This window comes from Zea mays, chromosome 6, assembly GCF_902167145.1.
Source record: "Zea mays cultivar B73 chromosome 6, Zm-B73-REFERENCE-NAM-5.0, whole genome shotgun sequence".
Classification (NCBI taxonomy): Eukaryota; Viridiplantae; Streptophyta; class Magnoliopsida; order Poales; family Poaceae; genus Zea; species Zea mays.
The window spans coordinates 148,500,699-148,572,365 of record NC_050101.1 but is presented as its reverse complement, the minus strand read 5'-3'; the positions used below and the strand labels follow the sequence as shown (position 1 = coordinate 148,572,365).

The 71,667-nt window shown below is 50.5% G+C and overlaps 2 protein-coding genes across 2 annotated transcripts; both read left to right on the top strand.

Annotated features, from left to right (window-relative positions):
- Nucleotides 1-19,720: 19,720 nt before the first annotated feature.
- On the top strand, nt 19,721-20,510 carry LOC100277324 (NRR repressor homolog 1). The gene has a single exon (XM_020540232.3). It carries the CDS (start codon nt 19,916-19,918, stop codon nt 20,399-20,401), a length of 486 nt encoding a protein of 161 aa, XP_020395821.1. The 5' UTR covers nt 19,721-19,915; the 3' UTR covers nt 20,402-20,510.
- On the top strand, nt 19,854-22,006 carry LOC103630211 (uncharacterized). The gene is made up of 2 exons (XM_008651288.4): nt 19,854-21,531; nt 21,641-22,006. The coding sequence occupies exons 1-2, from the start codon at nt 20,527-20,529 to the stop codon at nt 21,758-21,760; spliced, it is 1,125 nt and encodes a 374-aa protein (XP_008649510.1). The 5' UTR covers nt 19,854-20,526; the 3' UTR covers nt 21,761-22,006.
- Nucleotides 22,007-71,667: the final 49,661 nt, after the last annotated feature.

The window sequence follows — 71,667 nt, the reverse complement described above, 5'->3', positions numbered from 1 at the left end:
GGTACCTAAGTCCCAAGCCTAAATTTGCCTTGCAGGTTTATGCATCCGGGGGTTCAAGCTGGATTATCGACAGCGGATGCACAAACCATATGACGGGGGAGAAGAAGATGTTCACCTCCTACGTCAAGAATAAAGATTCCCAAGATTCAATTGTATTCGGTGATGGGAATCAAGGCAAGGTAAAAGGTTTAGGTAAAATTGCAATTTCTAATGAGCACTCCATATCTAATGTATTTTTAGTAGAGAGTCTTGGATATAATTTGCTATCTGTTAGTCAGTTATGTCATATGGGGTATAACTGTCTATTTACAAATGTAGATGTGTCTGTCTTTAGAAGAAGTAATGGTTCACTAGCTTTTAAGGGTGTACTAGACGGCAAACTTTATTTAGTTGATTTTGCAAAAGAAGAGGCCGGTCTAGATGCATGCTTAATAGCTAAGACTAGCATGGGCTGGCTGTGGCATCGCCGCTTAGCACATGTGGGGATGAAGAACCTTCACAAGCTTCTAAAGGGAGAACACGTGATAGGGTTGACTAACGTGCATTTCGAAAAAGATAGACCTTGTGCAGCTTGTCAAGCAGGTAAACAAGTGGGAGGAGCACATCACAGCAAGAACGTGATGACCACTTCAAGACCCCTGGAGCTGCTGCATATGGACCTCTTCGGACCTGTCGCCTATCTGAGCATAGGAGGAAGTAAGTATGGTTTAGTTATTGTTGATGACTTTTCCCGCTTCACTTGGGTGTTCTTTTTGCAGGATAAGTCTGAAACCCAAGGGACCCTCAAACGCTTCCTCAGGAGAGCTCAAAATGAGTTTGAGCTCAAAGTGAAAAAGATAAGGAGCGACAACGGGTCCGAGTTCAAGAACCTTCAAGTGGAGGAGTTCCTTGAAGAGGAAGGGATCAAGCACGAGTTCTCTGCTCCCTACACACCACAGCAAAACGGTGTGGTAGAGAGAAAGAACAGGACGCTCATCGACATGGCGAGGACGATGCTAGGAGAGTTCAAGACCCCCGAGTGCTTTTGGACGGAAGCCGTTAACACTGCTTGCCACGCCATCAACAGGGTCTACCTTCATCGCCTCCTCAAGAAGACGTCGTATGAGCTACTAACCGCCGCTATACGGACCATGGCGATTGGAGAAGTACGGCCACAGGAACAAGATGAACGAGATCAACCTTCTTCCTCAACTATGGTGCATCCTACAACCGAAGATGACGAACAGGTACCTCAAGTGGAGGCGCTTGATCAAGGGGGAGCACAAGGTGATCAAATGATGGAGGAAGAAGCGCAACCAGCACCTCCAACCCAAGTTCGAGCGATGATTCAAAGGGATCATCCCGTCGACCAAATTCTGGGTGACATTAGCAAGGGAGTAACTACTCGATCTCGATTAGTTAATTTTTGTGAGCATTACTCCTTTGTCTCTTCTATTGAGCCTTTCAGGGTAGAAGAGGCCTTGCTAGATCCGGACTGGGTGTTGGCCATGCAAGAGGAGTTAAACAACTTCAAGCGCAATGAAGTTTGGACACCGGTGCCTCGTCCGAAGCAAAATGTTGTGGGAACCAAGTGGGTGTTCCGCAACAAACAGGACGAGCACGGGGTGGTGACGAGGAACAAGGCTCGACTTGTGGCAAAAGGTTATGCCCAAGTCGCAGGTTTGGACTTTGAGGAGACTTTCGCTCCTGTGGCTAGGCTAGAGTCCATTCGTATCTTGCTAGCATATGCCGCTCACCATTCTTTCAGGTTGTACCAAATGGATGTGAAGAGCGCTTTCCTCAACGGGCCAATCAAGGAGGAGGTGTACGTGGAGCAACCCCCTGGCTTCGAGGATGAACGGTATCCCGACCATGTGTGTAAGCTCTCTAAGGCGCTCTATGGACTTAAGCAAGCCCCAAGAGCATGGTATGAATGCCTTAGAGACTTTTTACTTGCTAATGCTTTCAAGGTTGGGAAGGCCGATCCAACTCTTTTTACAAAGACATGTGATGGTGATTTGTTTGTGTGCCAAATTTATGTCGATGACATAATATTTGGTTCTACTAACCAAAAGTCTTGTGAAGAGTTTAGCAGGGTAATGACGCAGAAATTCGAGATGTCGATGATGGGCGAGTTGAACTACTTCCTTGGGTTCCAAGTGAAGCAACTCAAGGACGGCACCTTCATCTCCCAAACGAAGTACACGCAAGATCTGCTAAAGAGGTTCGGGATGAAGGATGCCAAGCCCGCAAAGACGCCGATGGGAACCGACGGACACACCGACCTCAACAAAGGAGGTAAGTCCGTTGATCAAAAAGCATACCGGTCAATGATAGGTTCTTTGCTTTACTTATGTGCTAGTAGACCGGATATTATGCTTAGTGTATGCATGTGTGCTAGATTTCAATCCGATCCTAAGGAATGTCACTTAGTGGCGGTGAAGCGAATTCTTAGATATTTGGTTGCTACGCCTTGCTTCGGGCTCTGGTATCCAAAGGGGTCTACCTTTGACTTAGTTGGATACTCAGACTCCGACTATGCTGGATGTAAGGTCGATAGGAAGAGTACATCGGGGACGTGCCAATTCTTAGGAAGGTCCCTGGTGTCATGGAACTCTAAGAAACAAACATCCGTTGCCCTATCCACCGCTGAGGCCGAGTACGTTGCCGCAGGTCAGTGTTGCGCGCAACTACTTTGGATGAGGCAAACCCTCCGGGACTTTGGCTACAATCTGAGCAAAGTCCCACTCCTATGTGATAATGAGAGTGCTATCCGCATGGCGGAGAATCCTGTTGAGCACAGCCGCACAAAGCACATAGACATCCGGCATCACTTTTTGAGAGACCACCAGCAAAAGGGAGATATCGAAGTGTTTCATGTTAGCACCGAGAACCAGCTAGCCGATATCTTTACCAAGCCTCTAGATGAGAAGACCTTTTGCAGGCTGCGTAGTGAGCTAAATGTCTTAGATTCGCGGAACTTGGATTGAATTGTAGCATACATGTGTTTATGCATTTGATCAGGTTCATTCTGCATTTTGTTGCTTATTATGGTGCTCAAGTTGTACCAACACTCCCTGGACCTCACAAGTCCGTTGCAAAGTGATGCACATGTTTAGGGGGAGATGTGTTACAACTTGACCCTTTGAGACTAACCATGTGCTTGAGTTTGATAATTTAGTCTCGAAGGAGGATTGAAAGGGAAAAGGTGGACTTGGACCATGAAAGACTTCCACTGCACTCCGATGAGAGGGTAACTAAATTCCAAGTTCATCTCATGCAATCTTATTGCCTTTGTATTCTTATTGAAGATCTTGGTGAGGCAATGGGGTTAGAAGGCCAAGATTAATCCCGTTTTGGTGCTTGATGCCAAAGGGGGAGAAAATAAAGGCCAAAGTGATAAATGGATCAGCTACCACTTGAGAGATTTTGAAAATAGTAGAATAGAGTTTTTGTTTTGTCAAAAGCTTTTATTGTCTCTTATTGTCTCTATTGTCAAAAGTTGGCTTCTTGTGGGGAGAAGTGTTGATTATGGGAAATAGGGGGAGTTTTTGAAATCTTTGATCAATCTCTTTTGGAATGACTCTCGTTATGCTTCAACATGTGTGTTTGACTTAGAGATAGAGATTTGAGTTTGATTTGCAAAAACAAACCAAGTGGTGGCAAAGGATGATCCATATATGCCAAAATTGAATCAAAACCAATTTGAGTTTTTATTTGAAATAGTTTTGCACTTGTTCCACTTGCTTTATGTTGTGTTGGCATAAATCACCAAAAAGGGGGAGATTGAAAGGGAAATGTGCCCTTGGGCCATTTCTAAGTATTTTGGTGATTGAGTGCAAACACAAGGGCTTAAATGTGAAAATATGCTCATGGATGAACAAAGTGCAAATCACAAGTAAAGGTATGTTTCTAAGTCTTAGTACATTGGTTTTGTGTACTAATATATTTGTCTAAGTGTTAGAAACAGAAAGAAGAAGAGAAGAGAAGACTTGGCTGTGTGCAGCCAAGGGGCTGTTTCGGTCTGGGGCACCGGACTGTCCGGTGGTGCACCGGACAGTGTCCGGTGGTGCACCGGACAGTGTCCGGTGTGCCAGGCTGCTCCAGCCGAAGAGGCCGCTCTCGGGTTTTGCTCCGGCGACTTCGGCTAAAATTCACCGGACTGTCCGGTGTGCACCGGACTGTCCGGTGAGCCAACGGTCGGCCGGGCCAACGGTCGGCCGCGCGATCGGCGCGCGACACGTGGCCGAGCCAACGGTCGGAAGGAAGCACCGGACTGTCCGGTGTGCACCGGACTGTCCGGTGCGCCAGATCTGCAACGGTCGGCAACGGTCGGCTTCGCCATTTAAGGAAACAAATCGGGCACCGGACAGTGTCCGGTGTGCACCGGACTGTCCGGTGTGCACCGGACTGTCCGGTGCGCCACGAGACAGAAGGCAAAGATGGCCTTCCAGATTTGTTCCCAACGGCTCTTAGCTGCCTTGGGGCTATAAAAGGGACCCCTAGGCGCATGGAGGAGAACACCAAGCATTCCAACAACCTTTCTAAGCACCAAGACATTGATCTAGCGCATTCGATTCATTGTGATAGCATATAGAGCTCTTGTGGAGTTGTGTACTCTTTGAGTTGTGTTGCGAGCTCTTATTGCTGCTTGTGTGCGTGTTGCTGTGATCTTTTGAAGTCTTGTGTGCGTTGCTCATTCCCTCCCTTGCTCCGTGATTCTCTGTGAACATCTTTTGTAAGGGCGAGAGGCTCCAAGTTGTGGAGATTCCTCGCAAACGGGATTGAGAAAAGAAAAGCAAGAACACCGTGGTATTCAAGTTGATCATTGGATCACTTGAGAGGAGTTGAGTGCAACTCTCGTCCGTTGGGACGTCACAACGTGGAGTAGGCAAGTTTTGTACTTGGCCGAACCACGGGATAACCACCGTGTCATCTCTGTGATTGTTTTCTTGTGGTTATTGCGTTTTGACTCCTCTCTAGCCACTTGGCCATAATTGTGCTAACACTTCACAAGTTTTTGTGGCTTAAGTTTTGAAGTTTTACAGGATCAGCTATTCACCCCCCCCCCTCTAGGTGCTCTCAATCACCTATTCACCCCCCCCCTCTAGGTGCTCTCAATTGGTATCAGAGCCGTTCTCTTCAAGAAAGGGACTAACCGCCCGAAGAGATGGATCCTAAGGGGAAGGGAATCGTGATCAACGACAAGGAAAAGGAGTCCTTCGTCAACGAGCCAAAAGATGACAAATCCAACGACTCTGGCTCGGGCCACAGACGTAAAGATGGGAAGAAGAAGAAGACAAGACGTATCAAGGAGATCGTCTACTACGACAGCGACGAGTCTACTTCTTCCCACAAGGACGACGACTATGACAAACAAAAGACGGTTAACTCAAACTTTTCTTTTGATTATTCGCGCATTCCGCACAGCTCAAATGCTCATTTGCTCCCCATTCCACTTGGCAAGCCTCCTCACTTTGATGGAGAGGACTACGGATTTTGGAGTCACAAAATGCGTACACACCTATTTTCTCTCCATCCAAGCATTTGGGAGACTGTGGAAAGTGGAATGAAATTTGATAGCTCGGATAGTCCTTCGTTTATTAATGAACAGATCCATAAAAATGCACAAGCTACTACTGTGTTGCTAGCCTCTTTGTGCAGGGACGAGTATCACAAGGTGAGCGGCTTGGACAATGCCAAGCAGATTTGGGACACCCTCAAGATCTCTCATGAGGGGAATGATGTCACCTTACTCACCAAGATGGAGTTGGTGGAGGGCGAGCTCGGACGATTCGCGATGATAAGGGGCGAGGAGCCGACGCAAACATACAACCGGCTCAAGATCCTTATCAACAAAATAAGGAGCTACGGAAGCACGCGATGGACGGATCACGACGTCGTCCGCCTAATGCTAAGGTCATTTACCGTTCTTGATCCTCATCTCGTGAACAATATTCGTGAGAATCCCAGGTACACGAAGATGACGCCCGAGGAGGTACTCGGAAAATTCGTAAGCGGGAGGATGATGATCAAGGAGGCAAGATACGTGGACGACGCCTTGAATGGACCGATCAACGAGCCTCAACCCCTTGCTCTCAAGGCAACAAGAAGCAAGGAGGCGCTACCTAGCAGGGTGGCACAAATTGAGGCGGCTGGACTTAATGATGAAGAGATGGCCCTCATCATCAAAAGATTCAAGACGGCGCTTAAAGGTCGCAAGGGACAGCCAAGCAAGACCAAAGCCAAGGGGAAGCGTTCGTGCTTCAAATTCGGTAAGCTTGGTCATTTTATTGCTAACTGTCCCGACAATGATAGTGATCAGGACCAAGGGAACAAGAGGGAGAAGAAGAAGAATTATAAGAAGGCAAAGGGCGAGGCTCATCTTGGCAAGGAGTGGGATTCGGACTGCTCCTCGTCTGACTCCGACAATGAGGGACTCGCCGCCACTGCATTCAACAAGTCATCCCTCTTCCCCCAACGAGCGTCACACTTGCCTCATGGCAAGAGAGAAGAAGGTAATCACTCGTAATGATGCCACTTATGATTCTTCTAGTGACGATGAGTCTAGTGATGATGAAATAGATTACTCTAGTTTGTTCAAGGGATTGGATAGAAATAAAATTGATAAAATCAATGAATTGATTGATGCCTTGAATGAAAAGGATAGGCTTTTAGAAAAGCAAGAGGATTTGTTGTATGATGAACATGATAAGTTTGTAGAGGCACAAAAATCCTATGCTTTAGAAGTTAAAAGAAATGAAGTGCTTTCTAGTGAATTATCTTCTTGTCATGAAAACATTGCTACTTTAAAGAGTGTTAATGATGACTTAAATGCTAAACTAGAAGTAGCTAGTAAATCAACATCTTGTGTAGAAATTATTGAAACGTGCACTAGGTGTAAAGATCTTAATGTTGATGCTTGTAGTAAACATCTAGTTTCAATTTCTAAATTGAATGATGAAGTGGCTAGTCTTAATGCTCAACTTAAGGCTAGCAAAAGCGAATTTGACAAGCTAAAATTTGCAAGGGATGCCTACACGATTGGTAGACACCCCTCAATTAAGGATGGACTTGGCTTCAAAAGGGAAGCCAAGAACTTAACAAGCCATAAGGCTCCCATTCCCGCTAAGGAGAAAGGGAAGGCCCCTATGGCTACTAGTGCTAAAAAGAACCATGCCTTTTTGTATCATGATAGGAAAAATTCTAGAAATGCTTTTAGAAGTTATGATGCTTTTGATTCACATGCTTATGATTCTTGTGCTATGACTGCTTCTAGTTCTCATGTTATGCATGATAGAAAGGTTGGTAGGAGAAATGTTGTTAATGCTCATAGGAAAGTTCACGGACCTTCTACAATTTATCATGCCCTAAATGCTTCCTTTGCTATTTGTAGAAAGGATAGGAAGATAGTTGCTAGGAAGTTAGGGGCAAAATGCAAGGGAGACAAAACTTGCATTTGGGTCCCTAAGGATATTTGCACTAACCTTGTAGGACCCAACAAGAGTTGGGTACCTAAGTCCCAAGCCTAAATTTACCTTGCAGGTTTATGCATCCGGGGGTTCAAGCTGGATTATTGACAGCGGATGCACAAACCATATGACGGGGGAGAAGAAGATGTTCACCTCCTACGTCAAGAATAAGGATTCCCAAGATTCAATTATATTCGGTGATGGGAATCAAGGCAAGGTAAAAGGGTTAGGTAAAATTGCAATTTCTAATGAGCACTCCATATCTAATGTGTTTTTAGTAGAGTCTCTTGGATATAATTTGCTATCTGTTAGTCAACTATGCAACATGGGGTATAACTGTCTATTTACAAATGTAGATGTGTCTGTCTTTAGAAGAAGTGATGGTTCACTAGCTTTTAAGGGTGTATTAGACGACAAACTTTATTTAGTTGATTTTGCAAAAGAAGAGGCCGGTCTAGATGCATGCCTAATGGCTAAGACTTGCATGGGCTGGCTGTGGCATCGCCGCTTAGCACATGTGGGGATGAAGAACCTCCACAAGCTTCTAAAGGGAGAACACGTGATAGGTCTAACCAATGTTCATTTCGAAAAAGATAGACCTTGTGCAGCTTGTCAAGCAGGGAAACAGGTGGGAGGCTCTCATCACACCAAAAATGTGATGACAACATCAAGACCCCTGGAGCTGCTACATATGGACCTCTTCGGACCCGTCGCCTATCTGAGCATAGGAGGAAGTAAGTATGGTTTAGTTATTGTTGATGATTTTTCCCGCTTCACTTGGGTATTCTTTTTGCAGGATAAGTCTGAAACCCAAGGGACCCTCAAGCGCTTCCTCAGGAGAGCTCAAAATGAGTTTGAGCTCAAGGTGAAGAAGATAAGGAGTGACAACGGGTCGGAGTTCAAGAACTTTCAAGTGGAGGAGTTCCTTGAGGAGGAAGGGATCAAGCACGAGTTCTCCGCTCCCTACACACCACAGCAAAATGGTGTGGTAGAGAGGAAGAACAGGACGCTAATCGATATGGCGAGGACTATGCTTGGAGAGTTCAAGACCCCCGAGCGATTTTGGTCGGAAGCCGTGAACACGGCTTGCCACGCCATCAACAGGGTCTACCTTCACCGCCTCCTCAAGAAGACGTCATATGAGCTACTAACCGGTAACAAACCCAATGTATCATACTTTCGTGTTTTTGGGAGTAAATGCTACATCTTAGTGAAGAAGGGTAGAAACTCTAAATTTGCTCCCAAAGCTGTAGAAGGGTTTTTGTTAGGTTATGACTCAAATACAAAGGCGTATAGAGTCTTCAACAAATCATCGGGTTTGGTTGAAGTCTCTAGCGCCGTTGTATTTGATGAGACTAATGGCTCTCCAAGAGAGCAAATTGTTGATTGTGATGATGTAGATGAAGAAGATGTTCCGACGACCGCTATACGAACCATGGCGATTGGTGAAGTGCGACCACAGGAACAATTGGAGCAAGATCAACCTTCTTCCTCAACAACGGTGCATCCCCCAACTCAAGACGATGAACAGGTTCATCAACAAGAGGCGTGTGATCAAGGGGGAGCACAAGATGTTCATGCGATGGAGGAAGAAACGCAACCGGCACCTCCAACCCAAGTTCGAGCGATGATTCAAAGGGATCATCCCATCGACCAAATTCTGGGTGACATTAGCAAGGGAGTAACTACTCGATCTCGATTAGTTAATTTTTGTGAGCATTACTCTTTTGTCTCTTCTATTGAGCCTTTCAGGGTAGAGGAGGCCTTGCTAGATCCGGACTGGGTGTTGGCCATGCAGGAGGAGCTCAACAACTTCAAGCGCAATGAAGTTTGGACACTGGTGCCTCGTCCAAAGCAAAATGTTGTGGGAACCAAGTGGGTGTTCCGCAACAAACAGGACGAGCACGGGGTGGTGACGAGGAACAAGGCTCGACTTGTGGCAAAAGGTTATGCCCAAGTCGCAGGTTTGGACTTTGAGGAGACTTTTGCTCCTGTGGCTAGGCTAGAATCAATTCGTATCTTGCTAGCATATGCCGCTCACCATTCTTTCAGGTTGTTCCAAATGGATGTGAAGAGCGCCTTCCTCAACGGGCCAATCAAGGAGGAGGTGTACGTGGAGCAACCCCCTGGCTTCGAGGATGAACGGTATCCCGACCATGTGTGTAAGCTCTCTAAGGCGCTCTATGGACTTAAGCAAGCCCCAAGAGCATGGTATGAATGCCTTAGAGACTTTTTACTTGCTAATGCTTTCAAGGTTGGGAAAGCCGATCCAACTCTGTTCACTAAGACATGTGATGGTGATTTGTTTGTGTGCCAAATTTACGTCGATGACATAATATTTGGTTCGACTAACCAAAAGTCTTGTGAAGAGTTTAGCAGGGTGATGACGCAGAAATTCGAAATGTCGATGATGGGCGAGTTGAACTATTTCCTTGGGTTCCAAGTGAAGCAACTCAAGGACGGCACCTTCATCTCCCAAACGAAGTACACGCAAGACTTGCTGAAGCGGTTTGGGATGAAGGACGCCAAGCCCGCAAAGACTCCAATGGGGACCGACGGACACACCGACCTCAACAAAGGAGGTAAGTCCGTTGATCAAAAAGCATACCGGTCCATGATAGGTTCTTTGCTTTACTTATGTGCTAGTAGACCAGATATTATGCTTAGTGTATGCATGTGTGCTAGATTTCAATCCGATCCGAAGGAGTGTCACTTAGTGGCGGTGAAGCGAATTCTGAGATATTTAGTTGCTACGCCTTGCTTCGGGCTCTGGTATCCAAAAGGGTCTACCTTTGACCTGGTTGGATACTCAGACTCCGACTATGCTGGATGTAAGGTCGATAGGAAGAGTACATCAGGGACGTGCCAATTCTTAGGAAGGTCCCTGGTGTCGTGGAACTCTAAGAAACAAACCTCCGTTGCCCTATCCACCGCTGAGGCCGAGTACGTTGCCGCAGGACAGTGTTGCGCGCAACTGCTTTGGATGAGGCAAACCCTCCGGGACTTTGGCTACAATCTGAGTAAAGTCCCACTCCTATGTGATAATGAGAGTGCTATCCGCATGGCGGAAAATCCTGTTGAGCACAGCCGCACAAAGCACATAGACATCCGGCATCACTTTTTGAGAGACCACCAGCAAAAGGGAGATATCGAAGTGTTTCATGTTAGCACCGAGAACCAGCTAGCCGATATCTTTACCAAGCCTCTAGATGAGAAGACCTTTTGCAGGCTGCGTAGTGAGCTAAATGTCTTAGATTCGCGGAACTTGGATTGAATTGTAGCATACATGTGTTTATGCCTTTGATCATGTTCACTCTGCATTTAGTTGCTAATTGTGGTGCTCAAGTTGTACAAACACTCCCTGGATCTCATAAGTCCTTTTTGCAAGTGATGCACACATTTAGGGGGAGATGTGCTACAACTTGACCCTTTTGAGACTAACCATTTGCTTGAGTTTGCGTGATTTAGTCTCGAAGGTGGATTGAAAGAGAAAGGTGAACTTGGACCATGCAAGACTTCCACTGCACTCCGATGAGAGGGTAACTTATTCCAAGTTCATCTCTATGATCTTATTGCCTTTGTACTCTTAATTGAAGATTTTGGTGAGGCAATGGGGGTTAAAGGGCCAAGATTGTTCTCGTTTTGGTGTTTGATGCCAAAGGGGGAGAAAATAAAGGCCAAAGCGATAAATGGATCAGCTGCCACTTGAGAGATTTTGAAAATAGTAGAATAGAGCTTTTTGTTTTGACAAAACTCTTTTATTGTCTCTCTTGTCAAAAGTTGGCTTTTTGTGGGGAGAAGTGTTGATTATGGGAAAAAGGGGGAGTTTTTGGATTCTTGAATCAAATTTCTTTGGAAAACCTCTCTTTATATCTCTACAAGTGGATTTGACTTAGAGATAGTATTTTGAGTTTGATTTGCAAAAACAAACCAAGTGGTGGCAAAGGATGATCCATATATGCCAAATTGAATCAAAATAAATTTGAGTTTTTATTTGAAGTGATATTGCACTTGTTCTAGTTCCTTTATGTTGTGTTGGCATAAATCACCAAAAAGGGGGAGATTGAAAGGGAAATGTGCCCTTGGGCCATTTCTAAGTATTTTGGTGATTGAGTGCCAACTCAAGTGCTTAAATGTGAATCAATGCCCATGGATGAACAAAGTGCAAATCTAGAGCAAAGGTATGTTTCTAAGTCTTAGTACATTGGTTTTGTGTACTAATATACTTGTCTAAGTATTGGAAACACGACGAAAAGAAAAGAAAAAGTTGGCTGTGTACAGCCAGAAGGCTGCTTCGGTCTGGAGCACCGGACAGTGTCCGGTGGTGCACCGGACAGTGTCCGGTGCGCCAGGCTGCCTCGGGCGAACTGGCCGCTCTCGGGAGTTGACTGGCGACGTACGGCTAAAATTCACCGGACTGTCCGGTGTGCACCGGACTGTCCGGTGAGCCAACGGTCGGCCGGGCCAACGGTCGGCCACGCGATCTGCGCGGGACACGTGGCCGAGCCAACGGTCGGAAGGGGGCACCGGACTGTCCGGTGTGCACCGGACATGTCCGGTGCGCCAACGGCTCCCGCATCTGCAACGGTCGACTGCGCTGTTTAAGGAAGGAAATCGGGCACCGGACAGTGTCCGGTGTGCACCGGACTGTCCGGTGCGCCCGACGACAGAAGGCAAGGATGGCCTTCTGGATTTGTTCTCAACGGCTCCTAGCTGCCTTGGGGCTATAAAAGGGACCCCTAGGCGCATGGAGGAGAACACCAAGCATTCCTACAACATTCCTAAGCACCAAGACATCGATCTCACGCATTCGTTTCATTGTGATAGCATCTAGAGCTCTTGTTGAGTTGCGAACTCTTTGAGTTGTGTTGCGAGCTCTTGTTGCAACTTGTGTGCGTGTTGTTGCTCTGATCTTTTGAAGTCTTGTGTGCGTTGCTCATTCCCCCTTTGCTCTGTGTTCTTTGTGAACTTCAATTGTAAGGGCGAGAGGCTCCAAATTGTGGAGATTCCTCGCAAACGAGATTGAGAAAAAGCAAGCAAAACACCGTGGTATTCAAGTGGGTCTTTGGACCGCTTGAGAGGGGTTGATTGCAACCCTCGTCCGTTGGGACGCCACAACGTGGAGTAGGCAAGCGTTGGTCTTGGCCGAACCACGGGATAAACCACTGTGTCATCTCTGTGATTGATCTCTTGTGGTATTGTGTTTTGTTGAGACTCCTTTCTAGCCACTTGGCAATCATTGTGCTAACACTTAACAAGTTTTTGTGGCTATAAGTTTAAGTTTTCACAGGATCACCTATTCACCCCCCTCTAGGTGCTCTCAGTTTGTAGATAATTTTGATTTCGGATAAAGCTAGAAGGCAAGATTGGGTGCAGCATATGAAAAGTGAAATCGAGCATCTTGGAACACGAGCTCTGGAGCAAATTTTTGCCAAACTATATGCAATTCGAAACGGTAGGATTGCTGGCAATTAATGTACCCTGTGGTGTGGACAGGTTAGCTGCCCTTTCCTTTTGAAGGAAGAAGAGGGCAATTATACTGCGACGCCGAGACGACCATGCGCGTTCTGGAGGAGGCAATGTACGATGAAACTCATACTTTTAATTTGTAGTATAGTATAAAAATTGTAAGTCGTCTTATATTTATCTTGATTATCTCGAATCACACTTGTGTTGTTCTGAACACATTTGATTATAGAATAATAGAAAAAAAAATATATAAATGTCTACCATACATAAAATATGTTTGAATAGCATAGTTATCTATTACTATAGATGTGGATATATGTTTGTAGATAAGTTTGATTTCAGATAAAGCTAGAAGGCAAGATTCGGTGCAGCATATGAAAAGTGAAATCGAGCATCTTGGAACACGAGCTCTGGAGCAAACTTTTTCCAAACTACATGCAATTCAAAATGGTGGGAGTGCTGGCAATTAATGTACCCTTTGGTGTGGCCAGGTTAGCTGCCCTTTCCTTTTTGAAGGAAGAAGAGGACAATTGTGCTGCGACGCCGAGACGACCACGCGTGTTCTGGAGGAGGCGATGTACGATGAAACTCATACTTTAAATTTGTAATATAGTATAAAAAATGTAAGTCGTCTTATATTTATCTTGATTATCTCGAATCACATTTGTGTTGTTCTGAACACATTTGATTATAGAATAATAGAAAAAATATATATAAGTGCCTACTATACATAAAATATGTTTGAACATCATAGTTATCTATTACTATAGATGTGGATATATGTTTGTAGATAAGTTTGATTTCGGATAAAGCTAGAAGGCAAGATTCGGTGCAGCATATAAAAAGTGAAATCGAGCATCCTGGAACACGAGCTCTGGTGTAATTTTTTGCCAAACTACATGCGATTCGAAACGGTAGAAGTGGTGGCAATTAATATACCCCGTGGTGTAGCCAGTTTAGGTGCTCTTTCGTCTTGAAGGAAGAAAAGGGCAATTATACTCCGACCGCGAACGACCACGTGCGTTCTGGCCGGCTTGTTGTGAGGGAGCGTGACACAACCCCCGCTGGCGTCACCGCGGCGACGTCACCGCCGCAACCACTGGGGACGTTGGGGAATGGTATTGGACTGGTCTGCGGTGCCAGCGTACGTACTTTTCCTTCTCTGCCCCCCTGGTGCCACTAGCCAGGCTGTGGATCAGGGGTAGTTCCGTCAGATCCGGGTAAGAGAAAAGCGTGAAGCGACCTGTCAGCAGTGAAAGACCTCGGGTCTTGGTAATTGGTTACAAAAAAGGCGACCTAGCCCACCGTCAGTCCAACTGCCAGCCTTGGTTCAAGGTATAATTTCTGGTACCTAGCATTACATTGATCGTTCTTCTCTTGCTTGTATATTTCTTGACTAATAAGGCCATGTCAACTTATAGAAGCTAAAAAAATATGTACATGAGTAGAGTAATTACATTTTTTCTTGACTAGCTTGTCATGGGCCTCAACTTCCTCTGTAAAAAAAATGGCCACGCTACCGAAGAACGAGGCTTCCGTCCATCAATATCTGTTTCGGTTGTTTTAGAAATACAAGTATCAATACCAGTTTTAAATGTGTAGCCCGTGCAGAGAACATTATTATCAGTTGGTGTCCTGAATCTGTACTAATATTAAGTCTTTAGAATCGGTTGGAGGCACCAATCGATATTAATGTGCACAAATATCTTTAGTACCGGTTCAATCAAGAAAACGGCACTAAAATGTTACCTTTTTAGTACAGGTACTTAAGATCCTCGATCTGACAAAAAAACAGAGATCCCTTTAATACCGGTTCTAGCAAAGGACTGATACTAAAGACTATTTCCCACCCCGTTGAAGTTTTGGGTTCCCGTATAAATTGTTTTATTATCGGTTTTAAAAAGAACCGTTACTCAAAGTGAAGGGTTTAATATCGATCCTTTGTAGAACCGGTAATAAAGATATTTCGGTTCCCACCTAGAACTTTCACTTTCCCGTCCAAATATCTTTAGTACCGATTTTTAGTTAGAACTAATACTAAAGTTTTTCCTATAAATATGGCATTTCCCAAGCCTTTCTCATTCGTGATCACCACAACTAAGTTAGACATAGCCTGCAAAAGTGATGCACTGTCCCCCGGTGAACACATCACAAACTCTTATACATTATTCTTATGTTTCTTCGCTATAGAGTTTTATTTTTACACACTCGCAAAATGATGTTTGTTCAAGCTTTTTATTTTTGTTTGTTCTCCATGATGTTTACATGGTTTATTTTTAAAGTTCTTTTTTCCGTTTTATATATTATTTATAGGAATCTTGCTAACATGGATCTCGATAAAACGGAGAAGAACTAGGGTCCTACATAGGAATCTATTTTTTTCTTAAAAAGAAAGTAGGACCGAAGAAGGACATATATGAAAGAAGGAACTGAGATGATAAAAATAGGGTCGAAGAAGGAGCTAAGATGAAAAAAAATCTTCTTGCCCATCTGTATTAGAAATATGTAATACCATCTTTGAATTTAATAAAGTGTTTAAACTTTTTAAGAAGCAAAAATTACTACCTATACATTTGGATATATGTCACATTGGAAAGAACTTCTAATACATTTGTACAAGCACATATTTTTTAATTTACTATCCATTAATATCCATTTGTTTGAGGGAATATGAAAATCCACTTTAGTATTGGTTCTTCGCTAGAACTAGTACTAAATGCCACTTTTAATACGAGGCCATGCAAATGGGATTAAAGATTGACGTCCAATCTGCTTACCTATTCACATTGGATTGCAGTTAGCTTAACAAATGCAAAAAAGGATCAATTTCCATCACCTTGGAGCATCTTCAAGAGTTTCCAAAACACACTCTCAATCTTGTTTTTTAGCAAGGTTGAAAAATATGCTCTCCAACAACTTCATATGTCAACTCTTAATCTCTTTGTACTTGATAAAATCGATTCAATCATATAGAAATACACACACATGTATCTGCCCATCAACCTGGCAGTGGTAGAAGGACATGGGGACGAATAAAGGAGAAAACATGTTACTAGTGCAAATATACAAGACAAAAGGGAAGTATAACAATGGTTGGTGTGCTTTATAAATATCTCAGAATTCTTCATGCAAAATTGACTTCTATATTTTACAAGTGAGATTTTTGGGGATTGTTGAAGGAACCAAACAAATATGCTTTCTACATTTTTAGCCACATGGAAAACTCATTTGTTTTAGCAACTCGCTTTTACCAACATGGAAAACCTAGGGCCCCGAGATAGTATGGAGGATGCTCAGTGCAGGATCGACCCTCAAACATATGCTAATTAAGCATGGCTGCTTAGGGCCCAGTAGTTCCCAACTCGTACTCTGGCAATCGAGAGTTGTTCTCTTTGGGGTTTAGGGATCCCTAGAAGAGTCAAGGACTCAGATTGGCTAAGCATGATATTGTCTCAGAGCAGAAGAAATGTGGTGGGTGAAAGGGAAATAGGGTCAAACCTTTTCCTAAATGATTTTGGTGGTTGAAATATCCAACACAAACAATTGTGAAAGTTGCCTAGAGGGGGGTGAATAGGGCGAATCTGAAATTTATGAACTTAAGCACAACTACAAGCCGGGTTAGTGTTAGAAATATAAACGAATCCGAGAGAGAGGGCAAAAAAACAAATCGTGAGCGAATAAAGAGTGAGATACGATGATTTGTTTTACCGAGGTTCAGTTCTTGCAAACCTACTCCCCGTTGAGGTGGTCACAAAGACCGAGTCTCTTTCAACCCTTTCCCTCTCTCAAACGGTCACTTAGACCGAGTGAGCTTCTCTTCTCAATCAAACGGAACACAAAGTTCCCGCAAGGACCACCACACAATTGGTGTCTCTTGCCTCGGTTGCAATTGAGTTTGATCACAAAAAGAATGAGAAAGAAAAGAAGCAATCCAAGCGCAAGAGCTCAAATGAACACAAATGTCGCTCTCTCTAGTCACTATTTGATTTGAAGTGATTCCGGACTTGGGAGAGGATTTGATCTCTTTGGTTGTGTCTAGAATTGAATGTTATAGCTCTTGTAATGTGTTGAAGGTGGAAAACTTGGATGCCATTGAATGTGGGGTGGTTGGGGTATTTATAGCCCCAACCACCAAAAGTGGCCATTGGAAGGCTGCTGTCGCATGGCGCACCGGACAGTCCGGTGCGCCACCGGACACTGTCCGGTGCGCCAGCCACGTCAGCCGGCCGTTGGATTCTGACCGTTGGAGCTCTGACTTGTGGGGCCTCTGGGCTGTCCGGTGGTGCACCGGACAAGTCCTGTAGACTGTCCGGTGCGCCAACTGCGCGTGCTCTGACTCTGGTGCGCACTGTAGAGCATTGAATGCGGTTGCAGTCGACCGTTGGCGCGAAGTAGCCGTTGCTCCGCTAGCACACCGGACAGTCCGATGTGATACCGGACACTGTCTGGTGCTTCACCGGACAGTCTAGTGAATTATAGCGGAGCTGCCTCCCATTTTCCCGAAGGTGGCAAGTTCAGCGTCGGGTGCCCTGGTGCACCGGACACTGTCCGGTGGTGCACTGGACAGTCCGGTGCGCCAGACCAGGGTGCCTTTTGGGATGTCTTTAGCTCTCTTTATTTGAACCCACCTTTTGTCTTTTTATTGGCTTGTTGTGAACCTTTGGCACCTGTAAAACTTATAGACTAAAGCAAACTAGTTAGTCCAATTATTTGTGTTGGACAATTCAACCACCAAAATCAATTTAGGAAAAGGTGTAAGCCTGTTTCCCTTTCAAATTGGACTAACTAGTTTGCTCTAGATTATATATTCTACAGGTGCTAAAGGTTCAACACAAACCAATAAAAAGACTAAAGTTAGGGTTCAAAAGAAAGGAGCAAAGAAACCGAAGAGAACCCTGGTCTGGTGCACCGGACTGTCCGGTGCACCACCGGACAGTGTCCGGTGCCCCAGGGACCGTACATGCTGAACTCTTCACCTTCGGGTTTCTGGAGAGCCGCTCCGCTATAATTCATCGGATTGTCCGGTGGGTCACTGGACTGTCCGGTGTGCCAGCGGAGCAACGGCTCGGAAGCGCAACAGTCGACTCCAACGGTCGCCTGCAGCGTGAACAGTGCGCGGACAGTTCGCGCAGAGTCAGAGCAGCGCCAAAAGGCGCACCGGACAGTGAACAGTGCCTGTCCGGTGCGGCACCGGACTGTCCGATGCGGCACCGGACTGTCCGGTGCCCCAAGTTGTCAGAGCTCCAACGGTCGAAACCGTCAGAACTCTAACGGTTGGGTGACGTGGCTGGCGCACCGGACTGTCCGGTGCGCTCATCGACAGACAGCCTCCCCAACGGTTGTTTTGGTGGTTGGGGCTATAAATAACCCCCAACCACCACCACTTCAAGTATCCAAGTTTTTCAGACATCCCATTCAAAGAGCTAGTGCAATCAATACAAGACACAATTCAATAGAATCAAAGCCTCTCCAAGTCCCCAAAACCACTCCAAACAAATAGTGACTAGAGAGAGTTTTGCTCGTGTTCTTTGAGCTCTTGTTATTGGATCGCTTTCTTCTTCCCCATTCTTGTTCTTCAAAGCACTTGTAATCAAAGCAAGAGACACCAAGTTGTGGTGGTCCTCGTGAGGGGTCTAAGTGACCCGTTTGATTAAGGAGAAAGCTCACTCGGTCTAGGTGACCGTTTGAGAGAGGGAAAGGGTTGAAATAGACCCGATCTTTGTGACCACCTCAAAGGGGACTAGGTTTGCAAGAACCGAACCTCGGTAAAACAAATCACCGTGTCACTCGCTTTATTTCTTGGTTGATTTGTTTTCGCCCTGTCTTTCGGACTTTGATTTTATTCTAACGCTAACCCCGGCTTATAGTTGTGCTTAAAGTTTGTAAATTTCAGTTTCCGCCTATTCACCCCCTTCTAGACGACTTTCAGTGGGCCCATCGGGAGCACTATGGCCCTAGGAAATAGATCCCTAGACAATGAGCATGACATGGAGGTGAACGAGTGAGGACAACGTAGATCTAAAGCTCTTGGGATGATATTTTTGCCTTTTTTTATTTCTTAATGTGGGTGTCATAATATGCCCGTCTATTTCCATTTATAGCCGTTGCAAAGGCGTCCGTCTCTAACATCTCTAATCCTAGAGGTATACATAATGAACTGACTATATAGTTGTTTATTAACTTAGGCCTCGTGTTAGAGGCAATAAATAGGCGGTGTGCTAGTCTACAAAAATGTAGATTGTGTGTTTGGGGGAAAATCTCTTGGTGGTAGTTAATGATGTTGAAGCAACTATTTAATGATGTTGAAGCTATTTTAGAAAATATTTAGCATAACAACTTCAGTAACAATTTTGTTATACTTTGGGATAAATTTATGAAGAGCTAGAAGAAGCCATGTTTGTACAACTCTATCTCCTAAGTAAAAATAGCTCCATGCTCCTTGCAAGAACTCGTTTATAGTGGAAAGTGGATATGCGATAAAATGTGTTTTCTTTGTGTTTTTCGAGAATCACACCACATACACATATAGACACTCATACATTATAAGACCTTGTGCAATTAGAGGTGGTAATGAGCTCAATTTTACACTATAAAATTTTTAAGGATCAGTATTTATTTTTATTTTTTGAACTAAAACTAATTAAGGGTTTAAATAAATTGTGAAAAAAATATTTTAATCGTGATCTATTACCACCTCTATGTACAATCAATCAAAATTCATCAGTAAATGTTACTCACTCTGTTTTTTTATTTGTCGTGGTTTAGTTAAACAAATGAACTAGTGGACGACAAATATTCGAGAAAGATTATTTTATATTTAACTCATTACACTGTCCAATCAAAATCTAAAGTTGACTGTTATTTTAGTGAGAACGACGTGGACCACGGAGGCATGGCCTTCTATTTAATGAAGCACCCAAGCAGGCCGGCTTCAACGTCATTCCGCTCGTCTCTCTCGCTCACATCAACTCTCCAGGCAAAATATCCTGGGCGCGATGGATGCAACGCCAGCGAGCAAGAAGGCCACGCCGGCCGCCGCCGTCGCCGACGCGGTCCCGCTCGCTGCGCAGCAGGCGGCGGAGCAGCTGTCGTCGCCCGAATCCGTCGCCGGCGTGAGGGCGAGCGGCAGCGAGGACGACGACGAGCAGGTGGAGAGGTTCTACGCGCTGCTGGACAACATCCGCGCCATGAGGGGCATGGTCAGCACCGGCGGCGCGGCACCGGGGAGGAAGCGGGCGCGCGACGACGAGCCCCCGTGGCGGCCGGCGTTCCGGATGGAGGACTTCGAGCTTGAGGAATTCGACTCCGGCTCCGCGGGGTGCGACGGGGGAAAGAAGAAGAGGGAGAGCAGCATCGCGAAGCGGCCGGCCGACGAGGAGGAGCAGGCCGAGGTAGTGGAGGCCAAAGGTCCCCGGTGTGGGCCGCGGCCGCCCCAGTCGCACAAGCCGCGGCGCGAGGGAGTGCGAGCCGTCGACACGTGACAGGAATTAGAATACACAGCCCTGCCCTGGTCCAATTTGCACGTCTTTCACATTTACGATGATATTTCTATATTCTATATTCTATCTATACTACTCTATTAAGTTTGTAGTGTCAGTGTCCACACATGCAATGCCCCCGCCTCGCGTTGCTCGTCCCCCTGCCCTGCCGCGAGTCGTCTCCGCCCACGTCGTCTCCCGAAATCTCGCCCCCCGAGACGCGCCCGCGCCACGGCTGCCGCTCCTTCCGCCCCGCCTGCCCACCTCGACCACCCCTCCCCCGCGGGTGCTGCCAGAACTGGTGGGTGGATGATCTCTCCGTGGTCAAGGTCGACCACTCCCAGGTGCTCCTCGCCTCCGTCACCTTCTCCGCCCCCATGCCGTTGCTCCGCCTCCGCGTGGCCTCTCCTAGGTCAGTCCTCCTCTTGAAGCCCGCATATTTCAGGTGTCCGCAGTCTCCGCATATTTCAGGTCAGGCCTCCCCGCCGCGATCGATGGGTCCGCGGTCTCCGTCCACTTCCGCCGGATGTCCGTGTTCGCCTCCACCCGCCCCGTCGCGGCCGCCCTCGGCGCCGCCGCGTTCGAGGAGGTGCTCACGCTGGTCCCCGGTCTACTTCTCCCGCGGCGCCAAGGCCGTCGTCAAGTACGAGCCCCGCGCCTTAGCTGTCTCCGTCGCCGCCTCCACTCTCGACCTCGGTAAGCACGAGGTCAACCTCACCCGCCTTCTCCCGCTCTCGTTCGAGGATCTCGAGGACGACGGCGACTCCGGCTTCGAGAAGTGGAGCACCAGCTTCCGGCTGTCCGGCCCCGTCCGCGGCGCGCGGCTTAACGTAACCTTCTCTTGCTCGCTCCTCGCGGGCGGCGGCACCAGCGAGCAGCACAGGGGCGGGGAAGTGGCGGGGCTGCGACGCGGCTCGATGGCACGGGCAGTGTCAGTGCAAGTGCCGACGCCTTTGCCCGCGCGGAGCAGGGGCGTGAGGGTTCTCCACGAGGTGCTGCCCAGCTTGAGGTCTGCCAGGCCGGTGCCTTCTTCTGTTGCTGACGGGGGTCCTGATGCGAGGAAGGAGGAGGTGGCAGCACCGGACTGCACGGAAGAGGGGTCTCCGGAGGCAAAGCACTGCACATCGGTAGAGGTAAGAAGGGGGACTCCATGCGTCCAGATGGCGATTGGGGCACAATGGAGTTCAATGTTGTTGAGCATGGAGTTGACTTACCGCTTGCACCTTACCGGTCACTTACCAGCCAAGCTGTGTACTGACGGAACGCCTTGAGCGAGAGCGAGGTTGCGCTCCACTCCACTCCACTCCACTAGCCAGTTCAGTTCTTGCTTCCTGCTCCTGTCGTGGTGCCCTGAGTCCCTGACTGCGAGGAGCTAGCTATGCATCCCTGCGGTGGCTGACGAACTGCGTAGCCTGATCAAACAGGTACCGAATATGTTTTCTCACTTTGGTTTTGATGCTCTTCTGTTTCGGATTATTGGGATGTCTTTGTCATGTTGAATGCTGGGTTTCAGTTTTACAACTACATTGGTGTAGCCTGTGTTCGTCAGCTTTGGTGGATAGTTAATATATTTTTTTTGAACAAAATGGCACCTGAAATGTTTCAATTTTCGCACGAATGTTTAATAACGAGTTTGTGTAAAAACCTTTGCATGTAAATATGTGCGATCGTGGCAACGCACGGGCACAGTACTAGTATATTAAAGACGGAAGAAACGCGGGATCCAGATGCGTCCACGTCATCGCATCGCATTTCATTGTAGCCACACGATCCTGGTTCAATGGTCAGAAAGGCATCATATGAAGACGAACGACCTCCAGATAAATATGTCATGTGCTTGGCCAAGAGAACCTTCCAGACGAGCAGCAGGAAAAAAGATGCATCTTCGTCGCCCGCGGGCACCTTGTGCCTCTCGCTCTTGCTCCGTCTGCGGTTCCCCCGTGGCGACGAGTTGTCCATCGCGTTGGAGGTGGTCATCCTCGGCCCCGCGCCCATGATCGTTGACCACTCAAGGATCGAGTTCACGGGAGCAGAACGACGCCGTTATGCAGTACCTGCCGTACCTGTGTGCCGTGGACAGAAACGGGGTGACTGAGGACTATTGTGAGATGGGCACGAGCTCGTGCGGGGATAAATCATCGGCGTCCTCGGACGACAGCACCAGCCGGAACGCCACTGCCTCGACGGTTAGCACGGTCAGCGAGAATAGGTCCGTCTCTCTTCATCCGCCGAGTCTGCTAGGATCTTTGCCTGAGAAAATTTTCGGGTATTTCTTCAGTCGTCAGGAGGTCAGCTTCTAGGTCATTTCTCCTTTTGCTGCACTAAACGGAAACCCAATAGCAGGCAAAAGATATAATAAATATACCAACGACGTCTAACAATTTTTTCCTCCCGTGGTACACCTCCTGATGTTTAATCAGATAAAATTTGTGCTTATTTATCTCAGTTGGGCACCCTGTAAGATATAAAATTTGTGCTCGTGTAAGGTCGAAAACATGAAAGATCAGATCAGGTTTCTCGTTGGGCACCGTGTTAAAAATTTTAGCTGTGTATCTAAAATAGTCATTTTTTAGCTGTTTAGACGTATCGATCGACGACTCGCACAGGGCGCGAGTAACTTACTAGTATGATACTAATTGCCTATTAGGAGCATGTGTCATATGCTCTCTTCCACTCTGTCACGTGTATAATTATGACTGTCTGATGTCTTACTAGTCACTAGTAGCAGCCTGTTGCCTGTGTAGTTCGTATTTTTCTTGTGATGTACAACTTATTAGAAGTAAAAAAAGAAGATCAAAGTTGCACTACAATTTACTCCCTGTTTAACTGGGTTTAACTTTCTGTCCCTGTTTAAAGAGTGTCACTTAAAAACGTAACGATCAAATTTATTTATTTTGACTAGATTTATAAAGATATTAAATATATGTATATCTAAATAAATTTAATTATCTAGTGATACTAATTATATCTCATAAACATTAATTTTTCCATATGTTTATTAAAGTGAAATATATTTGATTTTTTAGGGAGCTAAAAAGGACCGAGGGAGTAGACTTTAAAGGCTAGTTTATGAACCACATTTTTTAAGGGATTTTAATTTTCTAAAGGGAAATTAGTTATTTTTTCTCGAGAAAATAGAAATCTTATGAAAAAAATGTGGTTTCCAAATTAGCCCTAAGTGTAAATATGACCGCCAATTCAAAAGAAAATTCCTCGTAGTCGTAGCACCTGTTGTTACTTTGTTCGATGTGTACTCTAGGCTTACTCTATTCGTTGCAAGTTTAAGTTTGTTTCGGTTTTTATCCGAAGGACTTGTTAATGTTGTTTCATTCTATTAAAATCGACTATGCATTATTAAGGGCCTATTTTACACAGCTCCAACTCTGAAAACATAGCTTTAGAGCAGCTACCCAGTATGGATCAACTCTACGGTAGATCGATTTATAGAGTGTTTGGTTTGAGAAATGAGTTAGTCCATCATTTTCTCACTTCTCACTATTTTTGTTTGGTTTGTGGAATAGAATGAGTTGATCCATCACCACCTCATTCCTCATAGTTAGTTAGTTAGTACTAATATGAGGAACGAGATCATCTCATCAAATTTGAGAAATGAATTCATGATACATTACCTTAATTTGGATGTAGTGATTTCTTAAACCAAACACCCACTAGTCTCGTAGCAAATCATTTAGAACTCTAGCTATAAAATAGATTCATATTTAGGGGGTGTTTGGTTTATAGTATAGAGACTAAACTTTAGTCTCTCCACTTTATTTCATTTTGGTTCATAAATTGTTAAATAGGGAAACTAAAATAGAGTTTTACCTTCTGTAGTTAGTAATTTAGGGACTAAAATGAAATAAAATGAAGGGACTAAAAATTAGTTCCTAGAAACCAAACACCCCTAACATGGGCTAAAATAAAAAGTAACTCCATGTTCCTCCCACGCGACGCACAACAGGGGCAATGGATCATTGATGGCGATCTTCCATGTCGTGATGATGAAGTTCAGGCCGTAGGTAGACGCGCATCAGCGGAAATTTTTAGGCTATCTCTACCCCTTCTTTTATCTTAAACCCTACTCTGTAAACAAAATTATCTATAATATAAAATAATATTTTGCACCGCTATATTCAAAATCAGCTAGAGAGAGCTAGCCAAACGTCGGCGGCAATAATGCCCTACCCAGGTGCTAAACTGTTAGGGTTTTTTCGGTTAGCTCTCAATCCATGTAAATTGAGTGGGATTGGATGAGTTTGAATCTCAAACAAGTCAAACTTTTTCTTAATTTTTTCCAATCACATCCAAACATCCAATCCATATGTATTTGTAATAACCGAACAAAGCTTTTTACATGGTGGGCACGGCAGATCGTGTTAGAAAGGAGTAAAATCAATATCTTTATATAATGAGTGGTAATAATGGATAATTTTTTTCTACTCCATGTTTAAGTGCTCAAATCATCGTTTAGGTGCTTTATAGATTTGATAGATCTAGAGTTAGTGGAGCATAATCAATTTAACTAAAAGAATGTAGTGGAGCTGTTTTTTAATCTAGAGCTGTTTGGAGCTGCCAAACAGCATATAAATCTACTACCAAGCAGCTCTAAAAAGAGCTTAAGAGTTTCTGAAGCACGCCTTTGATACTGCAAATACCTAAAGCTGGCAAGATCGAGCATCCATAGCGTGAACACTTCATGTGTAGTGCTAAATGCCATGGCACATAACATGGCATCTAACTTATGCTAGGCTCTATTTTACTCCAATGTTGAACTTGGTAAATGTGCTAAGACGAGTTCCACATCAGAGCTATTAAAACCTCACCCATTTGGCAGTAGTTGTTCACTGTCCATTTCTTTCAATAGCTGCAACCTCACTTTCTTCATCCGTGACAAAGTATCTTGTTGTCCACTTCTTTCAATAGCGGCAACCTCACTTGCTTGCCTCGCAGTGGTTGCATCATCATCTTCATCGGCCGGTACCTCATGAACAACGTTGCCCAACGTCATGTGCCTCAGCTTCTACATTAGCAATTTGTCGAAAGGGTTCTTCTTGTCGTTGAAGAGATTCTTTGGGTCATGTGGACTTCAATGTGTAGCCCCGAATCCTTTCGAATGTAATCAAACTCCTCGATATGGAGCAAAGAAAGAAGGAGTATTTTCATACTCCCAGTCAACTAAATATAATTTGCTTGGGGGTACTTGGAAGCCCTTGCTCATAGTTGATCACAGCACTCTAGAATCTATAGCCGATCCCTACCATCCATTAAAAATTGATGTATGAATTCAGTAATCATGACATGTTAATTAAAAAAAACATAAGCATATAACATAATTCAATACCTTTTGAAGTTGGTGCCAGATCTAGAGAAAAAGGGGGAGTACGTGCGGGACAGGACACCATGCAGCCAAGCAAATCACACGAGCAAAGTTCATGGGTTGTTGCCTAGTTCACAAATCAAAGATGAGGAAACACACTGAAAACTACTACGTAATTTTTTTCCCAAACCTCTTTAGGGCTTATTCGGTTCTACCTCAATCCATATGGATTGAGGGGGATTGAGTGAGTTTCAATCCCTAGCAAGTCAAAATTCCTCTCAATCCATATCAATCCCCTCCAATCCATATAGATTGAAAATAACCGAACAAGACCTTATTGACTACAGCCCTCTCGAGGATTTCATTTTTATCATGCTCAAGAACGTCATATACTATGCAGCTAGCTGTTGGTCCGAGGCGTTCGCACGTTCCCATCCCCACTACACCGACGGGACCAAAGGTTTATGCACGGTTTCGTCGAAGACTCGGGACACGCGCAACACGGCGGCCAAATAATGGACCGCCGAAATGCATGGGCACAAGCGAGCTAAATCCAAATGCCATAGATGATAGACCAGCGCAGTGTTGGCCGCGTTGCATTGCATCGCACCGCACCGCCCCGCCGCCTTGTCGATCGCGACCCACTCCTGCGCTACGTGCGCGCGAGAGATCAAGCCTCCGGCGCCGGACGGGCCGGGGCACCGATCGCCGGCCGCTTTGCCACGACGGACTCACGTCACGGACACTGATCATGTCGACGACACCGCCGCAACGTCACGGGCAACTACTCTCGTGGTAGAAATAATCTTGTATTTTGTTTCGTCTCCGTGGGCGCAGGCACGTCGCCGTCTACGTGCTGGTGTTTGACGTAAGCGCACAAGCTAGGAGGCGAGTCCGCCGCTGATAATTCGGAGGGCTCGCCGTCGTTCGTTCCCCTGCTGTGCTGGCACGAGCAGGACGGGATGGCGTAGGCACCGTGACGTCGGGTGGCTGCATCATTTTCATTTTGAGGACGATTTGGTACTTTGGATGGATCGGATCGGATCGGATCGGAGCAAGTATAAAAAGTCCACCGGCCGGAAGATGGGTCCTTGTCGCTCTCTCACGAGAAAAGATGGGTCCTTATCCCATGTCACAGTCTCGTTAAGAACTACCCGTGCGCTAACGCTAGGACAAATCTCAAACGCATTAGTTTTAATCAAAATGACTAGTACTTACCCGCATTCGATTATACGATGCAAACGCTAAATTCTTTTATCTCACTGCCAGCTCCAGAGCGAAGAATAATTATATCCAATACCTGCGTCTAAGCATTGGGAATCTAGCAGAGGCCCATAATAACAAAGAAAAAAACTATTTATGACAATTTCAAGTCACATCTGGGGACAACCCTACCCAGAGAGCTCACCCTCAATTGGTTGGCGCCGGCCTTACCGCGACACGATCTCTCGGCCTTGGAAGCGTCGTTCTCCCTGGATGAGGTGAAGGAAACTATCTTCTACATGCCAAGCGATAAGGCCCTAGGGCCAGACAGTTTTATAGGAATTTTCTTCAAGGAGTGCTGGGAAATCATCATAGTGGATGTGTTGGAGGCCTTTCACCAACTCCATGCCATGAATGGAGCTGAATTCAAGTTCCTGAACTCTACGAATATCATGCTCATTCCAAAGAAGTCAGATGCTAAGTCAGTGGGAGACTACCGCCCTATTAGCTTGATCCATAGCATAGCAAAAATCTTCTCCAAATTACTTGCTAATCGGCTGGCCCCCTTCATGAACAACTTAGTCTTAAAATCTCAGTCTGCATTCATTAGGAAAAGGTGCATTTAAGACAACTTCTTCTATGTTCAAAACGTGGTCACGAGGCTACATAAGCAAAAAAAAGTCGGCGCTCTTCCTGAAGCTCGACATCCAGAAGGCCTTCGACTGTGTGAACTGGGGATATCTCCTAGAAGTCCTACAGGCCATGGGATTTGGGCCACGCTGGCATGAGTGGATCTCCATCCTGTTCGGTATGGCCTCTTTCAGGGCTCTGCTCAACGGCACCCAAGGGCCAGGTATATTGCATAGGAGAGAGGTGAGGCAGGGAGACCACCTCTCCCATATGTTGTTCATTCTCGCCATTGACCCGGTGCAGCGCATCCTTGAGCTGGCAACCCGACAAGGAATCCTCTCCCCCTTCCGCTGAACACATCCAATCTAAAAACGTCTCTTTATGCTGATGCTGCTGCTATCTTCATCAACCCCTCTAGGGATGAAATTGCGGCGGTCAAAGACATCCTACACGCCTTTGGATGTGCCTCGGGCTTGGTTACTAACCTTGAAAAGAGCTCCATCCACCCGATCCGGTGTGAAGACATCGACCTTGATCATGTGCTCCAACCGTTCCACGGGACTCGAGGGAATTTCCCCTGTCGTTACCTAGGCCTCCAACTCTATACCCGACCACTTCAGAAAATCCACATCCAACCACTCATTGAAAAAATTGGCAACAGTTTGGCAGGATGGAAAGGAAATCTTCTAAACCGAGCTGGCTGGCTCACGCTCGTATCTTCTATTCTGTCCTCCATACCCACCTACCACTTATCGGTTTTTCCCCTCGCGGTTTGGACACACAACGTATTGATAGGATCTATCGCTCCTTTCTTTGGAAAGGGAAGGCCGAGTCAAATGGTGGTCACTGCCTCGTCGCATGGCCACTAGTTTGCAAGCCCAAAGCCCTCGGCGGCTTAGGCGTTCTCAACCTTGACAAGTTGGGACGCGCCCTTCGCCTTCGCTGGCTTTGGAAGGAATGGACGAGAGACTATCACCCTTGGAAAGGTTTCAAAGTGCCTTGTAACCGGGTTGACAGATTGCTCTTTAGCGCCTCCACTACTGTCACAATTGGGGACGGTAAGATGGCCAAGTTCTGGCACGATAGTTGGCTCGATGGCATGGCTCCAAGGAATATAGCCCCGCACCTCTGCGACCTAATCCCGAGAAAGAACAATTTGGTTGCCCGCGAACTTAGAGGACATCATTGGGTCAAAACACTAAGAAGTAGGATCACTTCCACTGTTTGGATTGAGGAGTTTGTCTCTCTTTAGACTAGACTCTAGGATTTCCAGCTGCAACCTAACTCACCGGATACCATTGCCTGGAATCGGACTCCTGATGGTATCTTCTCAGTTAAATCAGCCTACAAAGCACAGTTCATTGGCTTGTACAGTCACCTTAATGCTAACCTTGTCTGGAAGGCACGCGCAGAACCAAAATGCAAAATTTTTGCTTGGATTCTCCTGCAGGAAAAACTCCTCACGGTCAACAATCTCGCCACTCATGGGTGGCCTCATCAGCCGTCTTGTGCCTTCTGCAGCGGAATCCTTGAGACTAGTATTCACCTGTGTCTACATTGTCCTTTTCGCCCGTGCGGTGTGGAGACAAATCCTGGCTTGGGAAGGTGTAATCCTCCCTACCCAGTCTGACCTTGCTTCCGCCACCAACATTCAGGAGTGTTGGGAAGCTGTGACTCCCCCACTACCAAAAAATCAAAAACGCGCTTTCAATGGAATTGTGATTTACACAATGTGGAACCTCTGGAAGGAGAGGAATCGCAGGATTTTCGAAAGTGTCGCCATTCCCCTGGCCCAAGTCGCCTTAAGAATTAAAGATGTTTCACAATTTAGGCGGGCTTTGTTTCCCATGTAATTTTCATATAGCTGCTTCCGGCTAGTCTGGAGGATTTAGGGTGTGGGGCTTAGCCTCCCTTTGAGTGTGCTCGGGTGTGGCTTGTCCGGTCTCAGACCGTTGTTTGTACTCTCTAAACTCTTTCCCCTTAAATGATGGACAGAGCTCCTGCCGTTTTCATTCAAAAAAAACCTTTTAAGTTTGGATCTTGGCGAGACGTCTGTGACGATATATTACAATGGAAACTCACCGTGCGCCGAGTTCTGTCACATAAGCACCAGCGTAACAAGAGTGTCCAGACAGCTCGACGCCATAACCTATGACGTTGAGCCGTGTTATCTCAATGCCATAACCTATAGTGCCGAGCAAAGAGTACAAAAACAACATTAAGTCATCTAGAGGTCCAAACTTATTTTTTTAAAAAGGATTAAATTGTAAAAAGTTTCGAGCTATATCTGAAAGGGAAATGTGCCCTTGGGCCATTTCTAAGTATTTTGGTGATTGAGTGCCAACACAAGTGGACTCATGTTAATCTATGGATAAAGTGCAAATCAAGTAAAAAGGTATGTTTCTAAGACTTAGTACATTGTTTTTGAGACTAATGTATTGTGTCTAAGTGCTGGAAACAGGAGAAATCAAGTTGGAAAGAGATGGCTTTGTTCAGCCAAAGACAACTCGGTCTGGGTGCACCGGACTGTCCGGTGGTGCACCAGACAGTGTCCGGTGCGCCAGGCCGGAGTCTGTCAACTGGCTGCTCTCGGGAAGCAATTAACGGCGTACGGCTATAAATCACCGGACTGTCCGGTGAGCCAACAGTCAGTCGGGCCAACGGTCGGTCGCGAAATCCGCGCGCGACGCGTGGCAAGTGCCAACGGTCGGAAGGGGCACCGGACTGTCCGGTGTGCACCGGACAGTGTCCGGTGCACCAACGGCTCCGAATCTGCAACAGTTGGCTTCGCCAAACAAGGAAAGAGATCCGCACCGGACAGTGTCCGGTGGTGCACCGGACTGTCCGGTGCGCCAGGCGACAGAAGGCAAGAATTGCCTTCTTGAAATGCTCTCAACGGCTCCTATCTGCCTTGGGGCTATAAAAGGGACCCCCTAGGCGCATGGAGGAAAAACCAAGCAGTCCTTAAGCATTGTTGATCACTCACACTTCATTCTTGCGCAGTTGTTCGACATTCTTAGTGATTTGAGCTCTGTTCTAGTGAGAACCTCGAGATATTGTCTTGAGCTCAAGTCTTGATCTTGTGTGTGCGTATTCGCTGTGGATTTGAGTGTGTTGCTTCCCTCCCTTACTCTTGTGCTTCATATTGATTCTTATTGTAAGGGCGAGAGACTCCAAGTTGTGGAGATTCCTCGCAAACGGGAAAAGAGCAAAGTAAAGAACACCGTGGTATTCAAGTTGATCTTTGGATCACTTGAAAGGAGTTGAGTGCAACTCTCGTCCGTTGGGACGCCACAACGTGGAGTAGGCAAGTTTTGTACTTGGCCGAACCACGGGATAAATCCTCGTGTCTCTTGTGCTTGTCCTTATTGTGTCTATTGTGCTTCACAAGAGTTCTCCTCTCTACTCACTTGATTTCATTATACTAACTCTTAATCAAGTTTGTGGTGTTAAGTTTTAAGTTTTACAGGATCACCTATTCACCCCCCCTCTAGGTGCTCTCAATTGGTATCAGAACCGTTCTCTTCAAGAAAGGGACTAATCGCCCGAAGAGATGGATCCTAGGGGCAAGGGGATGGTGGTCAATGATAAGGAGAAGGAGTCCTTCGTCAATGATCCAAAAGATGACAAGCCTACTGACTCGGGCTCAAGCCACAAAAGAAAAGATGGGAAGAAGAAGAAAACAAGGCGTATCAAGGAGATCGTCTACTACGACGACAGCGACGAGTCCTCTTCTTCCCAAAAGGACGATGACAACTACGAGAAAAAGAAAACGGTCAATTCAAACTTTTCTTTTGATTATTCTCGTATTCTGCAAAATGCAAATGCTCATTTACTCTCCATTCCACTTGGTAAACCTCCTCACTTTGATGGAGAGGACTACAGATTTTGGAGTCACAAAAAGCGTAGTCACTTGTTTTCTCTCCATCCAAGCATATGGGAGATAGTAGAGAGTGGAATGCAATTTGATAGTAGTGATAATCCCATGTTTATCAATGAGCAAATTTGAAAGGGAATTAGGCTTACACCTATTTTCCTAACTAATTTTGGTGGTTGAATTGCCCAACACAAATAATTGGACTAACTAGTTTGCTCTAGTCTATAAGTTATACAGGTGCCAAAGGTTCACACTTAGCCAATAAAAAGACCAAGATTTGGGTTCAACAAAGAGAGCAAGGGATAACCGAAGGCAGCCCTGGTCTGGCGCACCGGACTGTCCGGTGCCCCACCGGACAGTGTCCGGTGCACCAGGGGACTCCAAGCCAAACTTCGCACCTTTGGGAATTTTCGGAGGCGCTTCGCTATAATTCACCGGACATGTCCGGTGCACACCGGACAGTGTCCGATGCTCCAGAGGAGAGCGACTCTGAACTCGCCAGCTTCGGATTTCCGCTCCGCTATAATTCACCGGACATGTCCGGTGCACACCGGACTGTCCGGTGAGCCAGCGGAGCAACGGCTACTTCGCGCCAACGGTCGTCTGCAACGCATTAAATGCGCGCCAGCACGCGCAGAGGAGCAGAGCACGCGCGGGTGGCACACCGGACAGCCAGGCGGGCCCACACGTTAGAACTCCAACGGTCGGAACCCAACGGCCTGGTGACGTGGCTGGCGCACCGGACAGTGTCCGGTGGCGCACCGGACTGTCCGGTGCGCCATGCGACAGCAGCTTCCACCAAACGACTAGTTTGGCAGTTGGGGTTATAAATACCCCCAACCACCCCACATTCAAGACATCCAAGTTTTCTCAACTTCCAACCACTTACAAGAGCTAGGCATTCAATACAAGACACATCCAAGTGATCAAATCCTCTCCCAAATTCCACAAAAGCTTTAGTGTTAAGCGAAAGAGATTTGTTGTGTTATTTTGAGCTCTTGCGCTTGGATTGCTTTCTTCTTTCTCATTCCTTTCTTGTGATCAAAACTCAATTGTAACCAAGGGAAGAGACACCAATTGTGTGGTGGTCCTTGCGGGGAAGTTTTGTTCCCGGTTGATTTGAGAAGAGAAAGCTCACTCGGTCCGAGGGACCGTTTGAGAGAGGGAAGGGTTGAAAAAGACCCGGCCTTTGTGGCCTCCTCAACGGGGAGTAGGTTTGCGAGAACCGAACCTCGGTAAAACAAATCCTTGTGTCTCACTTCCTTATTCGCTTGCGATTTGTTTTTACGCCCTCTCTCGGACTCGATTATATTTCTAACGCTAACCCGGCTTGTAGTTGTGATTAATTTTGTAAATTTCAGTTTCGCCCTATTCACCCCCCTCTAGGCGACTTTCAATTGGTATCAGAGCCCGATGCTTCATTAGAGCCTAACCGCTCGAAGTAATGTCGGGAGATCACACCAAGAAGGAGATGGAAACCGGCGAAAAGCCCACTACAAGCCACGGGAAGGCTACATCGGAAGAGTCATGCAACAAGGGGAAGGGGAAGGAGAAGAAAGCCTCTTCCCACAAGTCGCATCGGAGTGGCGACAAGAAAAAGAAGATGAGGAAGGTGGTCTACTACGAGACCGATACTTCATCACCTTCTACCTCTGGCTCCAACGTGCCCTCCATAACTTCTAAGCGCCATGAGCGCAAGAAGTTTAGTAAGATCCCCCTACGCTACCCTCGCATTCCTAAACATACGCCTTTACTTTCCGTCCCATTAGGCAAACCACCAACCTTTGATGGTGAAGATTATGCTAGGTGGAGTGATTTAATGCGGTTTCACCTAACCTCACTCCACAAAAGTATATGGGATGTCGTTGAGTTTGGTGTACAGGTACCATCCGTAGGGGATGAGGATTATGATGAGGACGAAGTAGCCCAAATCGAGCACTTCAACTCCCAAGCCACAACAATACTCCTCGCCTCTCTAAGTCGAGAGGAGTATAACAAGGTGCAAGGGTTGAAGAGCGCCAAGGAAATTTGGGACGTGCTCAAGACCGCGCACGAGGGAGATGAGCTAACCAAGATCACCAAGCGGGAGACGATCGAGGGGGAGCTCGGTCGCTTTCGGCTTCACAAAGGGGAAGAGCCACAAGACATGTACAACCGGCTCAAAACCTTGGTGAACCAAGTGCGCAACCTCGGGAGCAAAAAGTGGGATGACCACGAGATGGTTAAGGTTATTCTTAGATCGCTTATTTTCCTTAACCCTACTCAAGTTCAATTTATTCGTGGTAATCCTAGATATACACTAATGACTCCCGAGGAAGTAATCGGGAATTTTGTGAGCTTTGATTATATGATCAAGGGCTCAAAGAAAATCAACGAGCTAGATGATCCCTCCACGTCCGAAGCACAACCGGTCGCACTCAAGGCGACGGAGGAGAAGAAGGAGGAGTCTACACCGAGTAGACAACCAATCGACGCCTCAAAGCTTGACAACGAGGAAATGACGCTCGTCATCAAGAGCTTCCGCCAAATCCTCAAGCAAAGGAGGGGGAAAGACTACAAGCCCCGCTCCAAGAAAGTTTGCTACAAGTGTGGTAAGCCCGGTCACTTTATAGCAAAATGTCCTATTTCTAGTGACAGTGACAGGGGCGACGACAAGAAGGGGAGAAGAAAGGAGAAGAAGAAATACTACAAGAAGAAGGGTGGCGATGCCCACATATGCCGCGAGTGGGACTCGGACGAGAGCTCCTCCGACTCCTCCTCCGACGAGGACGCCGCCAACATCGCCATCAACAAAGGTCTTCTCTTCCCCAACGTCGGCCACAAGTGCCTCATGGCAAAGGACGACAAAAAGAAGAAGGTTAAATCCAAATCCTTCACTAGATATGAGTCTTCTAGCGATGATAATGCTAGTGATGAGGAAGATAATTTACGTACTCTTTTTGCCAACTTAAACATGCAACAAAAGGAAAAATTAAATGAATTGATTAGTGCTATCCATGAAAAGGATGATCTCTTGGACTCCCAAGAGGACTTCCTTATTAAAGAAAACAAGAAGCATGTTAAGGTTAAAAATGCTTATGCTCTAGAAGTAGAAAAGTGCGAAAAATTATCTAGTGAGCTAAGCACTTGCCATGAGACTATTGACAACCTTAGAAATGAAAATGCTACTTTGTTAGCTAAGGTTGATTCAAATGTTTGTAATGTTTCAATTCCCAATCCTAGAAATGATAATGATGATTTGCTTGCTAAGATTGAAGAATTGAACATTTCTCTTGCTAGCCTTAGAGATGAAAATGAAAAATTGCTTGCAAAGGCTAAAGATTTTGATGTTTGCAATGCTACCATTTCCGACCTTAGAAGTAAAAATGATATATTGCATGCTAAGGTTGTAGAATTAAAATCTTGCAAACCGTCTACATCTACCGTTGAGCACACTTCTATTTGTACTAGATGTAGAGATGTTGATGTTAATGCTATTCATGATCACATGGCTTTAATTAAACAACAAAATGATCATATAGCAAAATTAGATGCTAAAATTGCCGAGCATGACTTAGAAAACGAAAAGTTTAAATTTGCTAGAAGCATGCTTTATAGAGGGAGACGCCCTGGCATCAAGGATGGCATTGGCTTCCAAAAGGGGGACAATGTCAAACTTAATGCCCCTCCTAAGAAATTATCTAACTTTGTTAAGGGCAAGGCTCCCATGCCTCAGGATAACGAGGGTTACATTTTGTACCCTGTCGGTTATCCTGAAAGCAAAATTAGGAGAATTCATTCTAGGAAGTCTCACTCTGGCCCTAACCATGCTTTTATGTATAAGGGTGAGACATCTAGCTCTAGGCAACCAACCCGTGCTAAGTTGCCTAAGAAGAAAACTCATAGTGCATCAAATGATCATGACATTTCATTTAAAACTTTTGATGCATCTTATGTTTTAACTAACAAATCCGGCAAGGTAGTTGCCAAGTATGTTGGGGGCAAACACAAGGGATCAAAAACTTGTGTTTAGGTACCCAAAGTTCTTGTATCTAATGCCAAAGGACCCAAAACCATTTGGGTACCTAAAGTGAAGAACTAAACTTGTTTTGTAGGTTTATGCATCTGGGGGCTCAAGTTGGATAATCGACAGCGGGTGCACAAACCACATGACAGGGGAGAAGAAAATGTTCTCCTCTTATGAGAAAAACCAAGATCCCCAAAGAGCAATCACATTTTGGGATGGAAATCAAGGTTTTGTCAAAGGATTGGGTAAAATTGCTATATCTCTTGTCCATTCAATTTCCAATGTTTTTCTTGTAGATTCCTTAGATTACAATTTGCTTTCCGTTTCTCAATTATGCAAAATGGGCTACAACTGTCTTTTTACTGATGTAGGTGTCACTGTCTTTAGAAGAAGTGATGATTCAACAGCATTTAAGGGTGTGTTAGAGGGTCAGCTATACTTGGTAGATTTTGATAGAGCTGAACTCGACACATGCTTAATTGCTAAGACTAACATGGGTTGGCTCTGGCACCACCGACTAGCCCATGTTGGGATGAAGAATCTTCATAAACTGCTAAAGGGAGAGCACATTTTAGGATTAACAAATGTTCATTTTGAGAAAGACAGGATTTGTAGCGCATGCCAAGCAGGGAAGCAAGTTGGTACCCATCATCCACAAAAGAACATCATGACAACTGACAAGCCACTGGAGCTCCTACACATGGATCTATTCGGCCCGATAGCTTATATAAGCATCGGCGGGAGTAAGTACTGTCTAGTTATTGTGGATGATTATTCTCGCTTCACTTGGGTATTCTTTTTGCAGAAAAAATCTCATACCCAAGAGACTTTAAAAGGATTCTTGAGACGGGCTCAAAACGAGTTCGGCTTAAGGATCAAGAAAATTAGAAGCGACAACGGGACGGAGTTCAAGAACTCACAAATCGAAGGCTTCCTTGAGGAGGAGGGCATCAAGCATGAGTTCTCTTCTCCCTACACGCCACAACAAAATGGTGTAGTGGAGAGGAAGAATAGAACTCTATTGGACATGGCAAGAACCATGCTTGATGAGTACAAGACTTCGGATCGGTTTTGGGCCGAGGCGGTCAACACCGCCTGCTACGCCATCAACCGGTTGTATCTACACCGAATCCTCAAGAAGACATCATATGAACTCCTTACCTGTAAAAAGCCCAACATTTCATATTTTAGAGTCTTTGGTAGCAAATGCTTTATTCTTGTTAAAAGAGGTAGAAAATCTAAATTTGCTCCTAAGACTGTAGAAGGCTTTTTACTAGGAAATGATTCAAACACAAGGGCATATAGAGTCTTTAACAAGTCCACTGGACAAGTTGAAGTTTCTTGTGACGTTGTGTTTGATGAGACTAACGGCTCTCAAGTAGAGCAAGTTGATCTTGATGAGATAGGTGATGAAGAAGCTCCGTGCTTCGCTCTAAGGAACATGTCCATTGGGGATGTGTGTCCTAAGGAATCCGAAGAGCCTCCAAATGCACAAGATCAACCATCCTCCTCCACGCAAGCTTCTCCACCTACTCAAAATGAGGATGAAGCTCAAGTTGATGAAGTAGAAGATCAAGCAAATGAGCCACCTCAAGATGACGGCAATGATCAAGGGGGAGATGCAATTAATCAAGACAAGGAGGATGAAGAACAAAGGTCGCCACACCCAAGAGTCCACCAAGCAATCCAACGAGATCACCCCGTCGACACCATCCTCGGCGACATTCATAAGGGGGTAACTACTAGATCTCGTGTTGCACATTTTTGTGAGCATTACTCTTTTGTTTCTTCTATTGAGCCACACATGATAGAGGAAGCACTTCAAGATTCGGATTGGGTGGTGGCGATGCAAGAGGAGCTCAACAACTTCACTAGGAACAAGGTATGGCATTTAGTTCCACGTCCTAACCAAAATGTTGTAGGAACCAAATGGGTGTTCCGCAACAAGCAAGATGAGCATGGTGTGGTGACAAGGAACAAAGCCCGACTTGTGGCCAAAGGATACTCACAAGTCGAAGGTTTGGATTTAGGTGAAACCTATGCACCCGTAGCTAGGCTTGAGTCAATTCGTATATTATTGGCCTATGCTACTTACCATGGCTTCAAGCTTTATCAAATGGACGTGAAGAGTGCCTTCCTCAATGGACCAATCAAAGAAGAGGTCTATGTTGAGCAACCTCCCGGCTTTGAAGATAGTGAGTACCCTAACCATGTTTATAAACTCTCTAAGGCGCTTTATGGGCTCAAGCAAGCCCCAAGAGCATGGTATGAATGCCTTAGAGATTTCCTTATCACTAATGGATTCAAAGTCGGAAAGGTTGATCCTACTTTATTCACTAAAACTCTTGAAAATGACTTGTTTCTATGCCAAATTTATGTTGATGATATTATATTTGGGTCTACTAACTAGTCTACATGTGAAGAATTTAGTAGGATCATGACACAAAAATTCGAGATGTCAATGATGGGGGAGTTGAAGTATTTCTTGGGATTTCAAGTGAAGCAACTCCAAGAGGGCACCTTCATTAGCCAAACAAAGTATACTCAAGACATTCTAAGCAAGTTTGGGATGAAGGATGCCAAACCCATCAAGACACCCATGGGAACCAATGGGCATCTCGACCTCGACACGGAAGGTAAGTCCGTGGATCAAAAGGTATACCGGTCGATGATAGGCTCTTTACTCTATTTATGTGCATCACGACCGGATATTATGCTTTCCGTATGCATGTGTGCAAGATTCCAAGCCGACCCTAAGGAAGCTCACCTTACGGCCGTAAAACGAATCTTGAGATATTTAGTTTATACTCCTAAGTTTGGGCTTTGGTATCCTAGGGGATCCACATTTGATTTAATTGGTTATTCGGATGCCGATTGGGCGGGGTGTAAAATTAATAGAAAGAGCACATCAGGGACTTGCCAGTTCTTGGGAAGATCCTTGGTGTCTTGGGCTTCAAAGAAGCAAAATTCTGTAGCTCTTTCTACCGCCGAAGCCGAGTATATTGCCGCAGGACATTGTTGCGCGCAATTGCTTTGGATGAGGCAAACCCTTAGGGACTATGGTTACAAATTAACCAAAGTTCCTCTTCTATGTGATAATGAGAGTACATTCCGCATGGCGGATAATCCCGTTGAGCATAGCCGCACTAAACACATAGCCATTCGGTATCATTTTCTAAGGGATCACCAACAAAAGGGAGATATCGAGATTGCATATATTAATACAAAAGATCAATTAGCCGATATCTTTACCAAGCCACTAGATGAACAAACTTTTAACAAACTTAGGCATGAGCTAAATATTTTTGATTCTAGGAACTTCTTTTGTTGATTTGCACACATAGCTCATTCATATACCTTTGATCATGTCTCTTTCATGTGCTATGACTAATATGTTTTCAAGTGAATTTCAATCCAAGTCATAGGTATATTGAAAGGGAATTGGAGTCTTCGGCGAAGACAAAGGCTTCCACTCCGTAACTCATCCTTCGCCGTCGCTCCGAGCAACTCTCCGTCGTTGGTATAATCTTCACTCCTATGTCTTTTACCAAAGGGGGAGAAAGTAATTTCAAGGGCTCTAATGATTCCGTTTTTGGCGATTTATGCCAAAGGGGGAGAGAGCATGAGCCCAAAGCAAAAGGACCGCACCACCACCTAATTTTAAAAAGAGTTTTTCAATTGGTATGATTTTTCAAATTGGTATCTCATTGTGTTCAAAAGGGGGAGAGAGTAGTATTTTCAAAATCGATATCTTAAAACCCTCTTGAACACTAAGAGGAGAATTTCATCTAGGGGGAGTTTCGTTTAAGTCAAAGGAGGAGTATTTGAAACAGGGGGAGAAAATTTTAAATCTTGAAAATGCTTCGCAAAATCTTATTCATTTACCTTTGACTATTTGCAAAAGGACTTTGAAAAGAATTTACAAAAGTGTCGGGGACCATAATTAGGGGTACCCTCAAGACTCCTAATTCTCAGCTGGTAACCCCCATCAGCATAAAGCTGCTAAGGCCTGATGGGTGCGATTAAGTCAGGGATCAGTCTGTTCGAGCGACTCGATCACGCCTCGCCCGAGCCTAGCCTCGGACAAGGGCAGCCGACCCCGGAGGATTTCCGTCTCGCCCGAGGCCCCCCTCCGACGGTGAACATATTTCCGGCTCGCCCGAGGCCCTCCCTTCGCTAAGAAGCAACCCTGACTAAATCGCCGCACCGACCGACCAAATCGCAGGAGCATTTAATGCAAAGATGGCCTGACACCTTTATCCTGACATGCGCCCCCCGGTAGAGCCGAAGTGACCGCCGTCACTTCGCCGCTCCACTGACCGGCCTGACAGAAGGACAGCGCCGCCTGTGCCGCACCGACTGCAGTGCCACTTGACAGAGTGAGACTGACAGGCAGTCAGGTCCTGCAGAAGGCACCACAGGAAACTCCGCTCCGCCCGACCCAGGGCTCGGACTCGGGCTAAGTCCCGGAAGACGGCGAACTCCGCTCCGCCCGACCCAGGGCTCGGACTCGGGCTAAGTCCCGGAAGACGGCGAACTCCGCTCCGCCCGACCCAGGGCTCGGACTCGGGCTCAGCCCCGGAAGACGGCGAACTCCACTCCGCCCGACCCAGGGCTCGGACTCGGGCTAAGTCCCGGAAGACGGCTAACTCCGCTCCGCCCGACCCAGGGCTCGGACTCGAGCTAAGTCCCGGAAGACGGCGAACTCCGCTCCGCCCGACCCAGGGCTCGGACTCGGGCTCAGCCCCAGAAGACGACGAACTCCGCTTCGCCCGACCCTAGGGCTCGGACTCCGCCCTGGCCTCAGCCGACGACCTCCGCCTCGCCCGACCCAGGGCTCGGACTCGGCCTCGGCCACGGAAGACAGACTCGACCTCGGCTTCGGAGGAGCTTCCACATCGACCAACCTAGGGCGTAGACCAGCCACGTCAATGCGAGGCGCCATCATCGCCCTACCCCGAGCTGACTCGGGCCGCAGGGAACAAGACCGGCGTCCCGTCTGGCTAGCTCCGCCAGATAGGCAATGATGGCGCCCCGCATGATCCGTGACGACGGCGGCTCTCAGCCCCCTTACGGAAGCAAGAGGACGTCAGCAAGGACCCAACCGCTCCGACAGCTGTCCCTCCGCCAGGCTCCATCGCTCCTCCGACGGCCACGACATCACACCAGCTGGGTGCCAAAATCTCTCCAGCTGCCACGACGGCATGTACCTAGGGCGCTAGCTCTCCCCCGCTAGACACGTAGCACTCTGCTACACCCCATTGTACACCTGGATCCTCTCCTTACGCCTATAAAAGGAAGGACCAGGGCCCTCTTAGAGAGGGTTGGCCGCGCGGGGACGAGGACGAGACAGGCGCTCTCTTGGGGCCGCTCGCTTCCCTCTCCCGCGTGGACGCTTGTAACCCCCTACTGCAAGCGCACCCGACCTGGGCGCGGGACGAACACGAAGGCCGCGGGATTCCCACCTCTCTCACGCCGGTCTCCAGCCACCTCACTTCTCCCCCCTTCGTGCTCGCCCTCGTGCTCGACCCATCTGGGCTGGGGCACGCGGCGACACTCACTCGTCGGCCCAAGGGACCCCCCCGGTCTCGGAACGCCGACAGTTGGCGCGCCAGGTAGAGGCCTGCTGTGTGTTGACGAACAGCTTCCCATCAAGCTCCAGATGGGCAGTCTCCAGCAACCTCTCCAGCCCGGGACGGTGCTCCGTTTCGGGAGTCTTGAGTTCATGTCCTTCGACGGCAGCTACGACATGATACTCCTTCCACCGCCGTGCGACAACGACAATGGCGGCCGACAGCCCGTCCGCCGGCAGCGGAATCGACGACGTCTTCCCCGCGTGGTGGAAGAACGACATTCGAGCTCACCCCGTCCTCTCCCCCATCGACGGAGGAGGAGGCGGGGCAACCAAAGCCAAGCAGGAGGCAGCGTCTCGTTGGCTGTCGAGCGAGTCGACGGCGCCGGCACCCTAACGAGGGGCGCACCGGGTATCGACTTCGCGCCTGAGACGAAGACGAGCGCCGTCTCCCCGCGACACGCCAAACCCGGGCAAGTGGACGACGCCAGCGCGCTTGCGAAGAGCTTTCTGGACGTCACCCTCGTACCTGAGTCGACGGTGCAGTCAGTCCCCGACGTGACTTCATCGCCGCTCGTCGACCAAAAGGTACCGACCGATTCCCATCCTACGTCATTTGGATTCAGCCTCAACCCGCCTAGCGACCTCGCTTTGGCGGACGCTCTCGTAGAGGCGAGTCCAAACCCTCTGGGGTTTCGCATGCGGTCTCCTTGGGACCGGCTGACGGACGTCTCGACCTACGGGCCCGCTGGGTCCGAGGAAGACGACGAGCCCAGCATCTGTTGGGGTTTCTCTGGACTTGGCAACCCCAGTGCCATGCGAGACTTTATGGCCGCATGTGACTACTGCCTCTCCGGCTGTTTCGACGGTAGCCGCAGCCTCGACGACGAGGACTGTGGCCCAAGCCGCGAATGTTTCCACGTCGATCTAGGGGGTCCCTCCGAAGGCAATCTTCTCGGCATGCCGGAGGACGGTGATCTCCCTAGGCCGGTGCCCCGCGTTGACATCCCACGGGAGCTAGCTGTGGTCCCCGTTCCGGCGGGGGGTCACGACCCACAGCTCGAGCAAATCCGCGGGGTGCAGGCCAGGCTCGACGAGGGAGCAGGAGCGCTTGAGCCGATCCGCCGGGACGTCGGGCAGGCATGGGCGAAACAACCCCCAGCCGGAGAAATACGTTATCTGCCCCAGGGTTTCCAGCACCGCGCCGCCGACGACGCCAGGGTCAGGCCGCCACCCGCATCTAGTGGAGTCGGCCAGAACCTGGCTGCAGCAGCGATTCTCCTCCGCGCGATGCTGGAGCCATCCACCACCGAGGGTCGGCGAATCCAGGGGGAGCTCAAGAATCTCCTGGAAGGCGCCGCGGTCCGACGGGTCGAGAGCTCTGCCTCCCGAAGGCAGGGATACCCCTCGGAACCTCATGCCGCGACTTCTCGATTCATGCGGGAAGCCTCGGTCTACACCGGGCGCACGTGCAACACCGCGCCTGCGGCCCCGGGCCGCCTCGGCAACGAGCACCATCATCGCGACCGTCGGGCCCACCTCGACGAGAGGGTGCACCGAGGCTACCACCCCAGGCGTGGGGGACGCTACGACAGCGGGGAGGATCGGAGTCCCTCGCCCGAGCCACCCGGTCCGCAGGCCTTCAGCCGGGCCATCCGACGGGCACCGTTCCCGACCCGGTTCCGACCCTCGACTACTATCGCAAAGTACTCGGGGGAGACGAGACCGGAACTGTGGCTCGCGGACTACCGTCTGGCCTGCCAACTGGGTGGAACGGACGACGACAACCTCATCATCCGCAACCTCCCCCTGTTCCTCTCCGACACCGCTCGCGCCTGGTTGGAGCACCTGCCTCCGGGGCAGATCTCCAACTGGGACGACCTAGTCCAAGCTTTCGCCGGCAATTTCCAGGGCACGTACGTGCGCCCCGGGAATTCCTGGGACCTCCGAAGCTGCCGGCAGCAGCCGGGAGAGTCCCTTCGGGACTACATCCGGCGATTCTCGAAGCAGCGCACCGAGCTACCCAACATCACCGACTCGGATGTCATCGGCGCGTTCCTTGCCGGCACCACCTGCCGCGACCTGGTGAGCAAGTTGGGTCGCAAGACACCCACCAGGGCGAGCGAGCTGATGGACATTGTTGGGGCGAAGGCAAAGGCGCCACCCTTCGCTCGAAGTCTTCGCTGCAGCAGCTGAGCTAACAGAGAAAACAGACAGGGACACCCTTCGCATGTACCGCACCAGACGAAGACTGGCGACGAAGGGCATCCCACAGCGCAGCCTCGTCCAGCTCAGAGGCCCACGTGTAATCCGGCCCATCGTTACGGGCCCCCCGTGGCCGCCGTGCGTTACGGGCCTAATTTGTAAAGACATCCCTGTAATTACGGTCTGTAACCCCGCTTTATGGGAATATTCTGGGGATAATCTAGGTAGCTGAGGGCACATGCGTCCTTAGCTCAAGGCGCTGCGCGCTCAGGTACCTATAAATACCCCTGTACAGTGCCCGTGAGAGGCCAGTTTTAACAGAGCTTTTGCCATCTAACGCGTGATCCCTGTTGAGACCTCCATTCACCCTTGTTGGATCCCCTTGCAACCGAGAGCAAGTTCCAACATTTGGCGCCCACCGTTCGTGCTACGAGACAACCACCCGCGATGGCACCCAAGAGAGCTAACCCGAAGGCTGACGAGGCTGCGAAGGCAGCACTGCTCGCTGCAAGAAAGGGCAAGGCCCTCGCCCTCACCCACTCCACCCACCAAGAGGCCACTGAAGACAACGTTCCTCGCGCCTGCGAAGACGACACCCTCCGCACCTGCGACCCTGAAGGACAACCGCAGCTGCCCTCAGGCTTCGCACCACCGGCGGGCGCAGACCTCACCGAGGACGGTGAAGTCCTCGGCGTCTCAGCAGAAGAACAGCTACAGCTCCGCGCCCTGCGCCTCAAGAACCGCAATCTCTAGAGGCAGAAGGAGATACTGGAGGCCAAGCGCCAGCGTGTGTCCGCACTAGCCAAAGTGCGGCAAATGATACGCGACGAAGAGCAGAAGGCCCAAGAACTCGAGCGGGAGATTGCGTTGATGCAGCGCGAAGGCCATTCCGGCCTGTAGCACGAGGCACCCCCCAGCAGCGCGCACAACTCGAAGACACGCGCGAAGGCCACTTCGGCCTGCAGCATGCCCCCCCCCTGCAACACCGCGCCCAACCGGAGGACCTGCGTTTCCCCCAGCGCGACTTCACCTTCCCGCACGCCGCGCCGTTCCAAGGGGTCAACTATCTCGATGAGCGAAGTCCCCTGGCGCCACACCTGCAAGTGACGCCTTGGCCAGCTAACTTCCGGGCAGGGACTTATCCCAAGTACAACAGCAGCACCGACCCGGCTCAATACATAATGAGTTATCAGGTCGCCGTTGCATCTTCCGAAGGGGACGACGCCACAATGGCGAAGTCTTTCATCATCGCCCTCGAGGGCCCGGCACTCACCTGGTTCACCAGGTTGCCTCCGCTGTCCATTGATTCCTGGAGGAGTCTCCGGGACAAGTTCCTGCTCAACTTCCAAGGGTACCGCCCAGACACCGACGCCCTGGCCGAACTCTCGCTATGCAAGCAGCTGGAAAAGGAGACTCTGAGGGAGTATTACCGCAAATTTTTAACACTCAAATCACAGCTGCCCTCAGTCGATGACCAGATTGCCATCCACTATGCTATCAGTGGCCTTCGCGCCGGTGTCCTATACAGCCACTGCATCAGAGATCCGCCAAAGAGCCTCCAGGAGTTATATCAGTTGTTTGAAAAGTACGCCAGATCCGAAGAACTCCACCAGCGCAAGATTGAGTCCCAAAGGAAGCCGAAAGATGCCCCACAGTCCAGCCGCACGTGGACAAGGACTCCGCAGCCAGACTCCGGTCGAGACGGCCGCAACCAGCAGCAAGTGCACAACATCGCCAACCAGCATCCCGCTGCTGACCCCCTCGCCGCCAGGAATATCCCCCCCAGGGCCGCGGAATTGGCACTCGTGGTAGGGGCCGAGGGCGTGCGCAGCCACCGCGCCGATTCTACTGCCTCTTCCATGGCGAAGACTGCGCCCACCAAACCAAAGATTGCCCCGAAACGAAGGCTACCAGAGAGAGAATGGCACGGGCGCAGCCAGCCGACAACCCCAGAATTGTCGCGCACAATTACCAGCAACCTCCACCATATATCCACGCTCCCGCCCCGCATCCACCGCACCATGCTTACCAACACCATCAGGAAGTACAAATCGTACCTCCTCCACCCCCACCACCACACCAGCAACATCAAAACATCCCCAATGCCCCAAAGCAGGAAGACTTCGCCGATCAACCATATCGCGGAGTCATCCACATGATAACTGGGGGGTCCAGCACTGACTTCGACACCAAGCGGCAGAAGCGGGACCATTACCGCAGCATCAACCATGTCGCCGTCACGGGTCCAGTCGTGCAGACAAAGTGGTCCCACATACCGCTAACCTTCGACGCACGGGACGTCGACCTGCGCAGTGCCCCCCACTGCGACGCCACGGTGATCAATTGCAGCGTGGCAGGCTGGGACCTGCACAAAGTCCTAGTTGACAACGGCAGCCAGGCGGACATCATCTTCCTCCACGCCTTCGATCGCATGGGCATAAGCCACAGCCTGCTTAAGCCTTCGGACAACCCGCTGTATGGCTTCGGTGGCAAGGGCACCTTCCCGTCGGCAAAATAGAGCTGCCTCTCTCCTTCGGTGTAGCACCCAATGCCCGAAGCGAGCAAATAACCTTCGACATTGTGGACATGGTATATCCTTACAATGCCATCATGGGCCGGGGCTCCATTAATAAGTTCGAAGCAGCCATTCACGGACTATACCTATGCATGAAGATACCAGGTCCGTTAGGCGTCATCACAGTCTTCGGCAATCAACAGACTACGCGCAACATAGAGCGGGACTTCGTGCCCGGTCAAAGAAACGTGCACTGCCTCACGACCCAACGCGAGGTCCCCGCACCTGCCAGCCCAACCAATAAGCAGCACGACAAGGCCCAGCTGCAGAGCAACGACGGGACCAAGATTGTCCCCCTCGACCAGGCCACGCCCAGGCAGACAGTCATTATCAGCGAAGACCTTACTTCGCACGAAGAAGAGAAGCTCCTCTGCTGCCTGGCCAAGAACAAAGATGTCTTCGCCTGGTCGGCCCTCGATCTGGTCGGGGTTAGCCGTTCAATAATTGAGCACAGTTTGGGAGTCGACCCTTCGGTACGGCCGAAAAAGCAGCGGCTTCGCAAGATGTCCGACGAGAAGACGGAGGCTGCCAAGGCAGAAGTGCACCGCCTCCAGGAAGCCAAATTCATCGAGCCGGTGGCTTACCCCACATGGCTCTCCAATGTCGTAATGGTGCAGAAAAAGAGCGGGAAGTGGCGAATGTGCATCGACTTCACCAGTCTCAATAAAGCCTGCCCAAAGGACAATTTCCCGCTGCCGCGGATTGACAAAATAGTCGATAGCGCGGCCGGATGCGAGGTCATGTCCCTCCTCGATTATTTCTCCGGTTACCACCAGATATACATGAAGGAAGAAGACAAGGCTAGCACCAGCTTTATAACACCCTTCGGCACATATTGCTTCATCCGAATGCCGGAGGGACTCAAGAACGCCGGGTCCACCTTCTCCCGGCTCACCAAAACTGTGCTCGAGGGGCAAATCGGCAGAAATATATTTACATATGTGGACGACATCGTCGTCGCCAGCAAGAGCAAGGAGGACCACCTCGCCGACCTCGCTGAAACATTCGCGAACATGCGAGACGCACAACTCCGCCTAAACCCGGAAAAGTGCGTCTTCGGCGTTCGCCAAGGCAAAATATTGGGCTACCTGGTATCACACCGCGGCATAGAGGCCAACCCAACCAAGATTCAGGCAATCTTAGACATGACGCCTCCGCAGTCCGTCAGGGACGTCCAGCGACTGACAGGCAGATTGGCCGCTCTCAACAGATTCATCTCCAGGTCCGCCGAGCGAAGTCTCCCCTTCCTCAAGACACTCCGCGGTGCAAAGGACTTCGCCTGGGGACCAGAGCAGGCGGCGGCCTTCGCCTCATTGAAACAGTACCTGACAGAGTTGGCCGTCCTCACCAGCCCCGACCCCTCGCTCCCCCTGCTGCTCTACGTCGTGGCTTCGCCACATGCGGTCAGCGCGGCACTAGTGCAGGAGCAGACTATCGAGGGCGTGGTCCGGCAGTGCCCCGTATACTATGTCTCCGAAGTGCTGACACCGTCCAAGTGCAACATGACAGAGCTGGAGAAGATTGCCTACGCAGTCGTCATGTCGTCGCGCAAACTGCGCCATTACTTCGAAGCATTCAAGGTCCGAGTCACCTCAAACAGGGGACTCGGCGAATTATTCAGGAACCCGGAGGCGTCGGTGAGGATTGCCAAGTGGGCGGCCGAACTCTCCGGCTACCACATCTGCTTCGAGCCCAGGACAGCTATCAAGTCTCAAGTCCTGGCAGACTTCGTCGTCGACTGGACTGGGCCAACAACACAGCCAGACCCATCCGCAGAGAAGGTTTGGACGATCCATTGCGACGGCGCATGGTGCCATGTGGGGGCAGGCGTCGCTGCAGTCATCACCTCACCAGTCGGGGTCAAGCACAGATATGCAGCATGACTCAGCTTCAATCTGGAATCCGATAGATGCACAAACAATATAGCAGAATACGAAGCAGTCATCCTCGGCCTCCGCAAGCTGAGGGCCCTCGGAGTCACCACCTGCATCATCAAAACAGACTCCAAGGTAGTTGCCGGCCAAGTCGAGAAAGACTATGCGGCAAAGGACCCCGCGCTCATGCAGTACCTCGCGGCCATCCGAAGTCTCGAGAGGCAATTCAAGGGGTTCACCTTGCAGCATGTGGATCGGGCCAAGAATGAAGAGGCCGACGCATTGGCCAAGGCTGCCGCCAGGGGCGAAACTCTGCCCTCCGACGTGTTCTTTCACATCATCGGCACGCCAGCCGTCAAGAGCCCCGAAGGGCTCCAAATAACCAACGACAGCGAGGGCCACCGCATAGTCAACCTTATCATGACCGAGGACTGGCGGGCACCAATAACCCTGTTCCTACAGGGGTATTATCATCCAGCCGACATCAGTGAGGCCAAGCGCCTCAAACATCGAAGCCGAGACTTCGCACTGATTGAAGGCCAACTCTACAAAAAAGGAGTCAGTCAGCCAATGCTTAAGTGCGTCACCGAAGCCGAAGGCATGCAGATCCTACGTGAAGTCCACAGTGGCACGTGCGGCTCTCACGCAGGGCCAAGGGCCCTAGCTGCTAAGGTGATCCGCCAAGGTTTTTACTGGCCCGCAATGATCTGCGCCGCAAATCGGGTCACCCGGTCCTGCGAAGCCTGCCAGAAGTTTTCTCCTCGGTCGGGCAGCCCCTCGCAGTATACAAAGCTGATCGCCCATACATGGCCTCTCCAGCGCTGGGGCCTGGACATCGTCGGGCCCCTGCCCACCGCTCAAGGGAACCTTAAGTTCGCCTTCGTCGCTGTCGAGTACTTCACCAAATGGATCGAGGCGCGGGCTGTCTCTACAATAACATCAAAGACTGCCCAAAAATTCTTCTGGCAGAACATTGTTTGCCGCTTCGGAGTACCGTCCGAACTGACAGTTGACAACGGCAAGCAGTTTGATAACCAAGACTTCAAAGATTTTTGCTTCTCCATTGGCACCAAGCTTGCCTTCGCTTCAGTCTATCATCCGCAGTCCAACGGGGTCGTGGAACGCGCCAACGGGAAAATCTTCACAACTGTCAAGAAAATGCTCCTTGATGAAAGGAAGGGCAGATGGACCGATTTGCTACCTGAGGCAGTATGGGCACTAAACACGACTGAGTGCAGGGCGACCGGGTTTACTCCCTTCCGCCTTCTATACGGATCGGAGGCCATGACCCCGCAAGAAATAAAGCATGGGTTCCCGCGAACAGTCCCGTCAGCCGTCCCCAACGTGGACGAGCCAACTTCAAAGGATCTCATTGACGGAGACCGAGTCTTCGCCCTACAGGCCCTGAACAAGTACCAAGCCTAGACCAAAGCATGGCGCGACCACTCAGTCATCCCGAGGGAGTTCAGTGAGGGGGACCTCGTACTCATCCGGACAGCTCGGATGGAGTCCAAGGGCAAGCTGGAGCCCAGGTGGGAGGGCCCCTTTATAGTCAAGACAAAAGCTTCCCCCAGTGCTTACAGGCTCACAACGCCAAGCGGCGAGGACCTGGAGCACTCCTAGAACATCGACAACCTCCGTAAATTTTTTGTTTGACTCCTCAGGGCTGATTTCGCCCTTGTAATTCGCAAAAACAATCTTGTATCGGCCCGCACTCTTTTCCTCTCGGGGGTGAGGTTTTTAACGAGGCGGAGCCATGTAATATATGTGTGACAAATCCCCCGCAAAAACATGCGTCGAAAAAAGACCGCGACGACGGTCTTCGACATTCGACCAACACGAGGTCACCGCGAGGCTAAGCGCTAGCAACCCTCGCGTGCGACAAATCCGCGCAGAAGTCGCCTAAGGGTGCAGCCGGACTAGCACAAGTGCGAAAAAACCAGAGTCTATCGCGAAGACTATCCGCGCAGAAGTCGCCTAAGGGTGCAGCCGGACTAGCACAACAAGTGCGAAAAAACCAGAGTCTATCGCGAAGACTATCCGCGCAGAAGTCGCCTAAGGGTGCAGCCGGACTAGCACAACAAGTGCGAAAAAACCAGAGTCTATCGCGAAGACTATCCGCGCAGAAGTCGCCTAAGGGTGCAGCCGGACTAGCACAACAAGTGCGAAAAAACCAGAGTCTATCGCGAAGACTATCCGCGCAGAAGTCGCCTAAGGGTGCAGCCGGACTAGCACAGCAAGTGCGAAAAAACCAGAGTCTATCGCGAAGACTATCCGCGCAGAAGTCGCCTAAGGGTGCAGCCGGACTAGCACAACAAGTGCGAAAAAACCAGAGTCTATCGCGAAGACTATCCGCGCAGAAGTCGCCTAAGGGGCACAACAGAACAAACCAGACAAAGTACACAACGCCTTCGCACACGTATACAAGCGAGGGCACACAACTTCATCATACAAGCCTCTACATATACAAGCGAGGGCACCACACTCTACATCGGCTCAACCTTAGGAATAATTCCCATCTCCCTATAATTAAATAACATTATCCTAAGCTCCTCACCCGCAAACAGACTTCGCAGTTCCCCTTCACCTGTATTCACGGCGGCCGGCAAAGACAACAGTTCCTGCCGGCCAGCCCCCCTCACACGAAGCCGAGCCCCCTCCGCCCCACTAACTCTACGTTTCGCAATCGCCCTTCGTCGTCGTCGCCCGGTACTAGGACCTGGCGCATCTCCTACGTCCGCGACGCGCGGCGAAGCCTCCGCCGCAGCCACATCCAAGGCCGCAAAATAGTCCAAGTCCTCCTCCGATGACTCCTCAGTCCACTCAACCGAGCTCCCAGAGTCAGCACAATCAAAACACACAGATGCAGATCCACCACATTCATTACCATCTTCCGCGGTCGAAGCCGCCAAAAGTTTAGTAGTAGCGGTTGTGTGCGCAGGCCCAAAATCTTGAACCTGCGCAGCAACCAAAATTCAGCAAAATATACAAATTTCCCTAACCCTCTACACCCACTACGCCACCTGCGACGGCTCTGACGTTGCGGGAGCCTCCGCCGTTGGCTCCGCCGTTGTTTCCGCTGCTGCTTCCGCCGCCACCGCTGTGGGATCTTCAGCACTCGGCGCAGCGGCTGCGAGGGCATCAGGCGCGCCTTCGGCGACCTCCGGGGGCAGGCCTTCGCCGGCCGCAGCGGATGCGGGGGCACCCGGCGCGTCTTCCGCAGTCCCCTGGGTCGGCTCCGGGTCAGACAGCATGCTGTTCAACGCCCCGAAGTCGTCCACCCTCTCGCCACGCAACGCCTAAGACAAAACACACAAAATTCAGCAAACACACACACAGCCCACATCCAACAAACACCAAACAAACGAAAACGTTACCTGCGCCCTCGCCGTCTCAGCCCGCTCCCTGACCACCTCGCGTCCATGCAGACCCCACATCCGGTCGTAGAGGGCTCCGGCGGACTCCTTCACTACGGGGTCCTCAACCTTAAAGATATCTCGCTCGAAATCTTCATCGGCTTGGTCGAAGACCTCGAAGTGCCGGCACCCTTCGCGGGAGAGCGCGTTCATCGCCCCCTCGCAGGTGACCAGGGAGGCATACGCCATAAAGCCCTCCACGACGGTGGGGAGTGCTTGCAACTCCTCCTGCACCCACTCCAGACAGCGAAGTCCGGGCTCCCGGTCCGGCACTTCGAAATCACCGGTCCCCGCGCCCAGCCCACGGTATGTATCCACGAGCAGCTGGCGCGTCCGCTCCGCCTCTGCGCGCGACATGGCCTCGGCCCTCTCCACGCGGCTCTCCAGGGCGGTGAGCCGCTCCTGCAGCTGCTCGGCGCGCTCCCTGGCAAGATTGACCTCCGCCCATGCCAGGTTAGCCTCCGCGTGCGCAGCCTGCGCCTTAACAAGAGCCTCGTTGGTCTCCCTCCTCTCCCTCGCCAACTGGCGCCGGAGGTCATCCTTCTCTCCCTCCAGCGTGGCCACCTTGTCCGCCAGCTTGCGACACTTGCTGTCGGCGGCCGACTTCTCACGAACGGCGTCAGCATGTTGTGTCCGAAGCCTCTCGACTTCGGCAGCCACAGCTGCCGTGAGGGCCCCCGACGCAGTGCGGCTGGCGAAGTCAGCCACCTGCAGAGCAATCGTAAGACCGCGGCCCCAACAAGCCGATAAAAAAAAGAGGGGGGGACGAAGTCCAGCTCAGCGGACCTGACTCAGCGCCTCTGTCGCCTCCTTCAGCCGGCGGGTCGCAGCGCCCGCCTCATCCATGACAACCGCGAGGGCTGACACCTCGCCCCCGGCGCTAAGAGCCCCGCCCTTCGCCTTTGGCACTGCGGCAGCCGTCGTGGTCGCCGCGGCAGGCGCAACCATAGCAAGTTGGCCCTCGCCCGACCCTGCGACGTACCAATGAATAAATAAAAAAAAATAAATAAATAAAAAATAAAATATATAATAAATAAATAGAGCCAACGACTTACCACCAAGATAGTCCTCCACACTAATATCAGTGGCGAAGTCGGCGACACGTTTGCCCGACAACGGCAACACTCGCGCCGCCTTCGCGATCTCCGCCACTCCGCCGGACGGCGGCACCGCCTTCGCCGTTGCCTCCGGCGCCTTGCTAGCTGCAGGGACGCCCGACTTCGCCGCCGGCGGCGGCCGGCCTCCGCCGGGGGCCGCAGCCTTCGCAGACCCCCGCTGCCTCTTCGGCCTGGCTTCAATGAGCCTGACAGCCGCCTGGCGCTTTTGTGCAGCTCCCTGGCGATCCTTGTCCATCACTGCTGACACAACAACAGCAATATTCCGCCCGTAAGGAAAAACCCTCCATTGACGAACCATGCGAGATGTAAAAAAGTCCCTGCCAGCCGCGCGGGGGATAGGAACATTCCTAGGCCAACAACCCCCGGTAACCCTCAGCATCCGAGCCGAAGACTCCCGGAGCTCGGGCGAAAACATCCTTTCCCCCGGGGCCGCGCACGTCCTCATCAACTCTCTAGCAAAACCATCAGAAACTCCAAGTCCTCCCATAGCAGTACCTAATTTTCTCTTTTTAGAGGATGGGGCGGCTGCCGGCGCAGGGTCGTCTCCAGTCTCCACCGCCGGTTTCTTCCCACGGCGGTCTGCATCGTCTTGACCAGGGTAGCCGTCATATGGCAATTGATTTAATTCAAAAACCCTGTTCAAACGGTCATTCGACCCGCGGATATCCCAGCTGCGCTGTTCCTCCGTCTTCGGCACGTAACGTCCAACAAGCCGCACTGCCCCATCCTCCGCCTCACGCACAAAGGCGGCCGGAACGCGGTTTTGCAGATTCAGGGCGAAGGCGGGACTCCGCACCACCCTACCGCCATAGAAAGGCATCTGGCGAGGGCACACTTCGCCCAACGCCCAGCCATGCGCCAAGGGCCACACCCCGTACGCCACAAATTCTTCAACCAAGTCGCGCCCACTGCTCAGACCAGCGGCGCACTGAAGGGCCCCTTCGTCCACATCCTCCTCCGCCACTTCAAAGGGCGGGTACGCTGAGTAAAAATGAGAGCACATCTCGGACACGGGGAGTCCCTCATGGCCTTCGACGGTGCCTGTAACGCCCCGAATTTTGCAGTTGAATTTTTTTTCTTTCTTTACTCGCCAAAATTCGGGCGTTACCTTTTCTTTTTCTTTTTCCCCTCGCTAAACCTTGACCTTTTTCAAAGTTTAGCGGGATTCGGTTTGGAATTCCCGTATGTATAAAAACCCTAAATACTTTATGTTGTTTGATGCACCATGCCGCCCTTGCATTTTTGGTTGTTTGAAAGTGCAATCGCATTCATCTAAAAGATCGGATTTCGAGAACAAGCGGAAAATCTTTTATCTTTCTTTCTCTCTCTTTCTCTCTCCCCTTTCTCTCTCTCTCCCGCGCCCTGGGCCGACCCCGGCCGGCCCAGCCGCCCCCTGGCGCCCCCCCCTTGGGCCCAATTGGCCCAAGCCGCCCCCCCCCACCTCCCCTTTTTCCCCAAACCCTCTCCCTCTCCCTCTCATTTTCTCTCATTCTCTCCCTAGCGCCGCCCCTACCCCTGCCCTAAGCCGCCGCCGCCCCTGCCCCCTACCCTAGGCCGCCGCGCCGCCCCCTGCCGCCGGCCGCCCCTCGCCGTCGATCCCCGCCGGTGAGCCCCCTCCCCCTCCTCCCTCTCCTCCCTCCCCTCTTCTCTCCCCACCCCCGCGCGCCCCCTGGCCGCGCCGGCAGCCGCCCCAGCCCCGCCGTGGCCCCTGGCCGCCGCTGGCCGGCCCTCGGCCGCGCCCAGCCGGCCCCGGCCGCCGCTGGCCCGCCCCGGCCGCTCCCCTGGCCGCCCTGGCCCGGCCGCTGGCCGCCCCCAGCCGCGCCCCGCCCGGCCGCCAGCCGCCCCTAGCCCGCGCCCCGGCCGCCTGGCCCCCTGGCCGCGCCCCCCTGTCCCGGGCCGGTTCAGCCGGCCTCGGCCCCGGCTCAGCCGCCCCCGGCCCCAGCTCGGCCGCCCCCCGCGCTCGGCCGCCCCAGCTCGGCCGCCTGCCCCCGGGCCGGTTCAACCGCCCCTAGGGCCGGTTCAACCGCCCCCCCCCCCTCTGTTTTTTTTTATTTATTTTTTTATTTTATTTTATTTACTTTTTGTGATTATAATTACTGTATTTTAAGTAGGCTAATCACTGTTCATGCTATGGGAAAATAGGAAGTTTAATTTAAAATTCCGTTATGCTATTGATTCACGTAGTTAATTGTTTACCCTGTGCAATGTTGATCAACTAAAAGTGATTAGGTTTCCATTAGTATATATAAATATATATAACAGAATTATTTTGTTAAAAACCAATTGTGTCATTAGTGCATAAGATTTAACCCCCTGCGAGACCCTTTCCTGTTTCTTTCTAACCATAACAAGTGCGATATCGAATGTCATACTTGATGCATATTCGCTTTATTTGTTATCTTGTATGGTGTACTGTTCTTTTGTATTAAATATGTGGATGGATGTATGTATGTTTGCGCTCGCATAGAGAACGATTCGGTCGAAGAGCCCGAGGAATTCGCAGGAGAAGCCCCTGAGCAGCAGTCGGTTGGTGGAGGCAAGTGTCCTTTGACCTATCTCTGTCCTATTCATTATTTAATTCACCTCCCGCTTACACATTTATGCCTAAGGATTGACTAGCTTTTGTTATCCATGTCCTTGTTTACCTATCTGGGTTGGATTATTACTGTTTAGCTTTATGCTATTGCTCAACTCTAATCAATGAACATGATGTGGTTATCTATGATACGCTGTTTTCCCGTTCTTCTTTATGATCATACTTGTGGTTTTCAAGGGGACTCGAGCGGTTTCTCGAGTGCCTCTCCGTAAGGACCTGTTCTATGGATGACCGCCCGGGAAAACAGTGCAACCATGAGGGTGGAATGGGGTGCCCTTAGCTGAATAATTAGAGGATCCGGGATGTAGTTCACTTAGCCGTCGTGCCGTCAATGGGGCTCGGTGTATGCGGCTCGCTCTGCCAAGTTTGGGTTCGCCCCTTGGGGAGGAGTGCGGTGCATTTAGGAAACCTAACGGGTGGCTACAGTCCCGGGGAATCTTTGTAAAGGCTACGTAGTGAAACCCTGCCTATTCACCTTGGTAGTGTTTAAGGGTTTGATCGGCCCGAGGCAAGAGGGAATCACGGCTTGTGGGTAAAGTGCACAACCTCTGCAGAGTGTTATGAAACTAATATATCAGCCGTGCTCACGGTTATGAGCGGCCAAGGGAGCTCCAGTGATTAGTGGTACTTGATCAGAGACATTGTGGTACAGGTGGTTATGAGATTGATGGTTCTGGTTATGATTATGGTATTGGTAAGTGGTATTCTTTCCGTTTGGAAAGGGTACATCGGGTTAATAACTTGGGTTAATGCTAAAACTTGGCTTTCTACTAGTAAATAATAATCTGACCAACTAAAAGCAACTGCTTGACTTATCCCCACATAAAGCTAGTCCACTACAGCCAAACAGGATACTTGCTGAGTATGTTGATGTGTACTCACCCTTGCTCTACACACCAAACCCCCCCCCAGGTTGTCAGCATTGCAACCACTGCTCAGGCGAAGATGAAGCTGTGGAAGGAGACTTCCAGGAGTTCCAAGACTACGACGAGTTCTAGGTGTGGGTTAGCGGCAACCCCCAGTCGGCTGCCTGTGAAGGCCGCGTTATCTACGTTTCTTTTCCGCACTTTGATTTATTGTAAGAACTATATGGACGTCTCAGACGTATGATGTAATCGACTATTTCCCTTATTAATACTATTTTGAGCACTGTGTGATGATGTCCATGTTATGTAACTGCTGTGTACGTGAATAACTGATCCTGGCACGTACATGGTTCGCATTCGGTTTGCCTTCTAAAACCGGGTGTGACATAAGTGGTATCAAAGCCAGGCTGACTGTAGGACCGCTAACCTAGAGTAGAATGGTCGTTCTAAGGACTATAGACCTCTGTCTCTTCCTTGACTTTGATATCCCTTCAAAAGTTGGTCCTACTGACCAAACCTATGTTCTACTACATATTATACCTTGCTGAAAATTATGTTTTATTCTGATCCTTCATTTATTTATGATTCATTACTTGCTGGTCATATTAATTCTATTCTCACCCCTTTTGCTTGCGATGTCTTTTGTAGATGGCTCGACTTAGACACACTGCACGAAAGTCAGTCATCCCCTTCTTACCCTCCCGCCTTGCTGAGCGTCCGCTTCGCCGTCCCGTGGCCGGACAGTCCAGCCACTTGGAGAGACTACACCACCGCCTGCGTGAGGAGCAGGAGCGTCGACGACAGGAGCAGCAGAGCTCTTCCTTCTCGCTCCACCAGGAGATAGAGTCTGTGAGGAGCTGCTCCCCTGTGCTTCCCCTGGAGGCGCCCCCTGCACCACCACTGGGCGCCCCAGCTTCTGGAGTAGCTGCTGGAGGAGACCCAGACGACGGAGATGGCGACGACAGCTCGAGCCACGACACCGACTTCTCTGCTAACCTTGAGCCGGAAGGATGGGTTGCTCGACCCATCACTCGCGACGTTGCTCGCGGGTGTCACTTCCATGATGCGCTCGACACCCTGCTACGTCGGGCATTTGACCGGCATACTTGGTCCGTCGAGTATCGCTGTGTGGTCTACCAGCATAGTCGCGGGGTCTACCCGGATCGCTGGGAGGCAACTTGCTTGGTGCGCTGCCCGGAGAACAGTCTCCAGGGAGCGGAGGCTTGCTCAGAGCACTATTCTATCTCTGAGCGGGACTCAGCTGAGGCAGCCATGCAAGATGCTGCACGGCGTGCGCTTTCGCATTACTGCTCGGTTTTCGGTGGGGCAGCTGACGGTCTTGACCTGAAGTATTACCCCCGCCGTTCATCTGGCAGCACAGGAGGCGTGATTGTCTCACCTGTCGGTGAGGGCAATCCTAGGTTGAGCAGCACAGTCAACCTAGCCGCCGTGCTAAACACGGAGCTGGACCATGCATTAGATGAGCTGAGTAGGGCTCGTGCTGAGATCGCCCAGCTGCGGGCTGAGCGCGCGGAACGTCGTTATCTGGATGGTGGTTCCCCCGCTCCCGTCGGGACTCAGCACCCGTACCGCTCACCTCAGCGTGGACACCAGTCTTATGGCAATCCCGCCTGCAAGACCAAGATAACTCTAGAGCCATAGATCGTTAGAGTTGGATCTTGTAATTAATACGAAATATATACGTAGAAGCTTCAGTCTTAGCGTTAGTCTCGGTCTTAGTTAGTCTTAGTTAGACAGGGTAGTTTGCTATATCCTGTGCATTTATGTTTGTCATGATGAACTATGATTGGTTTGGATCTTTGTAATGATTGTCACCAGAGTGTGGGTATCCCCTGCATTTTGGTTTACCTATTATGTTAATAAAGTTAGTTATATAGTTGGGAAAACCTTTATTCTACTTTCCTCTTTTTCTGAGAAGCTGTGTGGCCTGTGTTGGAGATCAGTGAAGATGCTCATCTGTTCAGTGCTGTTGAGGAATTCTATTCTCTTTTCTTATGCTGCAAGATTTGCCAGATCAGTTCTGATGTGTGGTTGCGTTCTGCAGATGTCAGAGAACAGGCGCAGAGGAGGAAGGCGTGCTCAGCAGGAGCGAGCCGGTCAGCAAGATGAGGCGCCCCAGCAGCAGCAGCTGCCGCCCCCGCCCCCGATGTCGATTGAGCAGATGTTTCTGATGCAGACTCAGGCAGTTCAAGCCATCGGTCAGACTCTGGCCGCCATTCAGCAGCAGCAGCAGCAGCAGGCTCCACCTCAGCCTCAGATGCCTCAGATGCCCAGAGACAAGCGTGCTGAATTCATGAGAGGTCATCCCCCAACGTTTGCTCATTCTTCTGACCCTATGGATGCTGAAGATTGGCTGCGCACTGTGGAGCGAGAGTTGCATACCGCTCAGTGCGATGACAGGGAGAAAGTTCTGTATGGTCCCCGTCTGTTGAGAGGAGCAGCCCAATCATGGTGGGAGTCTTACCTCGCCACCCATGCCAACCCCGACACCATCACCTGGGAAGAATTCAGAGGTAGCTTTCGTCAGTACCATGTGCCTGCAGGTCTGATGACAGTGAAGAAGGAGGAGTTCCTGGCCCTTAAGCAAGGGTCATCGTCTGTCAATGAGTACCGGGACAAGTTTCTGCAATTGTCTCGCTACGCTCCCGAAGATGTCAACACCGACGCCAAGCGACAATACCGTTTTCTGAGAGGCTTGGTTGACCCTCTGCAGTATCAGCTGATGAATCACACCTTCCCAACATTCCAGCACCTGATTGACAGAGCAATCATGACAGAGAGAAAGCGCAAGGAGATGGAAGATCGTAAGCGCAAGATCAGTGGACCCCAGCCTGGAAGCAGCAGCCGTCCCCGTTTCTCAGGCAATCAACCTCAGCAGTTCAGGCAGAACCAGCGTCCACCTCAGCAGCATCAGCAGCGTCAGCAGTATCAGCAGTTCCAAAGGCAGTATCCTCAGCATCAGTACCAGAATCGTCAGAGCAATCAGTCAGGAGGAGGTCAGTTTCAGAGGCAGAATCAACAGACACCTCGTCTTCCTGCCCCAGCAAATCAGCAGAACAGTCAGGCAGCACCAGCTCAGGTTGGAAACAGGGCATGTTTCCACTGTGGAGAGCAAGGCCATTGGGTGATGCAATGTCCGAAGAAGGCAGCCCAGCAGCAGTCAGGCCCCAATGCCCCAGCAAAGCAGAATGTGTCTCAGCCTGGAGCAGGCAACCGCTCTCAGCAGCGCTATAATCATGGAAGACTGAACCACTTGGAGGCTGAAGCAGTTCAGGAGACCCCCGACATGACAGTAGGTATGTTCCCAGTCGATTCCCATATTGCAGAAGTGTTATTTGATACTGGAGCAACACATTCTTTCATTACTGCATCATGGGTAGAAGCACATAATCTTCCAATTACTACCATGTCAACCCCTATTCAAATTGACTCAGCTGGTGGTAGAATTCGAGCTGATAGCATTTGTTTAAATGTAAGTGTGGAAATAAGGGGGATAGCGTTTCCCGCCAACCTTATAGTAATGGGTACTCAGGGAATAGATGTCATCCTAGGGATGAATTGGTTAGATAAGTATCAGGCAGTTATCAGTTGTGATAAAAGGACAATCAAGTTGGTGTCCCCACTAGGAGAGGAAGTGGTGACCGAGTTAGTCCCGCCTGAGCCAAAGAAAGGAAGTTGTTATCAGATGGCTGTTGATAGCAGTGAAGCAGACCCAATTGAGAGTATCAAGGTTGTGTCTGAATTCCCAGATGTGTTTCCAAAGGATTTACCGGGTATGCCACCAGAGCGGAAAGTTGAATTTGCTATAGAGCTTCTTCCTGGAACCGCCCCTATCTCTAAGAGAGCTTACAGAATATCTGGACCAGAGTTGGTTGAGCTTAAGAAGCAGATTGATGAGCTGTCAGAGAAAGGTTACATCCGGCCAAGCACCTCGCCTTGGGCCGCCCCTGTCTTGTTTGTGGAGAAGAAAGATGGCACCAAGAGGATGTGTATCGATTATCGAGCTTTGAATGAAGTCACGATCAAGAACAAGTATCCTTTGCCCAGAATAGAAGATCTGTTCGACCAGTTGAGAGGAGCTAGTGTGTTCTCCAAGATCGATCTGAGGTCAGGTTATCATCAGCTCAGGATCCGACCTTCGGACATTCCGAAGACGGCATTCATTACCAAGTATGGTTTATATGAGTTCACAGTGATGTCTTTTGGTTTGACCAATGCACCAGCGTTCTTTATGAACTTGATGAACAGTGTATTCATGGATTATCTTGATAAGTTCGTGGTGGTATTCATTGATGACATTCTGGTTTATTCTCAAAGTGAAGAAGAGCATGCAGATCATTTGAGGATGGTATTGCAGAGATTGCGAGAGCACCAGTTGTATGCAAAGTTGAGCAAGTGTGAGTTCTGGATCAGTGAAGTCCTGTTCTTGGGTCACATAATCAACAAAGAAGGATTGGCTGTGGATCCGAAGAAAGTGGCAGACATTCTAAACTGGAAAGCGCCAACAGATGCTAGAGGAATCAAGAGCTTCATTGGAATGGCCGGATATTATCGGCGATTCATTGAAGGGTTTTCGAAGATTGCGAAACCAATGACAGCGTTGCTAGGCAACAAGGTTGAGTTCAAGTGGACCCAGAAATGCCAAGAGGCCTTTGAAGCGCTGAAAGAGAAGTTGACAACAGCGCCTGTCCTAGTCTTGCCTGATGTGCACAAGCCCTTCTCTGTGTATTGTGATGCTTGTTACACAGGTTTGGGATGCGTGTTGATGCAAGAGGGAAGAGTTGTGGCTTACTCGTCCCGACAGCTGAAGGTTCATGAGAAGAACTACCCAATCCATGATCTAGAGTTGGCAGCAGTGGTTCACGCACTGAAGACATGGAGGCACTATTTGTATGGACAGAAATGCGATGTTTACACAGACCACAAGAGTCTGAAGTACATATTCACTCAGTCGGAGTTGAACATGAGGCAACGAAGATGGTTAGAGTTGATCAAAGATTATGAGTTGGAGATCCATTACCATCCAGGAAAAGCGAACGTAGTGGCAGATGCTTTGAGCAGAAAGAGTCAAGTCAATCTGATGGTCGCTCGTCCGATGCCTTATGAGTTGGCCAAGGAGTTTGACAGGTTGAGTCTCGGATTTCTGAACAATTCGCGAGGAGTCACAGTTGAATTGGAACCTACCTTGGAGCGCGAAATCAAAGAAGCGCAGAAAAATGATGAGAAGATCAGTGAGATTCGGCGATTGATTCTAGATGGCAGAGGCAAAGACTTTCGAGAAGATGCAGAAGGTGTGGTATGGTTCAAAGACCGCTTGTGTGTTCCCAATGTCCAGTCTATTCGGGAGTTGATTCTCAAGGAAGCTCATGAGACAGCTTATTCGATTCACCCTGGCAGTGAGAAGATGTATCAGGATCTGAAGAAGAAATTCTGGTGGTACGGAATGAAAAGAGAAATCGCAGAGCATGTGGCTATGTGCGATAGTTGTCGAAGAATTAAGGCAGAACACCAGAGACCAGCTGGATTGTTGCAACCGTTGCAGATCCCTCAGTGGAAATGGGATGAAATTGGCATGGATTTCATAGTCGGATTGCCTCGCACTCGAGCCGGCTACGATTCCATTTGGGTAGTAGTGGACCGTTTGACCAAGTCAGCCCACTTCATACCTGTCAAGACCAACTACAACAGTGCAGTATTGGCAGAATTGTATATGTCTCGGATCGTTTGTCTTCATGGTGTGCCAAAGAAGATAGTGTCAGACAGAGGAACGCAGTTCACCTCTCATTTCTGGCAGCAGTTGCATGAAGCCTTGGGCACGCATCTGAATTTCAGTTCAGCTTATCACCCGCAGACAGATGGTCAGACTGAAAGAACCAATCAAATTCTTGAAGATATGTTGAGAGCCTGTGCGTTGCAAGATCAGTCCGGATGGGACAAGCGATTGCCTTATGCAGAGTTTTCCTATAACAACAGTTACCAGGCCAGTTTGAAGATGTCACCGTTTCAAGCGCTGTATGGAAGGAGTTGCAGAACTCCGTTGCAATGGGATCAGCCTGGAGAGAAGCAGGTGTTTGGGCCAGATATTTTGCTTGAAGCCGAAGAGAACATCAAGATGGTTCGAGAGAATCTGAAGATAGCGCAATCGAGGCAGCGAAGCTATGCAGACACAAGAAGAAGAGAGCTGAGTTTTGAAGTCGGAGACTTTGTCTATCTGAAAGTGTCACCGATCAGAGGAGTCAGAAGATTCGGAGTCAAAGGCAAGCTAGCACCCCGCTACATTGGTCCGTATCAAATTCTCTCAAAGCGTGGAGAAGTGGCTTATCAGCTCAGCCTGCCAGAGAATTTGTCTGCTGTGCATGATGTCTTTCATGTGTCTCAGTTGAAGAAGTGTTTGCGTGTGCCAGAAGAGCAGTTGCCAGTGGAAGGTCTTGAAGTCCAGGAGGACTTGACCTATATTGAGAAGCCAGCTCAGATCCTTGAGGTTGCAGATAGAGTCACCCGAAGGAAGACCATTAGAATGTGCAAAGTCAGATGGAATCACCACTCTGAGGAAGAAGCAACCTGGGAGCGTGAAGATGATCTAGTGGCTAAGTACCCAGAGCTCTTTGCTAGCCAGCCCTGAATCTCGAGGGCGAGATTCTTTTAAGGGGGATAGGTTTGTAACGCCCCGAATTTTGCAGTTGAATTTTTTTTCTTTCTTTACTCGCCAAAATTCGGGCGTTACCTTTTCTTTTTCTTTTTCCCCTCGCTAAACCTTGACCTTTTTCAAAGTTTAGCGGGATTCGGTTTGGAATTCCCGTATGTATAAAAACCCTAAATACTTTATGTTGTTTGATGCACCATGCCGCCCTTGCATTTTTGGTTGTTTGAAAGTGCAATCGCATTCATCTAAAAGATCGGATTTCGAGAACAAGCGGAAAATCTTTTATCTTTCTTTCTCTCTCTTTCTCTCTCCCCTTTCTCTCTCTCTCCCGCGCCCTGGGCCGACCCCGGCCGGCCCAGCCGCCCCCTGGCGCCCCCCCCTTGGGCCCAATTGGCCCAAGCCGCCCCCCCACCTCCCCTTTTTCCCCAAACCCTCTCCCTCTCATTTTCTCTCATTCTCTCCCTAGCGCCGCCCCTACCCCTGCCCTAAGCCGCCGCCGCCCCTGCCCCCTACCCTAGGCCGCCGCGCCGCCCCCTGCCGCCGGCCGCCCCTCGCCGTCGATCCCCGCCGGTGAGCCCCCTCCCCCTCCTCCCTCTCCTCCCTCCCCTCTTCTCTCCCCACCCCCGCGCGCCCCCTGGCCGCGCCGGCAGCCGCCCCAGCCCCGCCGTGGCCCCTGGCCGCCGCTGGCCGGCCCTCGGCCGCGCCCAGCCGGCCCCGGCCGCCGCTGGCCCGCCCCGGCCGCTCCCCTGGCCGCCCTGGCCCGGCCGCTGGCCGCCCCCAGCCGCGCCCCGCCCGGCCGCCAGCCGCCCCTAGCCCGCGCCCCGGCCGCCTGGCCCCCTGGCCGCGCCCCCCTGTCCCGGGCCGGTTCAGCCGGCCTCGGCCCCGGCTCAGCCGCCCCCGGCCCCAGCTCGGCCGCCCCCCGCGCTCGGCCGCCCCAGCTCGGCCGCCTGCCCCCGGGCCGGTTCAACCGCCCCTAGGGCCGGTTCAACCGCCCCCCCCTCTGTTTTTTTTATTTATTTTTTTATTTTATTTTATTTACTTTCTGTGATTATAATTACTGTATTTTAAGTAGGCTAATCACTGTTCATGCTATGGGAAAATAGGAAGTTTAATTTAAAATTCCGTTATGCTATTGATTCACGTAGTTAATTGTTTACCCTGTGCAATGTTGATCAACTAAAAGTGATTAGGTTTCCATTAGTATATATAAATATATATAACAGAATTATTTTGTTAAAAACCAATTGTGTCATTAGTGCATAAGATTTAACCCCCTGCGAGACCCTTTCCTGTTTCTTTCTAACCATAACAAGTGCGATATCGAATGTCATACTTGATGCATATTCGCTTTATTTGTTATCTTGTATGGTGTACTGTTCTTTTGTATTAAATATGTGGATGGATGTATGTATGTTTGCGCTCGCATAGAGAACGATTCGGTCGAAGAGCCCGAGGAATTCGCAGGAGAAGCCCCTGAGCAGCAGTCGGTTGGTGGAGGCAAGTGTCCTTTGACCTATCTCTGTCCTATTCATTATTTAATTCACCTCCCGCTTACACATTTATGCCTAAGGATTGACTAGCTTTTGTTATCCATGTCCTTGTTTACCTATCTGGGTTGGATTATTACTGTTTAGCTTTATGCTATTGCTCAACTCTAATCAATGAACATGATGTGGTTATCTATGATACGCTGTTTTCCCGTTCTTCTTTATGATCATACTTGTGGTTTTCAAGGGGACTCGAGCGGTTTCTCGAGTGCCTCTCCGTAAGGACCTGTTCTATGGATGACCGCCCGGGAAAACAGTGCAACCATGAGGGTGGAATGGGGTGCCCTTAGCTGAATAATTAGAGGATCCGGGATGTAGTTCACTTAGCCGTCGTGCCGTCAATGGGGCTCGGTGTATGCGGCTCGCTCTGCCAAGTTTGGGTTCGCCCCTTGGGGAGGAGTGCGGTGCATTTAGGAAACCTAACGGGTGGCTACAGTCCCGGGGAATCTTTGTAAAGGCTACGTAGTGAAACCCTGCCTATTCACCTTGGTAGTGTTTAAGGGTTTGATCGGCCCGAGGCAAGAGGGAATCACGGCTTGTGGGTAAAGTGCACAACCTCTGCAGAGTGTTATGAAACTGATATATCAGCCGTGCTCACGGTTATGAGCGGCCAAGGGAGCTCCAGTGATTAGTGGTACTTGATCAGAGACATTGTGGTACAGGTGGTTATGAGATTGATGGTTCTGGTTATGATTATGGTATTGGTAAGTGGTATTCTTTCCGTTTGGAAAGGGTACATCGGGTTAATAACTTGGGTTAATGCTAAAACTTGGCTTTCTACTAGTAAATAATAATCTGACCAACTAAAAGCAACTGCTTGACTTATCCCCACATAAAGCTAGTCCACTACAGCCAAACAGGATACTTGCTGAGTATGTTGATGTGTACTCACCCTTGCTCTACACACCAAACCCCCCCCCAGGTTGTCAGCATTGCAACCACTGCTCAGGCGAAGATGAAGCTGTGGAAGGAGACTTCCAGGAGTTCCAAGACTACGACGAGTTCTAGGTGTGGGTTAGCGGCAACCCCCAGTCGGCTGCCTGTGAAGGCCGCGTTATCTACGTTTCTTTTCCGCACTTTGATTTATTGTAAGAACTATATGGACGTCTCAGACGTATGATGTAATCGACTATTTCCCTTATTAATACTATTTTGAGCACTGTGTGATGATGTCCATGTTATGTAACTGCTGTGTACGTGAATAACTGATCCTGGCACGTACATGGTTCGCATTCGGTTTGCCTTCTAAAACCGGGTGTGACAGTGCCCTCAGCAACGTAAAACCAAAATTCATTCCAGTTGCCCCACTTGTTGCGGGCGCAGGGAACCAACTCCACTACTTGCATCGTGGTTTTGCCGGTCTTCGGCGTGAATGTGCAGGACCTAAACTGAGCGACTTCGTCTCCAATCATTCTCTTCTGCCAGTGCAAACAATAATACTTCGCAAAGACCTCGACTGATGGCTGTCCGCCGTACGAAGTCGTCGCCCAGACGTACTTCGACAGAGCCACTATGGCATTCGGTGTCAGCTGATGTATTTGAACGTTGAACTTGCGCAGGACTTCGCCAACAAATCGGTGCGCAGGCAAACGGAGTCCGGCGGCGAAGAACGCCTCGAAAACAACCAACTCGCCCTCCGGTTCGGGGACTTCCTCCATCCCCGGGACTCGAGCAACTCCGCCGCCGAAGTAACCCAACCGTTGCATATCTTGCACGCGGACCGACGACATCCGTGATACGCCAAAGTCAACAGAATCGCCGGCGTGCAACTCCTCCGCCAATAAACTACTCAGCGTCTCAGACGAGGCGGCGGCCGGCGGCGAGGGAACGGCCGGCGGTGTAGCGGCAGCGGAAGAAGACGAGGACGGCATCGCTACGTACCGTCGGCGGCGGCGGGCGGTCTGCTTCACTCGAGCCAGATCTCCGGCGAACAAGAGCGCGGCGGGCAGATGAGCAGCAAGACGGCGGAAAGGGCGGCTAGGGTTTTCGCGGGACGCGGAAGGTGAAGTTCAAAAAGCGCCGACCCCCGCCCCCTTTTATAGGCAGGGCGCGGCTCTTCGGGAAACCCGCAATCCAACAGGGCGCGGCTCTTCGGGAAACCCGCAATCCAACAGTACGCCGTCAATCAACGGTCATATCAAAAACCCCCGCGGAACCACTTCGAGCGAGGGCAGCGTCTCCGCCATCTAGCGACGTCTTCGGCACCAGGTGACTTTGTCGAACTGGTCCCTCGGAGGGCAAATGTTGGGGCGAAGGCAAAGGTGCCACCCTTCGCTCGAAGTCTTCACTGTAGCAGCTGAGCTAACAGAGAAAACAGGCAGGGACACCCTTCGCATGTACCGCACCAGACGAAGACTGGCGACGAAGGGCATCCCACAGCGCAGCCTCGTCCAGCTCAGAGGCCCACGTGTAATCCGGCCCATCGTTACGGGCCCCGCGTGGCCGCCATGCGTTACGGGCCTAATTTGTAAAGACATCCCTGTAATTACGGTCTGTAACCCCGCTTTATGGGAATATTCTGGGGATATTCTAGGTAGTTGAGGGCACATGCGTCCTTAGCTCAAGGCGCTGCGCGCTCAGGTACCTATAAATACCCCTGTACAGTGCTCGTGAGAGGCCAGTTTTAACAGAGCTTTTGCCATCTAACGCGTGAGCCCTGTTGACACCTCCATTCACCCTTGTTGGATCCCCTTGCAACCGAGAGCAAGTTCCAACAGACATCGCCACCAAGTTCGCCTCTGGCCAGGAGGCGGTCGAGGCTATCTTCCGAAAGGACAAGCAGCCCCAGGGCCGCCCATCAGAAGATGCTCCCGAGGCATCTACTCAGCGCGGCGCCAAGAGGAAAGGCAGGAAGAAGTCGCAAGCGAAACGCGACGCCGCCGACGCGGACCTTGTCGCCGCCGCCGAGTACAAGAACCCTCGGAAGCCCCCCGGAGGTGCCAACCTCTTCGACAAGATGCTCAAGAAGCCGTGCCCCTATCATCAGGGGCCCGTCAAGCACACCCTTGAGGAGTGCGTCATGCTTCGGCGCCACTTCCATAGGGCCGGGCCACCCGCGGAGGGTGGCAGGGCCCGCGACGATGACAAGAAGGAAGATCACCAAGCAGGAGAGTTCCCCGAGGTCCGTGACTGCTTCATGATCTACAGTGGGCGTGCGGCGAATCCCTCGGCTCGGCATCGCAAGCAAGAGCACCGGGAGGTCTGCTCGGTGAAGGTGGCGGCGCCAGTCTACCTAGACGGGTCCGACAAGCCCATCACCTTCGACCAAGCCGACCACCCCGACCACGTGCCGAGCCCAGGGAAATACCCGCTCGTCGTCGACCCCGTCATCGGCGACGTCAGGCTCACCAAGGTCCTTATGGACGGAGGCAGCAGCCTCAACATCATCTACGCCGAGACCCTCGGGCTCCTGCGTGTTGATCTGTCCTCCGTCCGAGCAGGCGCTGCGCCCTTCCATGGGATTATTCCCGGGAAGCGCGTCCAGCCCCTCGGACGACTCGACCTTCCCGTCTGCTTCGGAACGCCCTCCAACTTCCGAAGGGAGACTCTGACGTTCGAGGTGGTCGGGTTCCGAGGAACCTACCACGCGGTACTGGGAAGGCCATGCTACGCAAAGTTCATGGCCGTCCCCAACTACACCTACCTGAAGCTCAAGATGTCGGGCCCCAACGGGGTCATCACCGTCAGCCCCACGTACAACCACGCGTTCGAATGCGACGTGGAGTGCGTGGAGTACGCCGAGGCCCTCGCCAAATCCGAGGCCCTCATCGCCGACCTGGAAAGCCTCTCTAAGGAGGTGCCAGACGTGAAGCGTCACGCCGGCAACTTCGAGCCAGTGGAGATGGTTAAGGCCGTCCCCCTAGACCCCAGGTGCGACACATCCAAGCAAATACGGATCGGCTCCGGGCTCGACCCCAAATAGGAAGCAGTGCTCGTCGACTTTCTCTGCGCAAACGCCGACGTCTTCGCGTGGAGTCCCTCGGACATGCCCGGCATACTGAGGGATGTCGCCGAGCACTCGCTGGACATTCGAGCCGAAGCCCGACCCGTCAGGCAGCCTCTGCGCCGATTCGACGAGGAGAAGCGCAGAGCGATAGGCGAGGAGATCCACAAGCTAATGGCGGTAGGGTTCATCAAAGAGGTATTCCATCCCGAATGGCTTGCCAACCCTGTGCTTGTGAGAAAGAAAGGGGGGAAATGGCGGATGTGTGTAGACTACACTGGTCTCAACAAAGCATGTCCGAAGGTTCCCTACCCTCTGCCTCGCATCGATCAGATCGTGGATTCCACTGCTGGGTGCGAAACCCTGTCATTCCTTGATGCCTACTCAGGGTATCATCAAATCAGGATGAAAGAGTCCGACCAGCTCGCGACCTCTTTCATCACGCCCTTCGGCATGTACTGCTATGTCACCATGCCGTTCGGCTTGAGGAATGCGGGCGCGACGTACCAGCGGTGCATGAACCATGTGTTCGGCGAACACATTGGCCGCACGGTCGAGGCCTATGTCGATGACATCGTAGTCAAGACGAGGAAAGCTTCCGACCTCCTTTCCGACCTTGAAGTGACATTCCGATGTCTCAAGGCGAAAGGCGTCAAGCTCAATCCCGAGAAGTGTGTCTTCGGGGTGCCCCGAGGCATGCTCTTGGGGTTCATCGTCTCCGAGCGGGGCATCGAAGCCAACCCGGAGAAGATCGCAGCCATCACCAGCATGGGGCCCATCAAGGACTTGAAAGGTGTACAGAGGGTCATGGGATGCCTCGCGGCTCTGAGCCGCTTCATCTCACGCCTCGGCGAAAGAGGTCTGCCTCTGTACCGCCTCTTAAGGAAGGCCGAGTGCTTCACTTGGACCCCTGAAGCCGAGGAAGCTCTCGGGAACTTGAAGGCGCTCCTCACAAAGGCGCCTATCTTGGTGCCTCCAGCTGCCAGAGAAGCCCTCTTGGTCTACATCGCCGCGACCACTCAGGTGGTCAGCGCCGTGATTGTGGTCGAGAGGCAAGAAGAGGGGCATGCATTGCCCGTTCAGAGGCCGGTCTACTTCGTCAGCGAGGTACTGTCCGAAACCAAGATCCGCTACCCACAAGTTCAGAAGCTGCTGTATGCAGTGATCCTGACGCGACGGAAGTTGCGACACTACTTCGAGTCTCATCCGGTAACTGTGGTGTCATCCTTCCCCCTAGGGGAGATCATCCAGTGCCGAGATGCCTCGGGCAGGATTGCAAAGTGGGCGGTGGAAATCATGGGCGACACAATCTCGTTCGCCCCTCGGAAGGCCATCAAGTCTCAGGTCTTGGCAGACTTCGTAGCCGAATGGGTCGATACCCAGCTACCGACGGCTCTGATCCAACCGGAGCTCTGGACCATGTTTTTCGACGGGTCGCTGATGAAGACGGGAGCCGGCGCAGGCCTAATCTTCATCTCGCCCCTCGGGAAACACCTACGCTATGTGCTACGCCTCCATTTCCCGGCGTCCAACAATGTGGCTGAGTATGAAGCTCTGGTCAACGGGTTGCGGATCGCCATCGAGCTAGGGGTCAGGCGCCTCGACGCCCGCGGTGACTCGCAGCTCGTCATCAACCAAGTCATGAAGAACTCCCACTGCCGCGACCCGAAGATGGAGGCCTACTGCGATGAGGTTCGGCGCCTGGAAGACAAGTTCTACGGGCTCGAGCTTAACCACATCGCTCGGCGCTACAACGAGACTGCGGACGAGCTGGCTAAAATAGCCTCGGGGCGAACAACGGTTCCCCCGGACGTCTTCTCCCGAAATCTGCATCAACCCTCCGTCAAGATCGACGATACGCCCGAGCCTGAGGCGCCCTCGGCCCAGTCCGAGGTACCCTTGGAACAGCCCGAGGCACCCTCAGCTCGGCCCGAGGCGCCCTCGGTTCAGCCCGAGGTACCCTCGGCCTCCGAGGGTGAGGCACTGCGCATCGAGGAGGAGCGAAGCGGGGCCACGCCTGATCGAAACTGGCAGACCCCGTACCTGCAATATCTCCAACAAGGAGAGCTACCCCTCGACCGAGCCGAGGCCCGGCGGGTGGCACGGTGCGCCAAGTCGTTCGTCTTGCTGGGCGATGAGAAGGAGCTCTACCACCGCAGCCCCTCGGGCATCCTCCAGCGATGCATCTCCGTCGCCGAAGGTCAGGAACTCCTGCGGGAGATACACTCGGGGGCTTGCGGCCATCACGCAGCACCTCGAGCCCTTGTCGGGAATGCTTTCCGACAAGGATTCTATTGGCCGACGGTGGTGGCCGACGCCACTAGAATTGTTCGCACCTGCGAAGGGTGTCAATTCTATGCGAAGCAGACCCACCTGCCCGCTCAGGCTCTGCAGACGATACCCATCACCTGGCCCTTTGCTGTGTGGGGTCTGGACCTCGTCGGCCCCTTGCAGAAGGCGCCCGGGGGCTATACGCACCTGCTGGTCGCCATCGACAAATTCTCCAAGTGGATCGAGGTCCGACCCCTGAACAGCATCAGGTCCGAGCAGGCGGTGGCGTTCTTCACCAACATCATCCATCGCTTCGGGGTCCCAAACTCCATCATCACCGACAACGGCACCCAGTTCACCGGCAGAAAGTTCTTGAACTTCTGCGAGGATCACCACATCCGGGTGGACTGGGCCGCTGTGGCTCATCCCATGTCAAATGGGCAAGTAGAGTGTGCCAACGGCATGATTCTACAAGGGCTCAAGCCTCGGATTTACAACGACCTCAACAAGTTCGGCAAGCGATGGATGAAGGAACTCCCCTCGGTGGTCTGGAGCCTGAGGACCACGCAGAGCCGGGCCACGGGTTTCACGCCGTTCTTCCTAGTCTACGGGGCCGAGGCCGTCTTGCCCACAGACTTGGAATACGGCTCCCCGAGGACGAGGGCCTACAGCGATCAAAGCAACCAAGCCAGCCGAGAAGACTCGCTGGACCAGCTGGAAGAGGCTCGGGACAAGGCCTTACTACACTCGACGCGGTACCAGCAGTCCCTGCGACGCTACCACGCTTGAGGGGTCCGGTCCCGAGACCTCCAGGTAGGCGACCTGGTGCTTCGGCTGCGACAAGACCCCCGAGGGAGGCACAAGCTCACGCCCCCCTGGGAGGGACCGTTCGTCATCACCAAGGTTCTGAAGCCCGGAACGTACAAGCTGGCCAACAGCCAAGGCGAGGTCTACGGCAACGCTTGGAACATCCAACAGCTACGTCGCTTCTACCCTTAAAATATTTTCAAGTCGTTCATATACCTCGCACCCACGCAAAGTTTAGTCATCAAGGAAGGGTCGGCCTCACCTCGGCAAAGCCCGACCCTCCCTCGGGGGCTAAAAGGGGGGCAACCCCCTCTACGTCGAAATTTTCCTCGAAAAAAGATCTCTTCTGCCAGAATATCTTTCGTGCTTTTTGACTACTTCGAAAGGTGGATCCTGAAAACGACGGAGTACACGTAAGCAGCCAAGGCTGACCGAGCCGAGGGACTCCTACGCCTCCGGGATACGGATACCTCACTCATCACCTTCTGCGATAAGTAACTCGCGTTCGGATAAGTCATTCCGCGGGCCGAACAAGTCTTCACGTTTGGAAGCTCTTCTGCCGAAGCGATCCTTCGAGCCTTCTCGACTGAGTCGGTGACAGAGCCTCATGGACGGGTGAAAGTGCGCGTAAGCGGCAAGGCCGATCGAGCCGAGGGACTCCCACGCCTCCGGGATACGGATACCTCACTCATCACCTTCCGTGAGAAGCAACTCTCGCTCGCACAAACATCCTTGTTGCCGACAAAAAAGTCTAGATACTTGAAACAAGAGGAAAAGAGACG

Coding starts and splice junctions, on each gene's coding strand:
- LOC103630211 (XM_008651288.4), top strand. CDS start 20,527: ATGCAATGCCCCCGCCTCGCGTTGCTCGTCCCCCTGCCCTGCCGCGAG. Junction 21,532..21,640: donor AGCACTGCACATCGGTAGAG/GTAAGAAGGGGG, acceptor GTCACTTACCAG/CCAAGCTGTGTACTGACGGA.
- LOC100277324 (XM_020540232.3), top strand. CDS start 19,916: ATGGATGCAACGCCAGCGAGCAAGAAGGCCACGCCGGCCGCCGCCGTC.